The following is a 70,070-nucleotide window of genomic DNA, read 5'->3' as shown; positions in this document are numbered from 1 at the left end:
CTTTTAATAGGAATAATACACAGATGTGAGTTTACACAGGATCAGGGTTTTTTTGTTTTTTGTTTTTTTTTAAATTATTGAAGCTAAATTGGTAGTGATTCAAACTATTCTGTTATAAATTTAAGGTATTAACCATATACTAGAGTAAATATTAAGGAAATAAATAAAGGTGCTGGAAGGATGGCTCAGCAGTTAAGAATACTAGTTGCTCTTGCGAGGACATAGGTTCAATTCCCAGCAACCAATGGCAGCTCACAATTGTCTGTAACTCTAGTTCCAAGGGATTGATGCCCTCTTGTGGCCTCTATGGGCACCAGACACACAAGTGGTGCACAGATACACATGCAGGCAAAATATCTAAATGTAAGTTAAATAATAAAAAAGGAAAATAAAAAGTATGCAGAAAGGCCGGGTGGTGGTGGCGGCGGTGGCGGCGGCCCACGCCTGTTAATCCCAGTACTTGGGAGGCAGAGGCAGGCGGACTCTATGAGTTCGAGGCCAGCCTGGACTACAAAGCGAGTTCCAGGACAGCCTTCAAAGCTACACAGAAACCCTGTCTCAAAACAAAAACAAAAACAAAAACAAAAACAAAAACAAAAACATGCAGAAAAGTGAACCAGTAAGAGGAAAAAACAAAAACAAAACAATAAAGCTAGTAATAAACAAATGACAGATAAACAAAAACATGTAAGATACACAGAACACAAATATCCTTTCTCCATAGTCACTACTTTAAATGTAAGTGGGTTAAACATTAAAAGGTATAGATTAGGTGCTAGAGATGGCTCAGCAGTTTAAGAGCACTGGCTGTTCTTCCAGAGGTCCTGACTTCATTTCCCAGCAACCACATGGTGGCTCACAACCATTTACAATGGGATCTGATTCCTTCTTCTGGTATGTAGGCATATATGCAGATAGAGTATTCAGATACATACATAAATAAATAAATCTTTAAAAGAAAATGGTGGAGATTAAAGAAATATATTTATTTTAAAATTTTTATATTTATTTATTTATTTATTTATTTGTTTGTTTGTTTGTTTGTGTGTGTGTGTTTGAGACAGGGTTTCTCTGTGCAGTTCTGGCACCTGCCCTGGATCTCACTCTGTAGACCAGGCTGGCCTGAAACTCACAGAGATCCACCTGCCTCTGCCTCCCCAGTGCTGGGATTAAAGGTGTGCGCCACCACCACCCGGCTAATTTTTAATTATGTGTACCTCTATGTGTGTGTGTGTCCATGTGTGGACATATGCCTGTAAGTGTAAGTGCTAACAGAAACTAAAGGCCTTGGATTCCTTGAAGCTAGAGTTACAGGAAGTTGTGAGCCACCTGACATGGGTGCTGGAAACCAAACTCAAGTATTCAGTAAGAGCCACATGTGCTCTTAGCCAATGAGCTAGCCCTTGTAATACATTTGTGCGTGTGTGTGTGTGTGTGTGTGTGTGTGTGTGTGTGTGTGTGTGTGTGTGTGTGTGTTTAAGAAAAGGTGTCACAATGAAGTCCCGGTCAAGATCCTCCTGCCTCCTCCTTCTAGCTGTGTACAACTAAAACTAGCAGGCATCCCAATTAATGAATGGGTCAAAGAAGAAATCAGGAGATTAGAAAGTGCTTTGATTGGATGAAAAATAGAGCTGTGGGAAAACACACTCTCTCTCTCTCTCTCTCTCTCTCTCTCTCTCACATACACACACACACACACACACACACACACACACACACACACACACACCAAATAATAACAAAACTCTACAGACTAAAATCTCTCATGAGTATTCATGTAATGTTCTCATAGAAATATTAGCAAATCAAACAGCATCATTTTAAAAGGATTACATACCATTGCTAGGCAAAGGTAGCTGGCTCAGCCCATGAAAATCATTCAGTGTAATATACTACATTCATGAATGAAAGAGGATGAGCAAAAACATCTCTATAATACAAAAGCATCCTTACACTACAAACCATTCAACAAACTATATCTATAGATGTGGATGTTCTCCATTTGATATCCATGGGAATCCATAGGTTGCTAGGCTTCAGTGGCAAGCACTTCACCTTGCTAGCCCAGAACTGGAACTCAAAAAATATTTATTAAGTTTTACATTTTAAACTATGTGTATGTATATAAGTGCAAGTACCTGTGAAGGTCAGAAGACAGCATCAGATACCCTGGAACTAAAGTCATAAGTAGTTGTAAGCTGCCCAATGTGGTGGTTCCTCTGTAAGGGTAGTAGGTGCTATTAACTGCTGAACCACCTCTCCAGCATCATGACCTTGAAGTTTTTTATCCTTCTGACTTAACCCCCTGAGTACTGAGTTATATAGCCAATGGGTTCATGAAAATATGCTTAACACACTGTGTAAATAAAAAAAATACAATGAGATGGGTATCACATGCCTTTAATCCCAGAACTTGGGAGGCAGAGGCAGGAGGATCCCTGTGAGTCTGAGGCTAGCCTGGTCTATGGACTAAGTTCTAAGTTAGCCATGGCTACATGGTAAGACACTGTCTCAAAACAAACACCTCTACTTCCAAACAAAAACAAAAACAAAAACAAAAACGTGAAAACAAATCCATAACAACAAGCTGTAATGAGATGACTCTTCAAAATCAGGAAGATAGCTGTTTTGCAAAATAATGGAAAAAAAGTGTTGGGTAGATGTGGAAAAACTGGTACCCTGGGCACTGCTGTGGCCAAGAAAAACAGTAGAGCTAATTGTGAAAAAGTTTGGCAATGGTGATCCAGGAATTCCACTACTATTATAATCTGTATTTTTAAGGATAAAATACCTTTCAGATAATGAAATCAAAGAATTGAAAACAAGAACTCAAGTATCTGTACACCAGTGTTGTTGGCAGCATTATTTGTAACAGCTAAAAGATGGAAAAACACCAAGAATCCATTAAAAGCCAGATGTTGGCATATACTTATAACCCTAGCGTTTTTTGGGAAATTAAAGCCGATGGATCAGTAGTTCAAGGTCAACTTCATCTACATGGCATGTTTGAGGTAGCCTAGACGATGTAGGACCCTGCCCCCCACCCCTAAAAATGTATTTGAAACTACCTACTAGAAGAGCATGCTTCTGAGAGGATCATCTAAAAATGATCCACATCAAGATGTACTATGAAAAACTACTAAACTTAAGGTCCTCTGCAAGAGCAGTAGGCACTCAACCACGAAGCCATCTCTCCAGCCCCTAAATTACTAACATTCAAAGAAACAGAGAAGGGCAGGAGAGATGGCTCAGAGGTTAAGAGCACTGACAGCTGCTCTTCCAGAGGTTCTGAGTTCAATTCCCAGCAACCATCAGTAATATCTGGTGCCTTCTTCTGGCCTGCAGGCAAACATGCAGGCAGAACACTGTATATGTAACAAATAAATAAATCTTAAAAAAAAAAAAAAAAAGAAAAGAAAAGAAAAGAAACAGAGAAATGTGAACAAAGTATTTTTTCTTTAAAAAAAATCGAGAATTTCATACATTTATACAGTTTATTATATCCATCCTTTATTTCCCCCAACCCCCACATCATGTCCTCATCACAACTCTACGTCCCCTCCTCCTCCATTTTAAAAAAATAACTCAGTAAGTCCAATTAATCCTGCCCATATGTACATGGGTATGGAGCCACTGACTGGAGGAAGTATGGGTAACCTATCAGTGGCCATACACCCTGAAGAGATTTTTATATCTAGTAAAACTGACCTTAAGTGCTGGGGATGTAGCTCAATAGTAGAACCATTGCCTAGCAATTGTAGTCACTAAGTTTGATTACTAGCTTCAGAGGCCTTCAATTTTTTTGTATTTATTTTTTAAAAAGACAGTCTCACTGTGTAGCCCTAGCTAGCCCGGAACTCAGGATGGCCTTGAACTCACAGACATCTACCTTTCTCTGCCTCTCAAGGGCAGGAATTAAAGGCCGTCATCATGCCCATCCAGAACCTTCAAATATTAATAACATAAGAAAGCTTCAATATAGCTCAGTGGTATGCCAATTGCTTTGCATGCACAAGGCCCTAGATTTGATTCTTAGCACACACCACACTTTTTAAATTAGGAGTGTCCAAGAAAACATGCCTCAGAAAAACAAAATGCCTTAAACCCCAATATTCAGACAAACAGTATCGGAAAAAGACTCATTATTCAGCTGAGATAAAGACCATAAGCTCCTATAATGGAGACCTCACATCACTGTAAACACTGTCAGGAGAATGTGGGTTACAAAAATACTCTGACAGTCATGAGTCACCATCGAGTGGTGTTTGTGTATTTAATTCTGAGTGTCATGTATGTACACAGAGAGAGATGAGACAAGAAAGCAATGAGGAGGGGAAGTGGCTAGAGAGGTGATTCAGCAGTTAAGAGCACTTACTCAGGACCCACATCAGGCAGCTCACAACAACCTGTAACTCCACTTTCTGAGTATCCAATGCCCTCTTCTGGCCTCTGCAGGCACCTGCACATTCATGTGCTGTAGATATCGCTCTGTATAAATAAAATGCTGTTTGGCTAGTAGCCAGGCAGGAAGTATAGGTTGGACAAGAGAGAAGAGAATTCTGGGAGGTGGAAGGCTGGGGCAGAGAGACGCTGCCAGCCACTGCCATGAAAAGCAAGATGTAAGGTACTGGTAAGCCATGAGCCACGTGGCAAAGTATAGATTAATAAAAATGGGTTAATTTAAGATAAAAAAGTAGATAACAAGAAGCCTGCCACAGCCATACAGTTTTTAAGTAATATAAGTGTCTGATTATTTTATACATGGGTTGTGGGACCACGGGGGCTTGGTGGTACCTGGAAAGAAGCTCTCCAACTACATTCATGTGCAAATATAGACACAGACACATACACACATATGGAAGTTGTCTCCTGTGCCCTTAAGAACTAGATCCTATGATTGAAAAGAAAACATGTGACCCAGGAGAGACTGGGTCATTAAAGAGGTAGTCATTAAAAATACAGGTGCATGATTTTATATGTACATTATATATGTTATGTTCACATAAATGTACATGTCACCAACATTTTCTATTCCTGCCCCCAGAAAGGACCTCAAAATAATGTCTGGTCAATGATAATCAACAACGTGACACCTGTACTGGGGGTCTTAAACAACCCTTATGTGAAGGGAAAGCAGTGCTACTATATTTGGGCAAGAAGTGATGTGACCCAGACAGTAAGGAGGGAGTCAATGTCAGCTGGCTCAGATCAGGACTGGAAAGCCAAACTGAAGAGACCCCACAGGACAAAATTGGGGCAATTAGAAACTCAATGAGGAGTAGAACTGTAAAGGAGTAAAATCAGGGAGTAGTGGTACATTTTTAATTCCAGCACTTGAGAAGCAGAGGCAGGCATATCTTGGTGAGTTTGAGACCCTGAGTCTACAAAGCTAATTCCAGGAGAGTCAGGGTGTTTCACAGAGAAACCCTGTCTTTGGGGGGGGGGGGCGAGAAATTCATCCAATACATTTAAATCTATGAATTTATAAGGATATTGCTATTTTTTTGAAACAGAGTCTTAACTAGGCAAATTCAGGCTGGCCTTGAATTTGCAGTTTTGTTTTTTTTTTTAACTTTTTTTTTAAGTCTCCTGGGTGCTAGAACTACAGAAATGCACCAATTTTCCTGACAAGATATTATGTTTAAAAATAGCTAGGTAGTGCACAACTTCAATCCCAGCACTCCAGAATCAGAGGCAAGATGATCCCTTGTGAGTTTGAGGCTAGTCATATTGCCTATAGTAAGTTCCCAGACAGCCATGGCTACACATAATAGGGAGACTCTGTCACTAAACAAACAAATTAAATAATTTATTGTCTTGGAAAAGAAGTAAACAAGACAGAAAACATCCAGCATTTACCTTCCTTTTCTTACATGAACTGTAGTACTACTGGGTAACCAAACTGTGGAAAAAAAAAGTGCCCCTTTCATTTGGGCTAACATATGACTCCTCTGTTGCAGGATATTTGATCACGCTGTCAACCCCAAGACTGCGTTGTTTATTGGAGGAACCTGCTTCTGGCTGTGGTGTGGCTCAGCCCTAGTACACACCTTTAATCCAAGAGCTTCCTGCTTATTGTAAATAGAATAGAATAAAAACATTCCATAGGTCAAGAGGTTGAACAAGCAACCAGTTGACTGGAAGTAACTGTAGAGTGAGGGCATGTCGGGAAGTAGGAGAGAGAGATGCACAGGAAGTAGAAGGGAGGAAGATCCAGTTGAAGGAGTTTTGTTTTGTTTTGTTTAGTTTGAGACAAGAGGAGGAAAAGCTCTCTTTCTGGAATGACAGCAGAGGAGGAAGCAGCTGGGTGTGTTCTGTGCCTCTCTGAGCTAGCAGGTTTTCACCCCAGCATCTAACTCCCAAGTCTTTATTGATAAAATAGAATGATAGAGACTTAGTTAAAAAATAAGATTTGGTGGTTGGGATTCAGCTCAGTGGTAGAGCACTTGTCTAACAAGTGCAAGGCCCCAGGTTCGGGCCTCAGCTCCAGAAAAACAAACAAACAAACAAAAAACATTTAATGCTCCAACTTATGGCATAACCACATGGACAGAAATTACGCCAGTGGTGAACAAATTGAGAAGTCATCAGACTTGGTAAGACAACTGGGAAGTCCTTAAGGAGAGAATTAAGTAATATTTAAAGGAAAAATGTTTCCCACGTTAAGGATAGAAAATATCACGATGCAGAGTGTTAGAACCCTGTATAGTGCTACTTTAGATGGCTTGAAAACAGAAGCAGATAAATGACTTAACTGAGGTTTACATAATACCAGTTATAAGTACTATCAGTCTGGTAATTCATATTTTATCCTTAGTAGCCATAGTGGAGGTTTTTTGTGCCACATATGAAAAGTTGATCAATAAGATATAAGCGTTATAAATTTAAAAAAAGGAAAAGTACTCAGACACAGACAGAGGAACTTAGTCAAGAACCTACTATGCCACCACATGATAAAACTGGAGGGGCAGCCCAAAGTTATTAGAAAACCAAGCTTAGTTTATCCAATTTCTATACAAGAACTACCAGGAGATGATAGACACTCCTAAGGTTATCAAGAAGTTAAATGGAATTCTATAGAAATATTAGAGGGTTGGGGATTTAGCTCAGAGGTAGAGTGCTTGCCTAGCAAGCGCAAGGCCCTGGGTTCAGTCCTCAGCTAAAAAAAAAAAAAAAAAGAAAAAGAAAAAGAAATATTAGATTTAGGAGATTTAAGGAAGTGGTCATTTAATATGGTATGTATTCACCCTATGTGAAGCAGTTGTTAAATTCATGGGCAACTCAGAACAGAATTATCCCCCAAGACTGGAAAGATTTGGCAACAGTAATACTGGAAGCTGGTCCTCAGTTACAATGGCAAACAGAGTGGAAACAGAAAGCTAGGACCATAGAAAAATGAAATAGGGCTAGAGGCATTAATATTTCCCAAGATCAGTTGCTAGCTGTAGACCAATACGTTGAAATGGAAAGGTATTTGATGACCATACCTTGGCACTATGTCATTTAGCATCTTTAAATGCTTGGGACAAGGTTGAAGAAGCAGGAAAGAGGTCTGAGTCAGTTACTAAAATTATACAAGGCCCAAAAGAAGCCTTTACTGATTTTTTGCAAAGACTGACTTCAGCTGTAACTAGACTAGTAGCAGATCCAAAAATCAGACAAGTATTAATCCACTCTTTGGCTTTTGAAAATGCTGATTCAGAATGCAAAAAGGTGATTAGGCCACTAAAGGCAAGATCCTCTGCAGAGGCCAAGGAGGCCGAGCTCTGTTACTTCAAAGCCTGGTGGTCAAACCTGCTTATGTCTCAGCATTTCTCCAGGACCAGCCTACCCCAGGATGGCATGGCACACAGCACATTCACCTATGACCAAGCTACCATTCTGGTTCCAAAGCTGCATCTCTCCACTGGACCAACAAGAGGATTATCAGTGTTTTGCTCTTGGGCCTGCTTCCAGCTAGGTACTTGAGTCCCTGCTCTGTGGTGATGGCTGCAGCCCTTACCCTGCAGTCACTGGGGCCTTGGACAAGTGGTAACTGTCTACATTCATGGGGATTCACCAAAGAAGGCTGTCAAGGTAGGCCTCTTGGCAGTCTCAGCTTTGACCTTTGTGGGTCTTTGCTACTTCAACTACCATGATGTAGGCATTGGCAGAGCAGTTGTCATGCTGTGGAAGCTCTGACCTCTTTGGTGCAACACCTTAGATTGTATGCCTTATTGCCTCTGCTCTGTCAATGCCATTTAACTCACAATGAGGAGGGAATGAGGGACAAGTCCATTGGTAGGCAGAATTCCTTCTAATTACATGGTTATTTTTACAATTCATTTGTTGAGGAAAAGGTTTGAGAGGAATTAGGTTCAACCAGTCATGAGTCTGGGTTTCATATTCCACTGAGTTGGTGGTTGCCTGCTCACAAGACTCACAGTATAACTGCACATTTCATGAGCTCATGTTGCCTTTAACTACTGTTTCTTGAGAAGAGTTCAGTTTTTTTTCTGTTGGGATAAGAGGAGACTTCTCTACTTGGACTGGGAGGGGAAGGACTATTCATTCATGACTCATAGATTTTGCATGAAACTGAAAAGTATTCCATTTGGAACCTCCCACTCTGTTCAGTTGACACCAACTGTTGATGGCTCAGAATCTAGGGAACTTCAAATCAGGTTTTGATATCTCAAATTACTATTTCTTTTTAAGTCTTAGGAAGGAAATCAAGGAAAGTTGAATTTAGAGAAGTTCAATTTAGGGAGTTCTCCTTTGTAGGTGGGTAAAAATATGACAGATTCCAAACACACTTACTCTACAGATAAGTGTCACTTGTGCAGAAAGAAACTGTCCACAAATAAAAGATTGAGTAATAAAGTGTTTTCCTACTGTGAAAATTGCTAATGAGAAATTATACTCTGAAAAAAAATTTTTTAAATAAAATATACTTAATGGGAAAAAAGAAATACAGCTGATATTGGATCTCACATTTGTGATGCTACTCTGATAGAATTTCTAAAAGTTTTAAGAAAAATCAAAGCATCAGTTGTTTTAATTGTGATAAGCAAGGCCACTTGAAAAGGGATTGTAGGCAAGATATTCCTAGAAACAATTTTTTTCTAGAAATAATCCAAACAGAAGGCTCCAGTCTTCTTGGAGTATGCAGAAGGTATAGAAAAGGCCAGCATTAGACTAATAAATGCAAATCAACAAGGAACAGGCAAGGTAACCCTTTACCACTGGGAAATGCTCTAAGGGGCCTTCCAAGACCCATCCATACCAAATTCAATTTAATCATTCCCTGTCAACATCAGAGAAACTCATCCACAGAGCAATTAAAAGATTTAATGCCTGTCTATTGTTTAAAAAATAACACTGCTCTGGATGTAATCAAGGATGGAACAGCTTCAGTGGATGAAACAAAAAACTTCAGGAGAGACCAGAAAACAAGTATTTTGCCAAACTGCTATAAATGATCAGAGACCTAAGCTAAAAATAAAAAAAATTAAAAAATGGCATTGCAATTGTTGGTTTACTAGACACAGGGGCAAATGTAACAATAATTTCACCAAAATCTTGGCATCTAGATTTGCCTCTTCAGGAAGAAAATATTCAGCTTCTAGGGATTTGAAAGATAATACTTTTTCTGTTGCCAAAAAACATTGTGCCCTAGCAAAGATATAACCTGCCTGTTGTGGAATAATGTTTTTGTACACTATGAAGATGTGTCACTCTGATTGGTTTAATAAAAAGCTGAGTGACCAATAGCTAGGCAGGATTTTCAGGTACAGAGGACACTGGGAAGAAGGGCTGAAATGCCAGGAGACACACAGGAAGCAACATGGGCAATACATAGTAAAGGTAACCAAGCCACTTAAAAGAATGTAGATTAAAAGGTATGGGTTAATTTAAGTTATAAGAGCTAGTTAGAAACAAGCCTAAGCTATCTGCTGAACTTTCATAATTATAAGTCTTTCTGTGTTTTTTTCTGAGCTGGTGGCCTAAAGAAAAGCCCGACTACATATAACATCCACCATGGGGGCTTGAATCCAAACATAGGGCCTGAGAAGGTTCTAGACAAGGAGCTGGATATAGTTTTCTAGTCTTGCAGTCTCTCAGGTGGGCTGGTGCTCAGCATTTACTGGCCACTGCCTACAGGATGGAGCCAGCCACCAGCTCCATGCACTAAGCTGAGCTGTGTGGTGGCTGACATAGCAGTTTAAGAAATATCTCATGCTAGGTGGTGGTGGCACAGCACTTGGGAGGCAGAGGCAAGTGGACCTCTTCCATTCTGGTCTACAAAGCAAGTTCCAGGACAGGCTCCAAAGCTACAGAGAAATCCTGTCTCAAAAAACAAAACAAAACAAAAAAAGCAACCAAACAAAAAAGATTGTCTCATGCAGTTAGAAAACACAGCACAGCCTTAGTAAAGCCAGGTCCAGACAGAGAAACCCTCTAAACAGGTTACATTGTGTTTAAAAAATGTGTGTGGGCTTAAAAAAAAAAAAAAGAAGATAAAGTCTTTAAAAAGAGAATAATATATAAAAAGGATAAACTATGTAAAGATAGAAAATATATAAAGTTTGGATCCTTGTTGACTTTAAATGTTTTGATTGCTGATGAGTGAACAATAGCTGTTGAGACACATTGGATTATGGCAACCGCTAAATTAAACCAACCTATACATTTAAAAAATGTCTTAACTTCAAAATGGAAGTCAAAATGTATGTTGCATTGGGGAAGAGATTATGCTTTTGTTTCCACAGAAAACAAGAGGCTATGGATTCATTCAAGGTTGATAGAGAATAAATTTGGTCAGAGGAAACCCCCCTGAAAATCCTGGCTACAGACATAAAGAAATAAACCTAGAAAACCTACAAGACAGGTGATGTATAGTTTACCCGCTCAAACACAGAATAAAAAAATCTTCACTCGGGAGGCAGAGCCAGGTGGATCTCTGTGAGTTCGAGGCCAGCCTGGTCTCCAAAGCGAGTTCCAGGAAAGGCACAAAGCCCAGGAAAGGCACAAAGCTACACAGAGAAACCCTGTCTTGAAAAACAAAACAAACAAAAATCTTTAATTGACTTGTGCACACTGCAAACTCCATACTTGTGTTAATGAAGATATGTATGCTACTTTTGAAAGTTTATGTGTTTTCAGAGTAAGAGAACCAGACACCAATGAAAACGAGTGGCTCAGGTGATCCAGATTCTCAGAATGCCTCTGTTGCAGTATCCTCAGAATTCTGCATCCAGAACGTCTTCAAGGCTCCTGGCTGAGATGTTCCAGCCTCACAGACTATTCCAGCCAGGGCTGGAGATAAGTCTTGTGCTTCCCCATTGCACAGAGACTGGACAACAAATGTTACAGCCAGCTCTCCCAGGACTTGACCAGTATCCCAATTTTCCCAGGGTCCCCTAATAATGCCAGCACACCCAGACAACAAGGAGCAGTCTAGAGAGTACAACACCCACATTCCCAAGAGGTGGGGTGGGTGGTTTTGGGTTGTTTGGTGGATTATGGATGTTTGTCATCACTTAGGGGGGTTGGTTACAAATTGTTACTGGTCATGGTCAGGGAGAAAGCTAAACAAAGGAGATTAGATTCAGGGATCTCTTTCTGAAGGGAAAAAGGAGGATATAGTATAGAAATGATGGGTGAAAAGGGTGGATTGTTGATTCTACTTTTAAACAACCACTAGTCTCAAATATTTTACATTGGTATAGATTTTTATATATTGATACAAATTTAAAGTTATTTTTGTTATCACTGTATATGTTTCTACTCTTATTTAAGGTATTGTACCCATGCAGTTCATTTTCAAAGGTTATATAAAATTTTCGACTTTGAAAGCTATTTAGGATATTAAAGAAACACAGGTTAGTAGTTAGTCATCTATAACAATCAGACTTACAGTCATGTTAGGTATGTTTTCAAGGTCAAACAGATATATTTTGAATAGATAGGTGGTCTTCAAACACTTCAAAGACCTACAGAATATAGCATTAAAACTGTTTTAATATCATAAGACTTTCATGACAGTGAGACATGTCTGCTCCTGGCAGCACCAATTAACTTCAAAAAAGGATGATGGGCACCAAGAAACTGCCCTTGCCTTGACTGCTGACAGTGTAACGTCTAAACTGGATAACCAAGACACAATGGAAAGTCTGCTGAACTTTGCCAAGACAATGTAGGACAATCCTTCAAAATTCCTGCTTCACAGAAAAGTGTATCAGATATTCTAGGCCTGTAGGTTGAAGACAGATGCACCAATGTTACAGAGGAACCTTGGGTGATTGTCCAGGTAGCCAGCTGTTTCTGTCATTTCTATATTTTTAGAAGTTGGTTGCTCTGTACTTTCTGTTTACTTGAGTAATATATCATTCTTGGGTCTCTGATGGAGTTGAAAATTAGATATTTATAGTCACAGTTTTCTTTGTTACCAAATTCAGAAAAGAAACTCACAAAAGAGGTATAAAATGTATGGGTATGAGAGACATAAAAGCTTAAATTGTTTGTCTAGGAGAATGTTTTGAGGTCTAAAAAGATAGTTTTGAGATTGTAATACAAATTATGGTAGAAAATGATTTAGGTATAAAAATTTGGACTAAGACAGAATAGATAATACAATACTTCCTCTAAATTTTCCAGATACAAATAGACTGGACATTCAAAATGTGATTCTTACCTGCTAATTGTTTTAATTGTATATAGTTTTACCGTGTTAGAGTTAAAACTTTTTGTTTTCATTTAGACAAAAAGGGATAACCTTTTTGTACACTGCGAAGATGTGTCACTCTGACTGGGTTAATAAAAAAAACTGATTAGCCAATAGCTAAGCAAGATTTTCAGGCACAGAAGATAAAGAAGGGCAGAGACACCAGATGCAGAGGAAGCAGCATGGGCAATACAGAGTAAAGGTAACTGAGCCACGTAAAAGAATGTAGAATTAAAAGATACAGGTTAATTTAAGTTGTAAGAGCTAATTATAAACAAACCTAAGCTATCAGCCAAGCTTTCATAATTAATAATTAATAATAAATCTCTGTTGCTGTGGCTAAACAGATAAGAATTATGGGTTAATTTAAGTGTAAGTAATAAGCCTGAGCTAGTGGCTGAGCAATTATAAATACTATAAGCTTCTGTGTAGTAATTTGGGAAGTGGCTGCTGGGTATTTGGGAGTTGTTGGTGGAACAGAAACTTCCACTTACACTCTGTGTCATTATTGGAGAACCAACAGTCCAGACAAAAAAGTCCGACTACACCTGCCAAGAAAGGATTCCCCCCAAAGTTAGGGTTGGGGCAGGGTTTTGCTTTCATCTTTTCAGGAGAATAAAATCATCCAGCTAAGGAATCCAGAGACCACTGGACAAGTGAGACATCTGCAGAAGAATGGATCATCGAGAGAAAACTGTCCCAAGGAAAAGAGTAAATTGAGTTGTTGGGAATGGACAAAAAGCACCTTGTGTTAAGTACTGCCATTTTTATTTCAGAGTCCATTTTACCTGTAGGGTGAAAAAATTTCAGGGGCATAAGCCCTAGAGGAGCTGGGAACTTTCCAATAGCTGACCTGCCATATCCTTAAACCACAGAAATAGTTGTTATGTGTTTTAATTCTCTAAAAACATGGCTGTTTCCAACAACAGAAAGAATAAGTGAATCTGATTGATTGGACTGAAAGATTTGCACTGTATATCAGTTGACAATGATGGACACTCAAGGAAGTCCCTAATTTTGATTGGTGAAAAACTGTAACTGTAACTTGGCAACAATGTTTATGTGTGTGTGGTTTTTTTTTGTTTGTTTGTTTTTTGTTTTTTGAGACAGGGTTTCTCTGTGTAGCTTTGCACCTTTCCTGGAACTCGCTTTGTAGACCAGGCTGGCCTCAAACTCACAGAGATCCGCCTGCCTCTGCCTCCTGAGTGCTGGGATTAAAGGTGTGCGCCACCAACGCCCGGCTGTTTATGATTTTTAAGCTCACTTCATTCAACTGGCATTCGGCGTCACTGTTCAGCTCCCAAGTCTGTTCTATGGCCCTGATCAATCAGCCCCCTGCCTTTCCCTTCCTTCTTTTGTGCTGCCCTGCATTAAATCTTACCTTGCAGTAACCTCTTATTGTCTACTTGGTTTGATTTGGAGCCTTGGACCACAACAGGCTAATATCAGCTACCTCCAGCCCTTCTGCTACCAGATTCTGCACAATGACACCTTTGAGGTCTCCAAGAAGATAATGGGACCCTGCAACAATGAATCTACTTGGATTGTAGTAACACCACTAAACTGACAAACACCATATAAAGATTAATTCAGACTACAAATTGCTCAGGAAATTCAAATTGCTGAGTTCATATGAGACTGATATGAACATTTTATAGAACTTGAACTAAAAAATACTTAATTCTAAAATTGCCAAATACAACCAACTTGGACATCGTAGAAAGCTTGACAGAAATAGCTTCATTATTGTAAATAGTTTTACTGTGTTAAAGCTAAAACCTTTCCTTTTTAGACAAAAAGGGAAAAATATGGGATATCTGATCACAATATGAACCCCAAGATTGCGTTGTTTATTGGAGGAACCTGCTTCTAGCTGTGGTATGGCTCAGCCCTAGTACACACCTTTAATCCAAGAGCTTTCTGCTTACTGTAAATAGAACAGAATAAAAACATTCCATAGGTCAAAAGGTTGAACAAGCAACCGGTTTACTGGAAGTAACTATAGAGTGAGGGTATGTTGGGAGGTAGGAGAGATGCACAGGAAGTAGAAGGGAGGAAGACCCAGTTGGAAGAGCTTTTTTGTTTGAGACAGAGGAGGAAAAGCTCTCTTTCTGGAATGACAGCAGAGGAGGAAGCAGATGGGTATGTTCTGTGCCTCTCTGAGCTAGCAGGTTTTCACCCCAGCATCTAACTCCCAAGTCTTTATTGATAAAATAGAATAAGATTTGGTTAAAAACAACATGCCTCGGGGTTGGGGATTTAGCTCAGTGGTAGAGCGCTTGCCTAGCAAGCACAAGGCCCTGGGTTCGGTCCTCAGCTCCAGCAAAACAAAAAAACCAAACAACAACAACAAAAAAAATGCCTCCTGACAAATGAAATGCTCCTAGTCTTACTGGAGTGATGTGGTCTGGTTGTTAATTCCCTGGAACCACACCAACAAATGCAGCCCTTTAGCATATATGTTGAGTGATGAGTCAAGGGGGCTGATTCTTCAATAAGGAACTTGGGCAGGAAAGGCCTGGAGAAGTGTGTAAATGGCTAGATTCAGCTTCAATCAGGTTTAGAAAATGGACAGTATTGAACTATGATGTCACAGTCACATCACAGTGACACTCAAGATATAAGCTACAGAAACACAAGCACTTATTATAAAAGTTTTGAATCCTAACAGCTAGGAGGCAGAGACAGGTGTATCTTTGAGTTCTAGGCCAGCCTGGTCCATAGAGTAAGTTCCAGGACAGCTAGGGCTACACAGAGAAATTGAGACTCAACACCTCCCTTGTAAAAAAAAAAACAAACACCAACAACCCCCACCAACCCCACAAAAAGTTGGTTTGTCTGTTGGAGGGAGCTTGTTTTGGGCTAAGGTACAAGGCAAAAAAGTCCACCTGACTTGCTTCTTGTTAGGGAATCTGGGGTGGATGGCAAATGGCAGTTGTAATCTGGGTTTGACAGCCAGAGTTCAGTTTACAACAGTTTCCCTATACTCTGGTTCCTGTATCTGAATTTATTTTATAACACAAAGTAAATAAGTTCACCTGTGCCGCTTCAGGGCAGCTCCAAGGTCTGCATTCTATTCCCACTTGCTAGGGACACTTCTCACTTGTTTTGTAGAGGAGCAGAGGAAGATGAAGATTAGTTATAACAAATATGTGAAAATGATCAACTAACTATTGAGATGCCATTGCCCAAATACATGTGTTTACAGAGAAAACTATGCACTGGAAAGTTATACACCAAACTTATAATAATACAGGTGGAGTTAGGGGTAGAAAGATACTTAAACATTTTTCTCAATTTATTTTTAAGAATCTAAAGCAAATCCAAGAAAAGAACTTATTAGTCTTGGATGGTGGTAAAGATGGTGTTAGATGTTTTACAGCCTTTAGTTCTGCCCTAAAATTGACACTGAAAGCAGCTCCAGATGAAGTGGTCTCAGGGCCAGCAACATTGGACCAATCACTTACTGCCTTGGTGTCTGTCTCTCCATCTATAAAATGGGGTGGGGGGTGACAAAATGGTTCAACAAATAAAGGTGCTTTCTGCCAAGCTTGGTGACCTGAATTCAATTCCCAGAACCCACATGGTAGAAGAGAGCCTACACTCAACAGCTATCTCTTGACCTATACATAAGCACCATGGCATATGCATGTGCACACACAAAATAAAACAAAAATTATATAAAATGGTGTGAGTGCAGGTCCTACCTATAGGGTTGTTGCACAGAGAAGTGAACATAGGTCAATTAGAGAAAGCACTCAGATGTATTAAATCTCTCATCACAAGGCTTTCCACAAAAAACTATGGCAGGAAGATAAAGTGGCCACTGGTCACAGGAACATATGTCTTCTTGGAGAAAACCCATTGAGCACACTGATTATTTATTCACCTATCATATTGGTATGAGAAGGAAGGAGAGAGAGCAAGGGATATGTTAAGTCTACTATGAACTAAAAAAGATGTGCAGAGACAAGCTAGGTAGCACATGCTTATAATCATGGCCCTTAGGAGGTATAAGCAGGAGTTGAAGGTAAGAAGATAAAGAGTTCAAAGTCATCCTTGGCTATATATGGAGTTCAAGGCCAGTCTGAACTGCATGAGATCTTATCTTAAACAAACAAACAAAAAAAGAAATAAAATGTGCAGAGTATAAATGTAACCATGGAGATAAGAGCTTAAAGTGATATGAGAAAGCCACAAACAAAGGAATACAGATGGTCTCTGGAGGTTGGAGAGATGTGTATGTAATGTTTTTGAGGAAGACCCAAGTTGTTTACTGTCAGTCACTCCTGCTACAAGAGATCCAACACCTTCTTTTAGCCTCCTCAGGCACCTTACACAAGTACACATGCCTATTCATAAACACATACACATATAAACAATTAAAAAGAAAAATAAATATATAGAATTATATGGCTTGGTGGTTGAGAGCATACTGCTCACTAAAGAGGTATAAGTGTATAAATTTGAAAGACATTATAAGACAGTCTGTTAGTAATATAAGTAGGATAGAAAGTGAATCAGGTACATTTTGGACTCACCAAAATAGGATATATAATGAAATTATTTTCTCTGAATTTGTCAAATGCAAATGGACTAGACATTGTTTAGGTATTTATTGCCTGTATATAGTTATTGTACTTTTGTATATAGTTTTTCTTATATTAGTTATAACTTTTTTCCTTTCTTTCTTTTTATTAAAATAGAAATGGGGAAATATGGTGATATTTTATTTGTACTGAAATGTGATTTTTATTTGTATGTTAATAAACTTGCCTTGGGGTCAGAGCAAGCCATAGCAGAAGCTGGGTGGTGGTGGTACACACTTTTAATCCCAGCACTTGGGAGGCAGGATCTCTGTGTGTTCAAGGACACAGCCAGCATGGCAACACACGCCTTTAATCTCAATACCAACCATAGAAGACCTGGAGTTCTGTACAGAAAGGCAGTGACAACCAATGAGAAGGCAGAACAGAAAGTCTATAAAAAGGAAAAACACACAGAAAGTAGGCCTCTTGCAGAGAGGAAAGACAGAGCAGCAGTGAAGGGTAAGGTTTTCAGCTCTTAGCTATTGCTCTGACCTTTTGGTTATTAACTCTGTATTGGCTCTGTGTTTCTTATTTAACAAGACGGTTACATCTACATTTGGTGCCCAATGTGGGTTATAGAACAGAAATGGGTTAATTTAAGATAAAAGAACTAGATAACAAGAAGCCTGCCACGGCCATACAGTTTGTAAGCAATATAAGTCTCTGTGTGTTTACTTGGTTGGGTCTGAGTGGCTGTGGGACAGGCAGGTAAGAGAGATTTGTCCTGACTGTAGGCCAGGCAGGAAAACTCTAACTACAAAGAAAAAACTCTAGCTACAGAGAACCTGAGTTTGTTTCCCAGAATCCATGTTGGGCAGCTCACAACCACCTGTAACTCCAGCTCTAGAACATCCAATACCTTCTTCTGGCACCTGTACTCATGAGCACATACCCACACAAAAACACATAATTAAAAATAAATCTTAGCCAAAAGGCATGGTGGTGCATGCCTTTAATCCCAAGCACTTGGGAGGCAGAGGCAGAGGCAGTGGATCTCTGTGAGTTCCAGGCCAGCCTGGTCTACATAGTGAGTTCCAGGCCAGCCTGGTCTACATAGAGAGTTCCAGGACAGTCTGGTCTACATAGTGAGTTCCAGGACAGCCAGGACTACTAGAGAAACTGTCTCAAAAAGCCAAAGATAGTTAGGCCATGGTGCAAACCTTTAATCCCTGCATTTGGGAGCAAGAGGTGGGAGGACAGCCTGGTCTTCATAGCCAGTTCGAGGACAGCCAGGTCTACATATTGAGCCCTGCACCAAACCCTCTTTCCAAAATCAAAACAAAACAAAGGAACCTATGGATCCTTGGAGAAAAGTATCCAAAAAAGTGAAAAATAAATAAAATAATGATGTAATAACAATCTTTTTTTTTTTAAAGGACAAGGAAATAGATCCTGGATTCTGCCCTCAGACTTCCAAAAGTATCTAGCCCTACTTAAAATCCTTAAGAAGTTTTAGTAATTATTATTACTAAAGATTACAGCTACATTCTGAAATACTTAAGGGTGAAAAAAAACAGATTTAACTTGTGAAACTTGTGCTTTCAAGTAGTTCAGGAGGGGAAAGTAGGGTAAATAATTAGCAAGAGATTAAGTGTTTGAAAACTTCCATAATTAAACTATGGGAGTAGTTAGTAAAGTAAGTAAACTATGGACGCTGTGGATGGGATTAAGGTATAGAGTAGTATGTTGCCTGGTTCCATCCTCAGCACAGCCATAAAATTAGAGTTAAAAGAGGATTCAGAGCTGTGGATGTAGCCCAGTAGAAGTGGTGGCCTTCACCTGTAATCCCAACACTTGGAAGATGAAGGCTGGAGGATCAGGAATTCAAGGCCAGCCTGGGCTACATTGCTTTCTCAAAGAAAAAAAACCTGGAGAAGAATATTGATGGGTTGCCTCATCTTTCCAACATAAGCCCTTTCAAACTTGTTGATTAATGCAAGAAAACCTAAGCTGGACAGTGGGGGCACATGCCTTTAATCACAGCACTAGGGAGGCAGAGGCAGGCAGATCTCTGGGTTCGAGGCCAGTCTGGTCTTAGAGAGTGAGCTCCAGGGCAGCCAGGGCTACACAGTGAACCCTATATTAAAAAAAAAAAAAAAAAAAGAAAGAAAGAAAAGAAAAGAAAAAAAAGAATGAAAGAAAATCTAAGTAAACACACGGAGAACACTTCTGTAAAAGCCTGTCAGACACCTGAAGCTCGCCCTTCTCTTTTATCAATTCTGCGGGGTGGAGAACAAGATGTGAAGGAGGCAGGCCACAGCGGTGGTCCTGCTTGAGTGCCCCTCATTACTAGTAGCAGATGGTTTTACCTGCAGTTCTCCTTGAAACGGCATTTTCCCTCCAGGAAGAAAGGGCAGGGCTTCAGGGACTTGTGGGTAGGGTACAGGTAGAGTACGCGAACGCATGCGGAACCATCCTCGGCCTCTTCAGTGCCTACAACCATTGCGTTGTGATACTCTAGCGTGCCCCAAGCGCTGTGGTAAGGAGCATTCACTTTGGCACCACTCAGCTCCTCCTCCTGATCTGGATCCTCCTCGTCTTCCTCCTGTGCATGGGAGGTGGGTCCCGGCCCCACCTCGCTCCCAGCGACTGAGTCATCCCCGGGGGCGACGGGCACCTCCACTTCCTCTGCCATAGCCTTCTGGAAAGACAAGTACTCAACATCCTCCTGTGCTGGGTGCTCCTGGTCCACTGTAGCCAGCAGCTTGCTCTTCCTGACCGACAACAGGCTGGCCTCGGTGAGCTCAATCAACTCCTTCAGATCACCCTGCAGCTGGCGCAGGTCCGCCAGCTCGGAAGCGTCTAGGCCAGCACCAAGAGCCAGCTCTACTTGCCGAAGCTGGGCCCGGTAGGTCTGCAGGGCAGTCTCCAGGTTGTCCTCGTCCATCCCTACACGCGCACGATAGTTATGGAACTGCTAAGGCAGACAAGACCTGAGGGAAGAACAGTCAGCAGAGTTCAGGACAACGCCTCCCCACAACCTCCCGAGAGCCTGAGGAGGACCTCGGCTCTGCCAAGAGGGAACTGCAAGTATCCCGCCGTGTCCTCTGCGGTCCACAGCCCCGCCTCCCGCCGGTGCTCGCAGACTACAGAGCTTCCGGCCTCACCAGCAAAGCCTTCGCGCTAGCCTTCCTCCCTCCACCCGCACTTCCGCCGAGAGCTGATGCTGCCGGAAGTGCCTGCGCTCCGGAGAGGCCAGGATGGGGCGCGCGGGGGCCGCCGGGATGCGGCTCCGCCCGTACTCGGGCTGCCGGTCGGTGTCCCGTCAGGCACCGCGCGAGGTCAACCCGAGGTCGGTGGGGTTTGCAACGCGTCTTCGGCGGCTTAGTCTCCGAGGTCTAAGCGGGTGCAGGTGGGTCTCAACTAGGCTGAGGGGCCGGGTTCCAGAATCCTGGAGTAGGGGGACGGAAGCGGCTTCGGCAGCTGGTTCCTAGTCTCCGTGGGCCCGGCAGCGGCGGGGATCCGAAGCGCTACCTCTCTGGTAGCTCCCTAGACGGTCGCTGACCTAGAACCTGTGCTGAGTTGAGGGTACAGAAAGAGAAGCCTTAGGAAGGAAGACCAGGGTAGGCCGCCACGGGTTTTTCAGGACTGATGATGTATTCAGACAGCGGTGGAGGCAGAGTCAGGAATCTTACAGAAGAGGGGGGCAAGGAGTCACTAGCCACGAGGCTCCACATGTTAAAACTAGCAGGATAGACGGACCACTGATGAAGTGGGCAGGAGGCCGATGCCCCTGGTACACACCTTGACATTTCTCAGGGTTCCAGGACAGGATGTACACGCTGCTTTCGGGGCTGTACAAGTACATGTTCCAGAAGGATGAATACTGCATCCTGATCCTGGGCCTGGACAATGCTGGGAAGACAGTAGGTGCCTGTTCTCTCACCAATTCCCATTTCCTGCCTTATGTTTTCTTATTTGGAAATCTAATCCCCACCCAAGTCTACAGGTTAGTTGCCACCAGCCTGCGAAGAGCATTCTACAGGCAGAGGTTTGTGTGCATATGTATATGGGTGTGAAGGCCCAATGTTGCCCAAAGCGTGTGGGTGTGGATACCTGAATTTGCCCAAAGCATATGGGGGTGAAGGGGTATTTAGGAAAGACTTAAGAAAACTGCTTTAGCTGCTGCTACTAACCACCTCTCTTTCTTTTCTCAGACCTTCTTGGAACAATCAAAAACACGGTTTAACAAGAACTACAAGGGGATGAGTCTATCCAAAATCACTACTACCGTGGGTCTAAACAGTAAGGAGGCACCTTAGGGATCCTTTAGGCAGCTTGGGGTCCCTTAGAGATGGGTGCTGCAAGCGCCACAGCCCAATTGACCAGTGGCCAGATCCCTATCTCTCCATTCTCTGTTCAAGCCTGCTGGGATTGGTACCAGAATGGTTTGCCTCGCCCCAGAAAGAGCTGGGACTGTGTGTAAAGAGTAAGCTCAGGAGCTAGCTCATTCTGTCCTCTCCCCAGTTGGCACTGTGGACGTGGGGAAGGCTCGTCTCATGTTCTGGGACTTAGGTGGGCAAGAAGAGCTACAGTCTTTGTGGGACAAGGTAAGACACACTATCTGCTCCATGCTGTATTTTTCTAGATGGCTCCTCTTAACCTCTTCCATGAGAGTTTCTGTTGTCCACATTTACCCTGGAGATTCTGTATTTATTGGGGGGGGGGGGATCACAACGTGTGTGGAGGTCAGAGGACAACTATTCAGAGTCTATTTTCTCAACCTTTACATGGGTTCCAGACATGAAATTCAGATTCTCAGGCAAGCATCTTTACCTGCTGAACCATCTCATTGGCCCTGTCTAAAGGTTTTCTCTTCAGTCCTATCCCAGGTTCCCAGGTTGCTTTCTGTCTCACTGTGGGAAAACCCAGGCCTAGAATCACCACAAAAGTGGCACCAGAGAAATTCCCACAGGGAGTACCCAACATTTTCCTGATGAGGCCAGTTTCATTCCCAAAGAAAGAAGCATTGTTCACCAGGGTAGTAGCCAGAGCACTGACTGGGGAACTCAAAGAGGACTGTAACCTACCCTCTTACAGGCAGACAGAAATGGCAGAGGTCATATATAGGGAGCACACAAAGTCTTTGTTTCCTGGTAAGTCTATCTACCTCATTCTAGCTTGTTGTGGTTCTTCCAGATGGCCTCTTCCCCATCTGAGAAGGATGTTCTCAGATATAGATAGCACCTGCTTCTTTGGTTTTAGACATTTCTGAGACTGAGACTTTTCTCTATATACATTCCTACACTGGAGTCTCCTCCACCCAGCCTGTGTCAGGTATTAGGTCCAGCACTGAGCAGAACAAGCAAGCCCAACTTTTCTTGAGCAGTCTCCTGCTCTGTGGGTTGGTCATTTGGTGCAGCCCAGTGCTGTGGTACAGGTGCTTTAGCTACTGTGACACCTCCCAGCAGCCAGGTATTACAACTGAGGGCCAACTTTGTTCCCATTTCTCTTTCCTGGGCTTCCCTAAGATGTTTCTTCCTGCTATAAATTACACAAGAGGGTGGCATCTCTCCTACATCCAGAAGGTCTCTGATGGCCACCAGGTTGGACAGAGGACAGACCTAGTCATGGGGCACTGGTGTACATTGACATCCCCAAGCGTGCCATTTTCTGAGTCACCAGTCACAATGCTCTTTGGGATGGACAACCAGAGTGAATATATGTGCACTGCTTGGATATGTACTCTACATTGGGGAGTAGCCTCCTAGTCATCTTGGCAATGATGTGACTTCCTGGTGGTTGACTAAGTCATCCTGTCTCCTGCCAATCAGGGACAGTTATCTTTGAGCAAAAGGAGCCCAATGTGTCCACTAGGTAGCCATGTTTGGTGACTCAGTGCTTCTGCTGAGTTTGTTGCTTTGGTGGGCAGGACCCATTCTCCCTTACTCCCCAACCCATATAGTACTCAGAGTTGTGAAGATGTATAGCAGAATTGCTTCTAGATTACTAGGAGGGTCAGGAAGAGGGGCTCTCTTGTCCTGCCTTGGTTCCTGGATACTGTGTTCTGTCCCAAACCTAGCACCTCAGAAATGTCTCTTATTGTGAGAGTTAGTATTGGGACCTGGTATCCTACTATAATGCTACCACTATGGCCCACTGCTGTCCTGTTATGGCCACAGTCCATTTGTTGTGACTTGAATCTCCCTTGCTGACATCGCTTGACATAAGACTGTGGTCTGGTGTCTTGTGCCCATGTAGTCTGTGTTATTGCTAATGAGACATGCTTGTATTCAAGTTCCCTCTCATTTCCTTAAGAGATGATACCTCATAGGGCTTAGCCATGCTGCCCTATCAAGTGACATGCCGAGTAGGGGCTCCATTGGCCTTGGTGAATGGAACCTATACTGATATGTTTGTGGTCTGCCATTCTGGCCACTGCTCTTCTCAGTCTAGCACAGTACCACTGATGGGCAAGTTGCTCTGGACAATGGGTACTCTAGTGAACCTTGAGATAGATAGAAACCAAGTTGCGATGTCTGCTGCTTACATCTGCCTTAAGCTTGGTACGTTCTCTGCTCAAGCAGTGTGCTGTTGTCTCCAGATCTGTGCACATGCCAGGCTTAGATCACAACTTCTTATACAAGCAGGACCAGGTGGGCTGCTTGTGGCTTGTCTCAACATGTCCAGCTGAGAGTGTTTCCTTATGCTGGTTATGCAGGTCTCTTTGCACCTGCCTGCAACACACACTCATAGCCACATGTGTGACTTCTCTATTAAGGTTTAGTATGCCTCTCCCATCTCTCTGGCAGCTGTTGGACCTTATGCCTGGTGAATGTGATGAGTGCTTCTAGCTATCTGATTCCTAAGTCTTGTGCCTAATCACATAAGATGTTTTTAGCAACCTTTGGAGCTGCTAGTGCTGCCTGCTGACTCGCTCGGCTTGCTGCAAACCTTATATCATCCACTGTTACCATCAATGCCTTTATAGTAGGACCTGCCAGCTCTCAGGCCTCTAGCAATTGGCCAACCCATTGCCTTGCCCCCAGAGCTGGCAACTTCTGTGCCAGGCCTATTGTAAGGCTGGAGCTGTTTTGGATGAGTCTGGCTGCAAAGCCTGCAGAATGGACCTAGCCTCTAGTACTCTGTGGGAAGTGCAGGTGGGGAGGGAGTTTTACTGACTAGAGTGAAGTGTTCCTTTCTTACTTGTCACACAACCTCAGTGGTATACATCCTACCCTGTCTGCAGCACATTATTTTACTAGTTAGTGTGGACTTCTCACTGAGACAGGAGAGCCAGCAGTCCTGATGTGAAGTGGCAAGTGTATGCTATGTGCCCCATATTGACAGGCATTATTTTTCTGACTGGGAGAGGAGCTCATACAACATCTCTATTACTGTGTGGGTCTTCATTTCCTATGCTTACCTTGCCCTATCTGTTTTGCCTCAGCAGTGTGTCCATTCCTCACACTTGCTGTTGAAAGCAGGATTGGCTACTCCAGCCTGCAGGAGCCTAGTTCAGTACTATCATTTTTGTTCAGGCAGGGTAGCTTCATAGGCATCGCTGACCTCAGCCATGAGCCTCTTTTGGTTTCTCAACCTCTAGCCCTGTTTCCACCCTTCTCTTAACACCGTATAGCCAGTGCACCAGGTGAGTTCTCAGGATAGGCCCTGAGGAGGAAGAGGAGGTTGATCACCCTGCCAAAGTCAGCAAGCCTTCCTCAAAGTGCTATGGTATCTTTATCACTAAATCAGTCTCAGAAAGCTTCTTAGCAAGTCTTCCCACTGGGTTGTACCCATTTCTTCATTTTTGCCCTGGGGTAGCAAAGTTCCCACCACTCACTGCCTGTCTTTTCCTCTTGTGGGTCTCTTCTCGTAGTTGTGACACAGGGTCTTGCTATCTAGCTGGCCCAACTATGAATACCTCTAGCCCCTAGCTTCCTCCTTTTCCTTCTAGTACTATGCAGAGTGCCATGGCGTCATCTATATCATTGACTCCACTGATGAGGAGAGACTGTCAGAATCCAAAGAGGCATTTGGTGAGTGTTACGTGGCCACTCTAGGAAGGAGAGAAGATGGGAAGACCTACATCTAGGGAATTGTGTGGGGAGGGGAGTATCAGGGGGTGGTATACCAGCCTAATCTGGATCCTCCTACATGTCTGGAACTTGCCTTGAGAGAGGCTGGGCTTACACCTGGATACCAGGGCTAAGAAAGCCTCATTCATGTTGCTTGGGCTGTCTAATATGTGAGGGAAAGGGTGGAAGGGAGCTGCCTATATATACCTTTGGGCCTGGGCAGAGTCTGCAGTCACGAACAGGACACAGGGTGCAAGGCACCACCTTTCCTGCTTTCCTCAGAGAAGGTGGTTTCGAGTGAAGCACTGGACGGTGTCCCCATCCTGGTGTTGGCCAACAAGCAGGATGTGGAGGTGAGCCCCACAAAGCTGCTGTAGGACCTCTATTGCCGTTGCAAAGAAAGTGACTTGTAGGCCTCCAGATTCCAGAACCTGGTGTCTGTACCGTTCATCCCAACCTCCTCTGCCCTTCTTGGGATCCCTACCTTGCCAACTTCAGTTGCTCTCTGGGTGTCACCTGGAGCTGCCACCATTAGAAGAGGCATGTTCTTACTAGAGGTTTTTATACTTAGAGTGCAGGTGCCATCTTCTTTCCCAAAGGAGGACCAGAGGCTCGTGTCTCTGGATACTCCCAGGGGTTCTGGGAGTATGGAGCTTAGAGCAAGACCCAGGTGAAAGCTCTGGGCTCAAAGAAGTGGATATGGGGAGCCTCAGAGGTGGCTCAGTGATTAAGAGCATGTACTGCCCTTCCAGAAGACTCAAGTTTGACTCCCACTACCCATGTCAGGTGGCTCACAGCCATCTGGGACTGCAATGCCAGGGGACTCTGATACCCCTAGCTTTAGTAGATACCTGTATTCATGTGTACATACCCCTGCCCCGACATGTACATATGTATAATAAAAACAAATCTTTAGTTTTTAAAGTGGGGATTGAAGGGGTAATACACAATGGGCATCCTCTGATATGAGGTGCTACTTCTCTTTGGACTTCTGTCCACATAAAGTCCTTACCATCTTACAAAAAGGGCTCTGTACAGAAACAGCTATCGAGGACATGGTAGCAACTAGTATCTGGAGGGCCAAGGAAGTTTTACTTTTCTGAGGTCCTGTGTATCTACGTAATTACATCTAACATGACCTGTTCTCGACTCATTTTCCTGAGGACTCCCCCCACTATTCCATCTGTGTCCCAAAACTACTAATGGAGGTCTCTGGTACTAAGGAACTCAGATGAAAAGGGGAACGGATAAGCCACTGAATAGTACCAAAGCTTCTCAACCCAGGGCTACGGGCCCTTCCTCACTTGGCTTAGTTCAGTGTTCTGCTGGTCGATGCTCTGAGGGTTGTTCTTGGGTAGTGGGGAATATTCTCTTGAGAGCTGTGTAGATTTCCAAAAGCCCTGGGTAAAGCCATCAGCAGGAGACTCTGACCAGGTGCAGTAGCCTTACCACTGGTTTTGTAAGGACACTGGCATTCTAGGCAGGCTCACCCCTAACTGGTCTTTTGGGGGTGAGGGACTATATGGTCTTCCTGAAAGCCTAAGGGAAGAAAAAGGCTAGATGGAGCTAGGTAGTGGGAGTGTGCCTCAGATTCTCACCTCCCCTGTCAGACCTGCCTCTCCATTCCTGACATCAAGACTGCATTCAGTGACTGTACCTGCAAGATTGGCCGGCGAGACTGTCTGACCCAGGCCTGCTCTGCTCTCACAGGGTGAGTTGAGGCCTCAATCTACAGAGTTCTTAGGGCCAAGTCTAGCCCTGCCTCACACATACTGTCTCCACAGAAAAGGAGTTCGAGAGGGCATCGAATGGATGGTGAAGTGTGTCGTTCGGAATGTTCACCGGCCACCACGGCAGAGGGACATTACATAAGCACTGCCAACTTCAAAGTCTCGGGACTGTCACCCCAGTGGTGGAAGAGTGCTCCCTGCTGGCTCTGTGCCACTGATGCTGGGGTTGAGCTGGCTTTGTTTGTTCATTCTTTTATTTGCTTTGTGTTTTCTCTAAGACAAACTTTTCTGTGTCTGGAGAAGTGTAGGTATCCAGAGACAAGTGTGGGGCATGCAGGCCATCCAGCTCTATATGTCCTACCCCTCATTCCACCCTGTCCCAGATCTGGAACCTTCTTAAACTAGTGAGGAGGGGGAGGGGTAAGACCATCCCTAGGCTTGCCTGTTAGCCCATTCCAAAGTGGATCTCAAGGGCATCCTACTTGTAATGGGGGTCTAGCTGTGGCAGCTGCTTGTCCAGCTTGCCAATGAAGGTGGGAATGGTCAGGGCTAATCTCACTTGGAGAAAGACGTAGCCCACATCCCAGAGGCCAGCATGGCCCCTAGTTGTTTTGAGTTGGGTGTGTGTAAGACGGGATTTCTCTCTAACCCATGTTAACTTTCGCCTCCTTCCCTGTACCTGTGGGATTTATAGGTGCGGGGCATTACACTCAGCTTTCCACTAGATTTTGATCTAATCTCAGGACAGGGTTCAGTAGACCTGCCTGGGAAGTCTGACTTCTCTTACTAACCTATTCTCATTCTGCTTTTATCTCCAAAGGAGAAAGCTGATATAGAAATGCTTGGCGGTCAAATCTTGCTGAATGTACATTTCAGTACACCCACACTCAGGTTATGAGGTCACAGCTTTCACCAGGTTATTAGGTGTTGCTGTAGCTACTGCAGATGGGCTGGGTCCCTACAGGGTCCAGGTCAGTGAAATTCTGGGTTTGTGTCTCTAGATGGGTATGAGGTGCGGGTTCCTAGAGGCCATGCCCACTAGGGCCACTGGGTTAAATTCTTTCTCATGTGGCCAGGATAAGGTTGTAAAATAAAGACAGCCTAAGTGATTCCTGATCAACTATCCCTTCAAGCAGTCTGGTTCCAGCTGGTGCAGTGATTACAGCCAGAAGCTGCTATCCTGGAGTGCCTGCTAAGCAGGAGCTCCCAGGGAAGTTTGGAGCTATGGCAAAGCCACAGGTTCAAGACCTAGCAGCTCCTTGTCCAAGATCAGGTCATATCTCTCAATGGGGCCTGGGAAGGGTGACTGCGAAGTTATGAATCAGGAGGAGGGTTGTGGGTGCTCTGATTTAGAGGTCCCAACCCATACGTGTCCTATGAGCTGGGCTGAGTCCTTCCTAGAGGATCCTCCTAGGAATTAAAGAACAGGTTGCTCCTAAGATGGGCAAACCAAGGGGAAGTCTAGCATGGTGCGCCAGATATCTCAGGTGTCTTTCTGGCCACCTTCGCTCAATTCTGTCAACACTGAGCAAGACTAGGGGCTTCATGGTGTGACCTTTGGGATACCTTGGAGCAGATGGGCCTTCCTATGGATGGTGGTCATCCTGGAGCTTTGCTAGATTGTGTTCAGAGCCACAACTTGAGAACAATTGTTTTTCTGAAATGAATAGCTTTATAAAAAGTGAACCTAGGAAATGTTAAGGCTGGGGTGATATTGGTTGGGAGTGTAAAGTTCTGTGTACAGTGAAGAGTTAGCCAGCCACAAGAAAAATGGTGTACCAGCACCTCTCCATATAGAGCAGCCTAGCCTTATAAGACATCTAAAGCAGTTGTGGCAACAGTGCTTGATCCTGAACCTCACTCAAGTTGAAGAGCTGCAGAAGCTGCAGCTGTAAGGCCATAAGGGCCTTCTGCTGTGGCAGTGGTGAGCTCTTTTTCTGGGTTTTACCAGGGCCTGCTGCAGCTACCACAGCCCTTTAAAGGAAATGCCATAGAAAATCAAGAAGTCCCTACAAAAAAGTCAAGGTAGGCACATGGTCACTAAATTCAGAGAGCTAAAGAGAAATCCTAAGCATTAAACAAGGAGTGAAAGTAGATAATAGGAAAAGTAGGAACAGAATGCCCATGGGAACAAGGGACAGGGCAGCTAATCAGAGAGGAGCTTCGGGCTAGACAGCCTAATGAAAATCCCGAGCCAGCAGTGGTGACACATGCCTTTAATCCCAGCACTTGGGAGGCAGAGGCAGGCGCATCTTTGTAGTTCAAGGCCAGCCTGGGCTACAAAGTGAGTTCCAGGACAGGCACCAAAGCTACACAGAGAGACCCGGTCTTGAAAAACAAACAAAAGAATCCCGAGCCTTGTTGGAAAAGGTAAGGAGGGCCAATATAGGCGGGACTGAGACCTGACATTACCTGCAAGGAGCCTCTCAAAAACTTAAGTCTGGGTAACCTGTTTTTCATTATCAAATGCAGCATCACCTTGGGCTAACATAAATACAGGAGTTCCCTTTCCAGGGCTCTGACCCTGTCCACAAACTTCCTAGCTTAAGTGGCCTGAAAATTCTGGCTTACCAGGTCCTGGTTCTAAGAGGAGGAAATGGGCAAAGTTGAAAGCCAAATCTAGGCCAGGGCAGAGCAGTTATGGTGAGAGTGACACTGCTCTGAACTTGAGTAGCTAGCTGAGGTGCCTGTAGGGCACAGGCTCCACTGAGTATTCCTGCTTTTAGGTGCCTAATGAAGTGGCTGGAAGAGGACAGGGACTACCTAGAATCTACCTTCCTCCAGCATCTTAAGTCCTAAGCTTCTATAATCTCACTTGATGCCAGGCATCCACCAGGAGCAATCATACTAGTGCCAGATGGAGCTGAAAGGCTAAGAACTCCCATGCTCAAGCTCAGGGGAAGTGTGCGCATACACACACTAGCTTCCAATGTGGCTAGGCTGGAAAATTTCATACAGATGAGACCTGGAACCACCCAGAAGGGCTTTGGGGCATGGGTGGTGGAAGAAGAAATCTATGAGAAAGATGAAGGAATGGGTCCCTATTGGTTTGGAAGCTAGCTGAACATGGAGAACACAGCAGGTCTGTAAGAAGGGCTCTTCCCAGACCTTTGTCCTTCTATGTATATATTTTTGAGTGTTTCTCTGTGTAGCCCTGAACAAGGCTGGCCTCAAACTCTAAGACAGCTTCCTAAGTGCTAGGATTAAAGGTGTGTACCAGCAATATTTTGTTTGTTTTTGAGGCAGAATCTCTAGCTTTGGCTGTCCTGAAACTAGGAGAAATTTATCTGCTTCTATAGGGATTAAAGGTTTGTACCAGCCGGTGGTGGTGGTGGTGGTGGTGGTGGTGGTGGTGGTGGTGGTGGTGGTGCAGCACACCTTTAATCCCAGCACTTGGGAGGCAGAGCCAGGCGGGTCTCTGTGATTTCGAGGCTAGCCTGGTCTACCAAGTGAGCTCCAGGAAAGGCGTGAAGCTACACAGAGAAACCCTGTCTCAAAAAATTTAAAAAAAAAAAAAAAAGGTTTGTACCAGTATACCTAGCACCTCATGACACTCAAATTGTCCAAGCCCAGGACATAGACACCATCTTGACAATTGTTGGTTTTATTGAAAAGCCCATCCCTTTAGTAATACAGGCACAATGCCAATATGGGCACCCCCCCAAAGAAACAAAACAAAAAAACCTCTGGCAAGGAGGCATCTAGCAGACCCACTCCATGCCCTGAAGTTTCAGGGTTTCTCACAGGTAGGTTCAGATCCCACTAGATGGCCAAGATGAGACTTATAGTGGGTCAGCCAATGTCTGGCCACATCAGGGCTCCCAAGTCTCCATTTGTGTTTACTGGGGCTTCGGCCAGAAGACCTGTGTAAGGCTTTGCTTCCTATTAACAGCACCACAATCTGGACACATTCTAGAGACCTGTGGAAATACCTGCCTGCTAGGCACTGCAGCCTGGCTAAGTGCGCACCCTATGCCCCTCAGCCCACCACCTGGGGAGATGCCTGATGGGCTAGAGAAGGTCAGGCTCCAACCTTGAGTTGCAGTTGCCAACAAGCCCGACAACGGTAGAAATCACAGGAGGGGCACTGGAAAAGCACAGTGTCTTCAGCTGCACAGGCCGGGCACACAAATGCTGCTGTAGGAGGTCTAAGTGAGCACAGAGTTCCGGTGGCCTGCCATAACCAACAGTCCCTGTAGCCCCTATTGCTTACTCCACTCAGGCTTCACATGCTTCATGGGCTCTGGGGTACAATTATCAGACCTTACACTCTGGTCTGGCCTCTGTCTGAGGAAGGATGAGATCTTACTCTGGGTCTTCTCAGGTTTCTTGGGCACTGAGGGACCTACAGACAGCAATGAGTATAAGAAGCTTATGTGTTTCCCTCCTGTTAACTCCTAGGTGCCGTGAGAGGCTCAGGGTGACAGGGCGGGGGTCGAGGGAGTCCTAAGGTGGGCCCTCACCTGGTTTTGTGTCCTCATGGGCAAGTTCAGAAGGCACAGTGATGCTCTCATCCTTGGGACCTGGCAGTTCCAAGCCCTTGCTTGTGGTAGGAAGGCCTGTCAGATCTGCACAGGTCTGTAGGAAGTGAGGCTTGTGGTGGGGACGCACAAACATGCCAAACCCTGTAGGGAACTTTTGCTGAGGCTCTGCACTTCTCATATATAGCCCCCACACCACCTTTTCCCCAGAACCTATGCTCTACAGCCAAGGACTACCTACTCTGCATCAGGGACAAGTGTTCAGGTTTTGCAGTGGTCAGTGCTGCTACCACAGCCAGCACCTTGCCCAGGTCGTCATCCTGTTTATATGCCCTCAGAGCTGCCATAAGCTGGCTGCAGCCTGTAGATCCCAGAGCTTTGCGGACGTCAGACAGGTAGGTACTCACGGCAGGCTGGCCGGGTCTCTCTACTGTACATCCCACTTTTGGACAATTGCTGGGGTCTCCTTATGAGAGAGAGATTACTGGGGGGGGGGGTGTCTTATGGCTTGGGAGTCCCTCCCTACTCCACTTCCTTCCAGAAGAGTCTGTTAGATGCTCAGGACAAATGTGTTTAAGAATCAAGCAAGTCCAACACGACTCTTCAAGGATTTTTAAGTCCCACCTGTGGTTGTTAGGAGCCAAGTACCTTTAGGGAGCAGATGGGCAGACAGGTGAGGTCTCCCCTGGTTCAGGTGCTCTCCAGGGTCCAGCTGTCTACCTACACCTTCAAACAAGGTCAATTTAGGCTCTGACTCTCTCCTTCCCAGAAAAACATGCTCCTGAGACTAGACCTCATAATTCTAAGATAGGAAGGGGACCATGACATCAGGCACACATCAGAGACCCACCGAACTGGCTTGGAGGGCCCAGACAATGGGTCCAGCTCAGGAGCATAAGTACAGACACTAGGAACCTTAATGAATACCAAGCCCAAAAGATGAATTCTCCCAATTGAATTAAAGTCCCTCTGCCACACCTGCCCTGCATCAAGCAGTGGAACAGGTACTGACTCTGTGGAGGGGCCAGCTCAGCTACTCAGAAGTAGGACAAGTGCCCAGCTGCCAAGACTCTAGCATGAATTCTCCAGGGGCAGGTCTCTTGGATGCCTAGGCTAGGAAACAGAGTTCACCCAACAAATAGTGCTACCCTTGGGCAACAGAATCAGGGAGAATCATGCTTGGCTAATCTAAGTAGCCAAGCAAAAGCCTAGGGATGCCTACTATGCCCATCTCAGGTGTAAACTGCCCTTCATATCTGAGGTTGAGGGTCTAGCAAGGGCCCTTGCTCACTGGTGGAGTCCGCAGCTGACTGTGCTTGTTCTCTGAAGGGAAGGTCGTGCCCTGGCTGGTAGCCACAGACTTGGCCTGTTAGCTGGAAGCAGATGTCTTCAAACTGCTGCTTGTGATGGGGTCGTACAAACTGGTAGAAGTCTGTGGGAAGTAGATGTCTGAGTCTATATAGGCTTTATACACTGTGATTTATGGCTAGGGGCTCTGTGGACCATGGCCTACCCACCAGGCCCTTTCTCTAGGAAACAGAGACACCCTGGGCCCTAGTAGCCCCCCTAACCAGTCCCACCCCACCACTAGCAGAAATCCCAATAGCAGAAATTTGAAGGTACCTTTAAATAGGATGTGCTTCTTGGGGTCTTCAGCAAAGAGGCAGGTGAGAGAAGCTACTAGGGCCTCAAAGTCATCAGAACCCTTATAGTGCTGCAGAGCCCGGGCAAAGGTGTCGAAGCTGGCTTGACTCAATGCTTGCTTCACCGCTACCATGAACAGCTTGGCTCTGTCCTGTGTGCCTGTCATCGGTTCCGTCTGCAAGACATATAATCAAAAGCCCTATGAGAGTCAGCCCTTCCCTTCTGCCTTGAAGGCAGTACAGAGTCTAGGGTCAGGGGACAATGACTTGCCATTCAAGCTACTGCCTATGAACCATCTACTGGGACAAAAAGCGGAGAGGGCTGCTGGAGAAGGAAGGTCCAGTTCTGGTGTGTGGTGAAGCTTAGGCCTGTCTGAAACCACACCAAAGGCAGTCAGAAACCTATAGGGAACCTATGTGGCTTACTGCCCCACAGCAGATGTAGCTGTGGAGAACACTTCAACAGATTCAACCCTAGTTCTATACATCTCAGACCTATATAGAACTATGTAAACCAAGGCAGCTCCCACTCCTATCATTTCCACTCATCGTTAGGCTCAGGCCCCCCACAGCTAGTCTACTTCCTGTTGCATCAGCCCTCCTGGGCACTGTCTGATTCTTCTCACTAGCAGGTTAAGGACAAAAGTCACCACTTGAGGCTTTCCAGCAGGCAAGGGGTTAATGGCTCAGGCTGTAACTCAAGTTTTCATCTGAGACTAAGAACACACTGCATCTCCTCATACAGATAATTCAGTGTCCACACTCAGAAAAAGCTAGTACCAAGCCATTCTGCTCATTATGGTGGAGGAAACCACAACCAGTTATAAACCCCAAATCAAATGGGCCTAAGAGGCCAGATTCCAGCAGAAAAAGAAAGATCTCTTAAGCAGGGCTGGAAAAGAAGAGTCTCTTAGCAGGGTGAGCATGGTGGCACATGCCTATAATCCCAGCACTTAGGAGGTAGAGGCAGGAGGAACAGGAGTTAAAAGTCATTCTTGGTTACATAGTGAGTTCAAGGCCAGCCTTTTTGTGACCCTATCTCAAAACTAAAAAACACTGGGGGGGGGGGGGGTATCCTCTTAGAGAAAGAATGGCAAATTAGAGCCCCTAGATTATCAATATTATAGCTATTCAAGTCTAACCACACCCCTGCTTGGTTAGGGACAATGGGCACCAGAGGCAAGATTGCCACATTTGCCCACAGGCAGCTAGCTTGGCTGCAGGGCTGGCTGACATACCGGATGGCTGACCAGCCTGACTTTCCTCTTTCCTCCTCTCTGCTCAACACACATCCTCTTCTCACACTGTAGAGACAGGGTGGAGGAGCCAAGTGCCTGAGGGAAATACAGCTGTGGTCCTAACCCAAACCCAGAGTTCCCAAAGCACCTGTGATATTCTTTTGGGTCCAGTGGTCCTAAATAGAGGGCTGAAGGGGGAGGGTATCATGCCCCAATCCTGGTGGCAATGCTGAGATTCTGTCCCTTTTATATCATGCCATTTGCCCTTGTTTGCAGGTAGCAGTGAGAGAGCCACAGGAAGGACAGGTTGTGGTTAACTGATTGTCAGAGCAGGAATGGAAGGAAGGAGCTCCAAGTCAAACCTAGGAACTTACAGGGTTTGAGGCAAAGTTGAGGAAAAGGAACTTGAGATTCTATTCACACCACACAGGCTGGAAAAAAGGACAGCTTTGGGCATAGCTGGGGGCAAGATGTGCTAAATTTTGAGTAGACTGTGCCAGACTGACCCACCAAAGACCTGGTGGTCATGGGAACCAGGCTCTGGGGATGAGGCATAGTACAGTGGAGGTGCTGAGATCTCTCACCTGCCCACCTGTGTGCTGGAAAGGGTCCATGTTCAGGCCAGACACCCTCGCCCTGCCTCATACCTGCTCTTTCTCAGATGCCCCACCCTTCTGCTCGTTGTACTCTAAAGCGGCTAGCAGCCCCACGGGCCTCTGCTGGGCAGAAAGTGGCTGCTGCTCATACTCGACACACAGGCTGCTCTCAGAGTCTCCAGAAGTTGATAATCCTAAAGAAATGTGTTGACAGGAAAGCTTACCAGGAAGCAAGGATACTGTCTCTGTCATGTGTAGTTTGTACCCAGCCCCACACACCTATGGGCTTCTGCCTCAGGCTCGGCACATGTACATCCAAGCTCATGGCTTTCCGGGTGGAGAGAAGAGGGCTGGACAATGTAGCCTCCTTGACAGAAACTTCTCTCTCACTTACACTTGAGGTCACAGCTTGGGGAACTGGCAAAGGCATCTGTAGAATTATAAGGTAAGGAGAAGGTTTGTATCCACTGCTCCTCAGAGAAGGGACTCCAGCCTTTCTATGTGACACAGGCAAGTCAACTGGACATTTGGAGCTCACGGTTTTCTGAGCAATACGGAAGAACTGGGCTACATCTCGGATGACATGGCCAAAGTTGTCATACACCTTCAGGTAGGGGCGCACCCAGGAGGGCAGCTGGGCTCTGGCATCAGCATAAGCGAACCTGGAGGGTGAATGTGTGGCTATCAGCTCAAGGGCCATCCCTGCCCTGAAGCCTCAAAGTGAAGGCTACAGTATCTATTGACAGAGCAAGAAAGGCTGCTCCAGGCTTCATACAGGGGAGAAAAGGGCCCAGGGCCTAGAAAGTGGAAAGAAATGCACATCACCACAGAGCCCTCCTGTACCTGTGGTCACATAGGAAGATGGCTCCATAGTCATGGCGGTGTCGGATAACCCTCCCAATAGCCTGGTTCACAGCCCTGGATGCCTGTTGCTGGTACCACTCCTGCCCAGAGAGGCACTAAAGAGGAAATAATTTTGGCTATTATGGTCCTTGGTCCCTAAAGTTTCCTGCTAACCCAGCCCTGTGGTACCTCACCTGACCTCCAGCCCTACTCTGGCTTCTCAACTCATCCAAGAACTGCATCTTGAGGACAACACGGGGATCCATTCGTGGAGGATATGGGAGGCCCGTGACAATCACACCACGACCGTTCATGTCTGAGAAGTCCAGCCCTTCGCTGGCCTAGAACACAGAAAACAGGCACTCCTCTGCCATGTTGGTCTCTACCCTGGCTTGGGGTCTGCCCATGCCCTAACCCTTCCAGCCATCTATTCCAGATATTGCAGGGACAAGAGAAAGGTCCATCCTCAGATAAGGTCCACAGCTGGGCCCATTTTAATTCTGCCACACTCAGAACCAACCTCCTGCCTAACTTTGGCCTTGGCTACTAGTGCCCAGTAGGGCCCCTAGTATGGCTCCTTACTAATTTGCTTGTTAGATGTAGGATCCAAGGCAGGAGCCTTGTTTCAGCCTATGCAAGGAAAACAGGTAAGAATAAAGAGAATGACCTGCAGAGACCTCACCTTTCCCCGGCACACTGCTAAGAAGGTGGCCCCACTAGACCCAGGGGAAGCAACTCGCTGGTAGTAGGCATCAATGACCTAGATGAAAAGGATGGTCAGCCAGGTTTAGCTTCCTGTCCCTCTCAAGTGACACCCAAATCTTATTTTCTAAGATAAAGGATGGTCTCAGCTGGGTGGGACATGAGGGTTCAGAGAGCATTTTCACGATCCCATTACCAGCAGAGGTACACCCAACACCCAGAGCCTGCCCAGTGTTTCCAGAAAACACAGGGAACCCCACAGCCAGGGTAGCTGCTGGGTTCCAAGGACTCAGGCAGGAGGATGAGGGGCCATTATCTACATGCCAGACCATGTCAGAGGCCTTCTAAAAGGTGACACACTTGGAAGTAAGCACACAGCCCAGAACAGGCCGCCTGGAGCTAGCCAGGGTCCCTGGTCAGAGACAGTGGTCAGCCGGAGGCTCTGAGGGGTGGTAGAAACAAGCACCACCTGACTCCTAGTTTGTCACAGACCTCTGAGAAACTGCCTTTGTTCCTGGGTTCCACAAATAGAGGCTTCAGTACCTCCACCTTCTTGATCAAGTCTTGGGCCTATGGGAGAAAGACAGGATGTGAATGGATAGGTAAGGGCTGTAGCTATAGCCCCGTTTCATGGCTCTTTCCAACTACCTTGCCCAGATTTTCAGTCATATTGGGAGTTCCATCTCTCAGGTGGATATGTAGGAGAACGCACCCGCCAGAACTCCAGGCTTTTCTCCATGACAGGGTAGGAAGGGAAGAACACCAGAAGCCCCTGGGGCACCACACGAGCGATGTTGCCTGGAAATGTCATAGCTGTGGTCCAGGCAAGGCTTAGAAGACTGCTGAGGGCCCTGTTGGTTCTCAGGAATGGAAATGGGGAAGTACCAAGTCCCTAACCCCCATGGGATGGAACAGGATAGAGGGTCTAGAACCAGACCATTTATGAATAAGGGTCTCCTAAGGAAGGAAGGAATTGTGTGGAGTAGTACTTACCCAGAGCCTTCCCCAAGGAAGATAAGCACTCCTTAGAAAACCTGTACAATTAGAGGCTGCTGCCATGAGAGAGGCCTAGATCTCAGCAATCCATAACATTGCAGAAAAGCCCAAAACTAGGACCCTTACCTTTTGTCATAGGCAGAGCTCAGCTGGACACCATCAGGGCCTCTGGGGACAACCCCCACCCAGAGCTGATTCCTGCCAATGATGTGTGGGTTCTCCAGACAGACTGGAAATGGGCTGGGAATGGCCAGAGGAAATAGATAACAAATAGACCTGAGGTCTGAGACCCTTCTGGACCCTGGCCCACAGGAAGCCCTGGAGTCCAGGCCAGCATCCCCACCCCCCCCCCCCATCCACCATGTTCCTAGTTTTTTGACTTCCAGCCAGAGGTGTCTCATACATCTGCATCTCCAGAGCAAAGGAGGACAGCGGAGCCAGTGTGCCACTGGTGAGGATGAGGGTTCGGACTCCTTGGAAGAGCAGGTCACGCATGCTGTGGCTGGGACTGAAGCACCAGTAGCTCAGCACCTTCCCTGGAGGAGAAGTGGGATGAGGACAGGACCAGGGTCCACCATCTTAACCTACTGTGTGGAGATAGCAAACCATCTGCAGTCACATAGGCCCAGATACATATACCCGGACAAAAGGCAAGGTCTGAGCTGGGAATAAGCCCAGCCTATAACCTAGCCCCCCTCAGGGGTCCAGAGAGCAAGAAAGAGGTTGACTCAGGATACTAGCAGATACAAAGACATCTGGCCCCAACCTTTAACTTATGTAGAAACCATGACATGTGGCACTGGACTTGGAGTTACTCTGCCAAAGGCACACAGGAAAGAAAAAGCATCCAAACTCCTGACATTTAAAGTATAACTGCTAAAAAGGGTATCAAAGTCCCAGACTCTGGTCACATCAGCAGCAAGCAAGGTCACTGATTCAGAAGAGTTCCAAGCAATGCCTTACTGACTAGAACCACACACTGCTCATGCCCAGTGATCTCTGGAAGCTCCAAAAATTAAAACACCACAACTTAAAAGTCACTGAAGGCAAAGTCTGATGCCATCAGAGACGATTTCCATCCTAGGTTAGAACCTGCCCTGCTTGAGCTTGAAGCTGTCAACAACCTCAATAAACTCATTTCATATAAATACCCTCTAGGGAAGACTACTTTTGAGAACTCTTCAGTACCAAAGCACCCACCAACCTCACAAGGCATCATTATCATGAAGGACACTTTTTGCTTGGAAGAGGGTATTTTGTACAGTAGGGAGGCCCCTAGGGGGCAGAACCACACCACAGCTCCTGCTGAACACGTCATTCCTCTAACCCTTTCCTCCCTCTAGGCCAGAATGACTTAAATGATAGCATCCATACAAGCTCCATTGGACTGCTTTTGCTAAGGCTGCAACCTGTAAGTTACAAAGCAGACTCAGGATGTAGTAGCATGCACTTGGGAGGCAGAGGCTGGCAGATCACTGTGAGTTCAAGGCTAGCCTGGTCCACACAGTGAGTTCCAAGACAGCTAAAGCTACATAGTGAGACCCTATCTTGGGGAAAAAAACTAAGCAAAACAAGGCAGCCCCCCCCCCCAAAAAAAAAGTGGTCTACAAAAATGGAAAGATAGGAACAGAAGCTCACAGGCAAGGCATTGCTGGACAATGTGAGAGATGTGGGAGCTGGTGCTGTAGCCTTGCTAAGGAGCAAACTTGACATGTAGGCTGAGTGTCATCTGAGTCAGTGGTTGCCACAAGGCACATCTGTGAAGCCAGACTCATTGCCAGTTGCCAGGGCTAACTATCATGTAAGGTAGGTGGGGCAGACTGCAGACAAGATCCCAGTGCTAAGACAAGGCAGTGCATACCTTTAATCCCAGCACTCGAAAAGCAGAGTTCAAGGCCAGCCAGGGGTATACAGAGAAAGAGACTCTGTCTCAAAAATCCAAATAAATAGATAGATAGATAGACAGACAGACAGACAGACAGATAGATAAAATTCAAAGAAGTATACCCTAAGTGAGGGAGGGGAGACCTTGCAGGGCCTTGGTTCTGCCACTGCCCTACTAGGTGACTCTGGGTATATAACAGTGCTTCCAGCTTCCTCCAAGGTCTCTGGCTTTTAGTGGGCATAAGTGTGCATGACTCCACATGTGATAGTACTACTGTGCAAAAGATGGACAGAGTAGAAAATTTCCTGCAGTACAGGTTTGTACCTTGTTTCCTAGTTGTAGTGGTGCTCCAGGCATCTGAATGCTGAGCTGCCTTCCAGTGGCTGGTTTCAGGGTGGATGTGTACCTGGAAGGACAAACATACATACACGCCTGCCCAAGTCCTACAGCAACTCTCCCACAGGTCTACGAGACCTCTCTACTAGCCCACATCCTGGAAGTTGCTCTTACCTTATAGGAATGTGAGATACCCAGCCCTACCAGGGAACCAGAGCTGCCTTCAGGAGGGTCCACACTGAACACAATCTGAAAGGCAAGACAGCACAGCAAAAGGATTGGGAACCTGAGTTAAGAACACAAATACCTTCATGCTGAGATGGAAACTAAGGCCTCTTAGCCCAGCAAATAAGAGCCCGAAGCTACTTCATCTTTCTCTACACTCATGTTCAGGGGCCTCATCTGCCCAACCATGAAGCTAGAGAGCATTCCCTGGCTTAGGGGAAGTAGTTTATCTGGGATGTCCCCTACTCCAAATGGCTCCAGAGCTCTCTTGAGCTTTTCCTACTGAGAACCACCTGCACATGTTAGGAATGCAGCAGTCTAGACATCCCTTACTTGACTAAATTTACTCTTCCTTCAGTACCTCTTGGTATTCCAGATTAATCCAGAAATTCAACATTCAAGTTAAGATTATGGCAGGGTTCCTAAAGTCCAGGAATAGGTTGACCTCCCCAAATTCATCTAACAGGAAATGCTAAGACAATTTATGAAAACAAAAGTGAATTTATTCTAGCCAGTATCGAACTTATTAAAACCACAGCAAGTAAGAATTAAACAGTAAAGCAATATGACAACAGCAGCAAGAGACCAAAAGCGGAAGAGCTGGATAAAAGCAGACACCTGCCACTCACACCCTTTATGAGGAGTGGTAGATAGATGCTCAATCCCTATACAAACCCGCACAATTCTACAGAAGTTTCAAAAACCAAAGAGAACTAGGAATGGGTGAGGCAGCATGAGCCAGAGCAACAAAGCCTCCAGCAACAAGGAAACCTTTCCATCAAGCCTACCAAAAGACAGAAAAGGCAAGTAGAAGATATAAGATATGCCCATCATCTAAGGTGAACACACAGGATTTACAAAGCCTTCAAATCAGTGAGAAACACAGCCATACAAAAGAAGCACCACCCACTGTGAGAAACCACATCCATAGGGCAACAGAAGTAAATGATAGTCACTGAGGAACAGGTGCAAGTATTACACATGGCTCTGACTCCCCTCAAGAGGACCTGTCTTTGCACAGACCGCCTACCTTGCAAAGGCAGCTTGTCACTGCTTCTGGCCTTCCTTAACAGGCAGACCCTCCTTCACTGTGCTTCCCTGTTCACCTCCAGCTAAACTGACAACCCCAAACTCTCATAACAGGGGTCTGCTCTGAGTAGAAGTCCTGCACAGCCTGGGTGAGAACCCCCAGGCACTGTGTTCCACCCAATGTCCACTGGACTGTTTGTTGTTGGCTGTGCAGGAAACCACTGTGCCAATCTCTGCACCCCTAGTAGCACCAGGGAGGACCAGCTTCCCACTTGGGCTGAGTAAATAGGGCACCATGTTCTCTCAGGACCTATCTGTATCAGCCTAGATTTCTGGCCTTCAGGGTATCATCAGTTGGTACTCTGAACCTCCTGAACTGCCTTATCATTCTTATCTCCATCTGGCACAAACTGTGAGAGGGAATAAAGTGATCTAATCCATCCTTCCCTGGACTTTGCATGCTGTGTTTAGAAACACTCTCACACACAACAACTTAAACTGGCCATATGAGGGAAGAGCAGGGCTCCCTGACCCCATGGGACTCATTTATTTCTCTAAGAATCCACAAAAATTTAAACTTAAAGAACAAGAGACATCTTAGACTGACAGATCACCTGGTCCTGAAACACCAGACAGGTTTGTGGGAGATAGAAAACAAATCAACAAGAATCCCAGGTGACTAAAAGCCTGGTTCTCCAACCTAAGCAAGATGGGGTGAGATAAGGGGAAAACTTAACTCCATAGTATGAGCACACATATTCACTCACATGTGAATGTTCATAAATATGAATGCCCACTACATGTCTGGCCCAGGTGAGCAAGAGGGAGGAAAAAGAAAGTATTCTAGTCTAGAAGCCACAAGCCTACCTCTGGCTGACCCTTCTCTTGCCTGACAAAATCTGACTGGCACCCCAACTCTGAGGCTAGTTGCATTTCTGTGCACATTTCCACGTCCTGACAAGAATTCTTGGAACCAACAGTTATACTAGAAGCAGCTGAGAGATGATCAACTCACCAGTCACCTGTTCTACTGCTGAGGAACATGCTAGCAAGGATCTAGTTAGTACAGTACCAGGATGGGGCAGGGAAGGTACCAGGGGCCTTTGTAGCAGCTGCCAAAGAAATTCCAAATCATTGGCTAAGCAGGTCTATGTTCCACAAAGCATGGATAAGGGAGCTCTCTCTTTCATAAACAAATTGTGGAGAACAGTGTTCTGGGGAATACAGAGGTTGTACTGTTCACATGAGCCCTTTAGGTCTGCAAATAGCAGGGCTCCATGGATACCAGGCACACATAATGCATACAGGCAAAAATACCCATTAACATACAAAAATTAAGAAGAAAGGAAGGAAGGAAGGAAGGAAGGAAGGAAGGAAGGAAGGAAGGAAGGAGAGAGAGAAAGAAAGAAAAAAAGAAAGGAAGGAGGGAGGGAGGGAGGGAGGGAGGAGGAAGGAAGGAAGGAAGGAAGGAAGGAAGGAGGAAGGAAGGAAGAAAGGAAGGAAGGAAGGAAGGAAGGAAGGAGGAGGAAGGAAGGAAGGAGGAAGGAAGGAAGAAGGGAGGAAGGAAGGGAGGAAAGAAGGAAGGGAGGAAGGAAGGAAGGGAAGGAAGGAGGAAGGAAGGGAGGGAGGAAGGAAGGAAGGAAGGAAGGGAAGGAGGAAGGAAGGAAGGGAGAAAGGAAGGAAGGAAGGAAGGAAGGAAGGGAAGGAGGAAGGAAGGAAGGGAGGAAGGGAGGGAGGGAGGAAGGAAGGAAGGAAGGGAAGGAAGGAGGAAGGAAGGGAGGGAGGAAGGAAGGAAGGAAGGAAGGAAGGAGGAAGGAAGGAGGAAGGAAGGAAGAAGGAAGGAAGGAAGGGAGGAAGGAAGGAAGGAAGGAAGGAAGGAAGGAAGGAAAAAGAAAAAAAAAGTGCTGGTGCACTGTGCCCGAGGACAACTGCATGTCACACAGACAAGGAGAAGAAAAGCACCAAAACAGCACAGTGACAAGCAGGAGGAGACCTGATGAGGTGGTAAGAGTCTACATGCTTCTCTGTCAGGGCTCTACAGTTCCACCTTTGTCTTTGACAGTGGCTCCATAGTCATCCCTCCCTCTGCTGGGGACACACAGATCATGGCACTTATAGGCCCATTTGTCTTTTCCCTGAGAAGCCACTCAGATCATTTGTTTCTGGATTTCTCCCAGTCTGAATCTATCTGGAGCTGCTATGAACAAGGAGGTCCTGCCCGGCCCCAAAGGGCATTAGTGGACTCTAAATAGCTCCTGACCTCACTCTTCATAGGACCTTGGTCCTAAAGTCCTAACACTACTCTAGATGTATCTGGTCACTGAAGAGTCAAAAATGTCCAGATCTGTCCTCTGTTACCACCCACTGAGGCCTACATTGCATTCAGGTGAAAGTAAGATGCTAAAGGGTTTGTTAACCATAGACATGTGATATGAGGACCTTTGTTGTAGTAGGTAGCCATCCCAGCCTTGGCCTGGAAGTTCCAACCCCCACTGAGGCTTCTGTAATGGTCACACCCACAAGGCGGGGCTGAGGGAGGAAGCTGAAGACCCAGGCTTCTCTTGGTTGCGTGACCCTGGACACTGGAGGTAGACCGAGCAGAGTTCTCCAGAGAACACTGCCGGACTGCGCTATACCTTTCCCAGACCCTGGAACCTATCCCTTCATTTGTAAGTTATCCCACAAAATAAACCTCCCTTTTAACTACGTGGAGTGGCCTTAATAATTTCACCAATACTTTGTCCATTCCCTGAAGCCCTTGCTGCTACTTCCAAAAACAGATACCCCAATAATTAAAAGCAGTCTCCTACCTGGATAATGTCCATGAGCTTCTGCAACCCAACCGTGTTGGTGAATACACCAGTACCTGTGGAGCATCGGGGAGCTGACATCCACACAATCAGAAGAGACACCGAATCCCACATTACAAGGAGCCAGCACAGATTCACTTTCAAGCTCTATCTCAGGTCTGCTGGAAGCAACCAGACTCCCCATAACCAATATCAGGAATGGGATGTGCTAAGGAAGGGCAGATGACCTGTTCTGCCTGGTGTTAAGGAGTAGTCAGATGGGGAATCTCCCCAAAGGAGTTCAGGCTTCCAAAATAACTCAGTGGTCAAAGGTGGAGGGTGGCTGCTATCCCCCAGTGCATAGCAGATATTGCTGCATATGGCACTGGAGACCTCACCCCACTCAGCAGAACAGCCCACAAGAACACTGCCCTTTGGAAACTGATCTTCCAAACTAAGCAGAAAGCAGGCCTGTTTACAAGGGGAGAAGCCAAAGAGACTCACATCTCACTAAATCCACTAAGGTCTCTGATGTTCCTCCATAAAAGGGGAATAATGAGGACATACTATAGTAAGAAACCACACACAGGGGGCTGGAGAGCTGGCTCAGAGGTTAAGACTGGCTGCTCTTCCAGAGGTCCTGAGTTCAATTCCCAGCAACCACATGGTGGCTCACAACCATCTGTAATGAGATTTGGTGCCCTCTTCTAACAGGCAGGCAGAACACTGTATACACAACAAACAAACGAATGAATGAATGAATGAATGAATGAATGAATGAATGAATCTTTAGAAAAAAGAGAAACCACAAAAAAGAAAGCTTCAAAAGAGAATAACGGTTGGCCAAATGTCACTACTGCCTCCATGTTGCAATGAGAAAGAGGAAGCTAGCTGGACCCTGTAATCTTAGCACTCTAGAGATAAAGGCAAGAGCCAGTCTAAGTCTGAGATATATAGCATCCCAGAAAAAGAGGGCTAGGGATGGGGCCCAATAGTAGAGCACTTGTGTCTACCATGAATGAGATCCTGGGTTCAATCTCCAGTACTACCCAAAAATAAATAAACAAGCACAAAAGGTGGGTGAGTTGAGGAGCTTCGTTGACTAGATTCTTGTTCATGAGAAAGGCATGATAGCAGCCTGCTGGCACTGGTGGTCAAGTACTACTCTACAACTTGTACTGACTGCTGGACATGGAATAATAACTCCCACCCCATTCATCTACATCAAAATCACTAGGCGGGCATGCTCCATAAGGGTAACCCAAGACTCACGTCCTGCCAGGTGCTGGATTATCTGGTCCAGTGATTCCAAAATGCAGCCTTTGGTTTGAAATGTTATTTGGGCTTCTGCAAATAGCTCAAAGATGTAGCTGCCAAAGAGGAGAATAGAGGCTTAAAATTGAGGAGACAAGGCTATGGTTTCTTGGAACCTACAAGGTATAGATAAACTTGAAATTTCTGGTACTCAGAAATAACTGCTGAGTACTTCAATGAGGCCAACACTGGAGATAAGAGGCTTCTCCCTTCAGTGGTCTCCTGGTAGGCAGAGTACAGTGGATTACTATCATGAGAATCACTACCTACCAAGGAAAAGACCAGGTATTTGGGCATGAGACCACCATCAGAGATGGCCTGAGTGCAGGTCTTTGCAGGTAAACCCTGGGTTGTAACTCTTAAGAGCCTTGGAAAGAGATGGGAAGGGGGCAACAGAAGCCACAGAAACAGGGAGGCTGTGGCAGGGTCTTCAGGTGCAGGTAGAGAAGGCCAAGAAAGCACACTAGAACCCAGGTTAGGCTGGTATATCAGGCTTATCTGGAAGTAACTGGGAGTACCTACAAAGGGGAACAAAATGAATCAAGGAGAAAGTAGGAAGCCCAAGACCCCAGAAAATACTTTACCCTCCACAAGCCCAGACCAGGTCCTAGCACAGCTACTGGCTATATGCTATAAGAGCAACCCCTCAGTCCCAGCTACAGTCCCTCGTAAGCCTTCAAACTAGGCTACCTACAGTTGTTCAGAAAAAAACAGATTATGGAACAATCTAAGAGCCCTAAACAGGCCTCAGTGATAGCACTGATGGTCCCAAAGAGAAAGTCTAGTTCCAACTGGCATTTAATATATCAACAAGAGGCCAGAGAGAGTTGGAGGGAAAAGCTGGAGGAGACACTGTGTAGTAGTGTGTATTGTTATTCCCAATGTTTTCAATGACTACATAAAAAGCTGGCAACTGACTTAGAGAGATGTCCTAGTAGTTCAGTGTGCTTGCTCCTTTTCCAGAAGACCTGTGTTTGGTTTCCAGAGCCCATATAGAGTAGCTCACAACTGTCTGTAACTCTAGATCCAAGATATCCAACACCCCTTTCTAAACTCCACAGGCACCAGCACACATTTACACAAATACACACACACACACACACACACACACACACACACACACACACACACACATATAGAAAGAAAAAAATAAATCCTTTTTTAAAACCTGGTAACTCTTTTTAAGCCTTGAAAAATTGAAGGCAGACCCCACTGCTGGGTGAGTACTCAGACAGAACCTCATGAGGAATTGGGGTAATGAGGTCAGCAGCTATCCCTCACCTTCCAGGTTTGGTGACTCCTCTGTCATCCCCAGGCAGCTGGACAGCATCAATAGCCCCCTCCAGGCGAAGTAGAATCACTGTGAATCAAGGGCATGTTAGGGGCATGCCTTCCACCCAGGCCAAGGGGAAGGAAGGGAAACACTTACTCTTCAGCTTTGCGATGTCTTCTAGCTCCATGTTGAGCCCTGGGTGAGAAAGTATGTACACAATTCCATACCTTTCTAACACTGTCTGTAGCCTCAAAAACTAGGGTTCCCAGTGTGGTAGAAAGGGTAGGTGGGTAGGAGGTGAGGTGGGACCCACATTTGAATTGGATACAACAGTACAAGACCATGTTCACCTTTAGAAATACACATAAACACATCCTTGCACACACAGGTTCTTTATACTCTGCTCTCAAAGACCTCAAAATAATTAATGGCCAATGACAATTAACATGTGCCCACATACGCTCAGACAAAAATGAGGACATATGAGAACAGAGGACAGAGAGTAAACACATCTGAAGGGAACCAGGGCATGCTGGAGGCTGGCTGGTGTCAGGTCTAGGCAGGAAGTAGTAAAGTTTCACAAGCACAGTGGCAAAGAAGTTGTCCATGATGGCTAGCCCAGGTTAGCAGGGCACAGAAATTACCTTCAAGAGTATTTCAGTGGGATATTGAGCCTCAGCAGTAAGACTGATGATGTGTTGTATCAACCACAGACAGTTAAACACATCAGTAATGATTAATATTGGTTAATATTGTCAACCTGATAATCTCAAGAATAAGCAGGGGCTGGAGAGATGGCTCAGTGGTTAAGAGCACCGACTGCACTTCCAGAGGTCTTGAGTTCAATTCCCAGCAACCACATGGTGGCTCACAATCATCTGTAATGAGATCTGGCACCCTCTTCTGTGTACACAATAAATAAATAAATCATAAAAAAATTATTTTAAAAAAAAGGGGGGGTTGGAGATTTAGCTCAGTGGTAGAGTGCTTGCCTAGCACGCACAAGGCCCTGGGTTCGATCCTCAACTCCACAAAAAAAAAAAAAAAAAAAAAAAAAAGGATAAGCAAGGACAGAAATCTCTGGTCATGTCTGCTCTTGAAAGAGTTTCTAGGCTGAGTTAATTGAAATGGTAAGACCCATCCTAAATATGAGCAGGGCCATTCCATCAGCTACAGTTCTGAATTGAGTAAAAAGTTAAAGGTGCTGGGTGGCAATGGTGCATGCCTTTAATCCCAGCACTCGGGAAGCAGAGCCAGGCAGATCTCTGTGAGTTCAAAACCAGCCTGGTCTATAGAGTGAGATCCAGGACAGGCACCAAAAATACACAGAGAAACCTTGTCTCAAAAAAAACCCCAAAAGTTAAAGGTGACCTAAATAAATCAATAAACAAACAAACAGAGTTCCAGGCCAAGCTGGTCTATATAGAGATCTAGTATACCCAGGATTACATAGAGAGACCCTATCACAAAAAAAGGGGGGAGGGAGGCTCAGCAGCATCTCACTCTCTTCCCTCACCTTTTTCTCTCTTTCTTGCCCCTCATTTTTGTTTCCTGACTACAGACACACGAGCTGCTCAAGCCCTTGCCACCACGAAGTCCCAGTTATGATGGCTGTACTCTGATAATGTGAGCCAAGATAATCCTTCCTTCCTTAAATTGCTTTGGTTAGGTATTTTGTTATGAGGAGAAAAAAAAAATAACTAACTAACCAACACTCAGACATGCTATGTAAACACTGTTCCCCTCTGAAGATAACACTCAATCACTAATTGAGAATCAACTCAAACTTTCAGATTTGAAATGGGTGGTGTGTGTTAAGCATGATCCTGCTTTTCACCACAGAGCTGAAGAATCTTTACATTATTTCTGCTACAAAATTAAAGGGATGAGTGAGACAGCACCACCTTGAAATCACTCATCAAATAGCCACAACATTACCACAGAAAAAGAAGGAGGAGGTAACCAGCAGTCATCAAGAGATGAATTAGAAGTTAGGTAAAAGATCACCTAGAGAAGCAGAGCTATGGCTATGATGGCAAACCCCCTCTTGACTGGTGGCAATTCTCTGGGTGTTTAGTTCACCATGTATCTCATAAGAAAATCTATTTTCGCCAGGCAGTGGTGGCACATGCCTGTAATCCCAGCACTTGGGAGGCAGAACCAGGTGGATCTCTGTGAGCTCGAGGCCAGACTGTTCTCCAAAGCAAGTTCCAGGAAAGACACAAAACTACACAGAGAAACCCTGTCTCGAAAAGAAAAAGAAAATTGATTTTCTTTTGTGTGTTATGTGCTGTATGCATACATGCCTCTGTGTATGTCCATGTATATCAGGTTGTGCACACAGAGGCCAAATGAGGGTATCAGTTGTCTTCCTCCACTGCCCATTAGCTTAATTCCTTTAAAACAAGGTCTCTCACTGAACCTGAAATGCAATGTTTTGGATAGGCTGGCAGGAAAGCTCCCAGGATCCACTTGTCTCTCTATCTGTAACACTGTGGTTATAAGCAGAGGCAGACATAGCTGACTTTTTTGTGGAGATTTCCTGTACCTGTGCTTTGCTTTAAAATTAAAAGCAGGGCCGGGTATGGTGGTACATGTCTTTAATCCCACCACTCAGGAGGCAGGGGCAGGCAGATCTCTGAGGCAAGCCTGGTCTACATAGAAAGTTCCAGCCAAGACTGCACTGAGAGACCCTGTCCCAACTCCCACCCCACCCCCAAAAAAAGCTAGGAAAAGATGTAAAGTGTGGTGATATTGTGTTCCCCAAAATAAACTTATCTGGGGTCAGAGAACAGGACGGCCACAATATTAAATACATGAGCATAGGCAGTGGTAGCACACGCCTTTAATTCTAGCATTTCAGAGACAGAAATACCTCTGGATCTCTGAATTCAAGGCCACATTAGAAACAGCCAGGCATGGTGACACAAGCCTTTAATCCCAGAAATCCAGCCTTTAATCCCAGGGAGCGATGGTAGAAAGTAGAAAGATTATATATAAGGCATGAAGACCAGAAACTAGCAGCATTTGGCTAGTTAAGCATTTGGCTGGTTAAGCATTCAGGCTTTCAAGCAGCAGTTCAGCTGAGAGCCACTGGGATGAGAAGACAAGCTTGCAGTCTGGGAAACAAGACCAGCTGAGGAACTGGCGAGGTGAAGAAACTGTGGCTTGTTCTGTCTCTCTGATCTTCCAGCATTCACCCCAATAACTGGCCTCAGGTTTGTTTTTATTAATAAGACCTTCTAAGATTCCTACTATAGTAAAGACTTTAGAAGACACTGGGAAAACTAGGGTTAAGGATATAGCTCAGTTGGTAGAACACTTACTTAGTATGCACAGAGTGCTGGGTTTGATTCCAGCATCAAATAAACCAGGAATGGTGGCCTAAGTTTAAAATCTCAGCACCTGGGAGGTAAAGGCAAGGGACCTGAAGCTAAAGTTCTCCCTCTCTTTCTGACATAAGTTGGGGCCAGCCTGAGCTACATGAAACTCATCTCAAAAAAAAAAAAAAAAAAAAAAAAAAAGCACTCAAAGTATCCAATGAACCAGTCCTCCCTGGTCTACAAAGATGTTAAATTGCATTTTGCTACAACTAAAACACTCCGCCCAAGAGGGAAGAGGGAAGTCCATAAGACTCAATGTACAAGAGTCACAAGCTCCCTCCCTAAGGTTATACAGGCAGCAACAGTTGCTAGGGGGAAGAGGCTTTGCCCCTTGAGTACCTTTCACTCATGTGGCCTGCTATCATTCTTTTGTTTGCTTGTTTTTTGAAACAGGGTCTCTCTATGTAGTCCTGACTGTCCTGGAACTCACTAAACTAGATTGGGTAGAAGTATTTCTTTGGTCTGTTATTGGTGCCCTATCTGGGATGAACAGACAGGAAATCACACAACAGGAACCTTGAACCAAGTGTCTCAGCAAACTCCTATCTTAGAGTGCTATCTAGATAAAAGGTACCAGAAAGATCAGACACTGCTCTAATGCAGAATATACTTCTAAGATGCCTCTAATAGGCCCAGACTTACTTTTCAGTTTTTGGTCATAAACTTACCTGTGCCGGGGGTATCTGCACTGAACTCTACTTGGAGTTCACCCTGCTGAGCCACCCGGGCTTGCTCCTCTAAAACCTGGTTAATAGCCTCCAGTCCTGAAGCCACATCACGGGGCGTCAAGTCAAAAGAGGCTGACTCCTCACATATCTTCTCCTGAGGGACAAAATAAATCCATGTTACAGCAGAGTAGAGCAGAATGGGGACTCTAGGAAGCAGAAGTGAAGACACAAGAGGGACAGAAGACAACAGCCAACTCCCCAGAACTCTAGCTCCTGATCTCTAAAGTCAAAGCTAGTCCAAAGATAACTCACTGACCACACCAACATTTTAAAACATTATTTCACTTGAGTTGCCAAGATTTTGCTATAGGAATATTTATCAACAAAAGCAGTATTTTTGGCTTCAAAAGTCAGAAGATACCACATATCAGTTCAATAATTCCTATAGCAACAGTTGCCTGGAGCCAAGTAGGAAGCAAGGTCCTGCTTGGGGTGGGGTGGACCTTGCTCTCTATCAGTCTCATCTCAGGCTCCACAGCAGCTAAGGGTGAGGCTATTCATTCTAGACAACCCCAAGCAAACAGTGACAGCAGAGACAGGGGTGGTGGAGTCACTGTGATAACATGTGGGTAAAAAGGGAGAAAGGGACCCAGGAGGGTCCAACCACTCTTGTTGCTATTGCCACCAAAGATGAGCAGCTGTCTCCGCAGCAGTTTCCTAAGGGTCAAGCCAAGTAGCCTAAAGAGCAGAGACATGTAAGAAAGACAACAGATGTGGTACAAGAGACAGCAGAGTCAGGATATCCCTACCAACTGGCTAGAAGGGCAGAAGCCCAATGGCAACTGATAGGCCATCAGGGGAGCAGTTAGCATCTGGGTCGGCTTGGTGCTGAGAACTAGGCTTCTGGGTCCAAGGCAGAGCTTCTCCAGAAAATATCTAACAAGCTGGGAGAGATAGGAAACACAGCATAGAAGCTAAGGAGACTCACCACATTGTGGGCTTCATCAAAGATCACGACTGTCCCCTTCAGGTCAATGTTGTGTGCCTTACGACTCTACAAAGAAGGGAAGTTACCATGGGCTGGAGCTGAGTCAAGCAAGGCCAACTTAGAGTGCAGGCCTGCATATACAGGAAAAGAGGGAACCTGAGGCATATGGTAGGCACTAAACATCATAAACAGGTCACACACACATTATGGGAGAAAGAACAAAGGTTCTCATACTCCACTGTAAGGACTGGCACTTGCTCCAAGCTGACTTAAAGCAGATTTACAGTACCTGTTGTAAAATATTTGTATACTGTGTGAAGATGTGGTGCTATGATTGGTATAATAAAAAGCTGAATGGGCCGGGTGGTGGTGGCACACGCCTATAATTCCAGCACTTGGGAGGCAGAGGCAGGTGGATCTCTGTGAGTTCGAGGCCGGCCTGGTCTACAAAGCGAGTTCCAGGACAGGCTCCAAAGCTACAGAGAAACCCTGTCTCGAAAAACCAAAAAAAAAAAAAAAAAAAAAAAAAAAAGCTAAATGGCCAATAGCTAGGCAGGAGAGGCTAGGCGGGACTTTGAGACAAAGAGAGCTGATGTCAGAGGGATGAATCTTGGATGCATGGGAAATGCCAACGGGACATACATGACAGAGGAAAGGTAACTTAGCCACATGATAGAACACAGATTAAGATAAACAAGTTAATTAAATTATAAGAGCTAGTTAGAAAGATGCCTAAGCTAAGGCCAAATTTTCATAATTAATAGTCAGTCTCCGAGTTATTGCTTGTGGGCTGGTGGCCCCAACGAGAAAGTACTACTGCAAGTACCTATCCAAGCCTGACCAAAGTTGGATGCTTATGGCCATCTGTATCAGGGAATTGCTCACACAGCAGAAAGGAGTAGATGCTACAGTCAAGAAGACAGCCAAGGAGCTGGAGAGATGGCTCAGAGGTTAAGAGCACTGACTGCTCTTCCAGAGGTCCTGAGTTCAATTCCCAACAACCACATTGGTGGCTCACAACCATCTGTAATGAGATCTGGTACCCTCTTCTGGCCTGCAGTCATACATGCTATGTACATATTAAATAAATAAATAAATATTTTTTTTAAAAAAGAGGACAGCCAAGTCATCCAATAAGATGGGATTGCCTCTAAGCCTGACAACCTGATTTTGATCCCGGAAACCTACAAGGTGGAGAGGAAGAGAACTGAACCTACAAGTTAAATGTACAGTTATATTTTGTTTTGTTCTGCAACATTAGGCACCAAACCAGGCTCAAGAGCTCTATCACTAAGCTTGGGCTGGCCTCGCTCTCATGATCTTTCTGCCTCAGTCTCCGGAGTGCTGAGATTACAGGAGTACATTACTATGCTCAGCACCACAGCTGAGTTGTTTTTTTGTTTTTTTTTTTTAAAGATTTATTTTTATTAGCCGGGCAGTGGTGGTGCACACCTTTAATCCCAGCACTTGGGAGGCAGAAGCAGGTGGATCACTGTTCCAAAAAAAATTTTTTTTTTTGAGCTGAGGATCGAACTTAGGGCCTTGCGCTTGCCAAGCGCTCTACCACTGAGGTAAATCCCCAACCCCCCCAAATTTTTTTTAAAATTACCAAAACTAACCATGGGGCGATGGCGCACGCCTGTAATCCCAGGGCTCAGGAGGCAGAGGCAGGTGGATCTCTGTGAGTTTGAGGCCAGCCTGGTCTACAAAGCTAGTCCAGGACAGGCTCCAAAGCTACAGAGAAACCCTATCTCAAAAAAACAAAAAACAAAAAACAAAAAAATTTACCAAAACCAAATAAATAAATAAAATCTCAACTTACTCTGAAGCTGCATAGACCTTCCCTATTCCTTCAAGAACTTTCAGTTTCAGCCTTTGCACTTAGACATGCATAGTGAGGACTAAGACTCATTTTTTCCAAAAGAATATCCACCTATTTCAGGACCATGTTTTGAAGATAATAAAAACCACAAATTTCCATTCCCCATCGAATTCCTTTGGTGTGCATGTCAAAACCCTATGCTGCAGTACTGAGCTCACTAACCACTACTCCACTGAGCTATAAGCACAAATTTGCCATTCTGGATTTTCCAATGATTTTTAACCTAGTTCTTTAAAACTGTCATGCTGAGGCCAGCAAGATAGCTCAGCAGATGCCATCCACTGGAGCCTTCTGTCTGTCTACTCCAGTTATCACCAATCTCCATGTGTCCTTCAATAGTATCTTCTGCTATCTACTCCCCCACTCCAGACACAAAAACCCAAGCTGTATAAGAGATACAGGGGAATCCCAAAGAGTACCACCATGATGCCCGGTGCACGAATTATTTTTGAATTCCTGGTATCCAGAGAAGTGCTTAGCAACAAAGCTCAAAAGAAGCTGTTGGGCAAATTAATAAAGCCAAAAAACAATGTGGAAAACACACACACACACACACACACACACACACACACACACACACACAAAGAGATGCCTAGGCTAGTACCCAGCACTGTAAATTCTTGATGAATACTTACCATAAGGATTAGAAGCAAGATGCCCATCAAGTTATTTCTGACACTACAAGTTACTGAACACATGGAGTATATCCTATGGGAGCCAAGAATGTTAACAGAGTGCTTGCCTAACATGCATGAAGTTTTATACCCAATATTACATAAAACAGACCTAGTGGTACATGCCTACAGTGGTAGCCCTCAGGAGGGTAGAGGTAGGAGAATAAGAAGTTCCTCAGCTATATAGCAGGCTAGAAGTCAACCTGAGATACATTTGACCCCATGTTAAAAAAAAAACAAACACACACACACAAAAAAAAACCAACAACTAACTTTAGGACCAATAAGAAGGTTCAGTGGGTAGAGGCACTTGCTGTCAAGTATGACAATCTCAGTTCAATTTCTGGGACTCTGATGGGTGGTGGTGGCGCAAACCTTTAGTCCCAGCACTTGGGAGACAGAGGCAGGTGGATCTCTATGAGTTCGAGGACAGCCTGGTCTACAGAGCAAGATCCAGAAAAGGCACAAAGCCACACAGAGAAACCCTGTCTCGAAAAACAAAACAAAACAAAAAACAAAACAAAATTTCTGGGACTCATATGGTAGAAGGGAGAAGTTCTGATTTCTACATACACAACACACATGTATTTGTGCACACACATACACTAAATAAATAAATATTATATATAAATAAATAATATAAAACAAAAATATATAAGAAAATTTAAATTTTCTTTTTTTTCTTTTTCTTTTTTTTTCAAGACTGTATAACAGCTTTGGCTGTCCTGGAACACTCTTTGTAGACCAGGCCGGCCTTGAACTCATGAGATCCACTTGCCTCTACCTCCTGAGTGCAAGGATTAAAGGTGTGTGCCACCATTGCTCGGCCATAATTTAAAACTCTTTGGTTTTTTTTTGTTTTTTGTTTTTCGAGACAGGGTTTCTCTGTGAGGCTTTGGAGCCTGTCCTAGATCTCACTCTGTAGACCAGGCTGGCTTCGGACTCACAAAGATCCGCCTGCCTCTGCCTCCCGAGTGCTGGGATTAAAGGCGTGCGCCACCACCGCCCGGCTTTAAAACTTTTAAGAAAGAGAAAAAAATTCTAGCTATGTTAAATGAAACAAGTAGTACACAAAAAGACGGCCAGACAAACATACAAAACATCAGGGAGGACAAAAATGCTCAAGTTTCCTGAGTCATCTGCACTTCCTGTGATCTGATCAGTGACTGAGCTGAACTATCAGGATCAAGTGTAAGTGTGGTGGTATTGTGTTCCCCAAAATATTGTACACACTAATAAATTTATCTGGGGTCAGAGAACAGAACAGCCATTAGATACAGAGGCTAGAAAATGGTGGCACTCACACTTTTAATCCTAGCATTCCAAAGGCAGAAATCCCGTCCGGATCTCTATGAGTTCAAGGCCACATTAGAAACAGCCAGGCACGGTAACACACACCTTTAATCCCAGAAATCCAGCCTTTAATCCCAGGGAGTGATAGCAGAAAGAGAAAGGTATATAAGTTGTGAAGACCAGAAACTAGAAGCATTTGGCTGGTTAAGCATTCAGGCTTCTGAGCAACAGTTCAGCTGAGATCCATTTGGATGAGGACTCAGAGGTTTCCAGTCTGAGAAAACAGGATCAGCTGAGGAATTGGCAAGGTGAGGAAGCTGTGGCTTGTTCCGCTTCTCTGATCTTCCAGCATTCACCTCAATAACTGGCCTCAGGTTTGATTTTATTAATAAGGCCTGTTAAGATTCCTGCTACAGGTAAGCAAACACTGACTCAAAGGTAACAACCTGGGCTCTTCTCACTCTAGTCAGCCTGCCTATGCCCAGGTAGCTCAGAATGATGAACCTATTTCTCTAGGTTGTTCATAGCTGCATCTGTACAGGTCTTCCGCCCAATCAGTGATGGAAAAGAGGCCTCCTCCGCACATTTGCTCTCTGAAGACCTAACAAACAAAAGCTCAGCCACTCCAAAAGCCCAGGGACAACCCTGGACATAAGTAATCACCAACTCCTCACCTTAGCATCCAACAAGTAATTGTATGGCATAAAGATGATGTCCGCTTGCTGCTTCATGTTCCGAGAAAGGTAGTATGGGCACACTCTGGATGAAAAAGGAGACAGAAGACCCCGTAAGTCCCTTCACAGGGGATATGCAAAAGGTGCAACCATTACATGAACCATTGTGCCCTCTGATAAAGGAGGAACCTTTCTTTCTGTACACAAAGCCTCGAAGAAATTGGTACCTGGGGAAAAAAAGGGCAGCCCATGTTGAGTTTTTCACTATGTGAAAGTATCATCTGTCTTAAAATTTGATGGTGTTGGGCTTGGTGGTGCACATCTTTATTCCTACCACTAAGAGGCAGAAGTAAAATCTCTGATCAGGCCAGACTGATCTTAAAAATGAGTTCTGGATCACACAGTTCTGGGCCACACAGTGAGACTGTTTCAAAAAACAAATAAGCAAACAACTCCAAAACTTGATGGGATCAGGGAAATGTCTCAGCAAGTAAATCACTTGCCATACAAACCTGGTAACCTCAGTTCGATTCTTAGAATCCACATAAAGTTCAAAAAACAGAACCAATTCCACAAAACTGTCCTCTGATACCCACACCAACCATGCATACATACACACACAAATAATAATGGGCTGAGAAAGTAACTGAGTTAGTAGAATGTTTGTCTGATGTGTACAGCCCTGGGTTCAATCCCCAGTACTATATAAGGCTGACCTAGTGGTGCATGCACCACCTCAACACTCAAAACTTGAAAGCAAAAAGATCAGCTCAAGGTCATCAGGCTAGGGATATGGCTCAGTGAGTAAAGTACTTGCCATAAAAGCATGAAGAACATAGTCCAGATCCCCAAAATCCATATAAAACCAGAAATTATAATCTCAGAGAGAGAGGAGGCAGACAGGACAGTTCTTGTCAGCCTGGCATACTCAATGATAACAAGAGATTCTATTGTAAGGTAGAAAGTAAGAACCAACACCCAAGAGTGTACACCTACACATACCATACACACATACAAAAATTTAAAAATGGGGGGGTCATCTTGGTCACACAGTGAGCTCAAAGCCAGCCTTTTATTTATCTGCCTAAATAAAAAAATAAGAACAAAACCAGAAGTCTCCAAAAAATCAAAATCTAGCCCCATTCCTGGGCACAGGTCACCAGAAACAGAAATATAAGAAATACAAGAAAGAAAAGAAGAGAAAGAGAGAGAGAGAGAGAGAGAGAGAGAGAGAGAGAGAGAGAGAGAGAGAGGATGTAAGTTAGTTTGGTTTCTCCTTGGTATAACAAAGTCTCAAGTCTCAATCTTTCTTTTTTGCAGTAATAGGAAGGGAACCCCAGGGCCTTGTAGAAATCAGGCAAGAACTACATACAGCCTTGGCTGTTAAAGTTTTTCTTATCAACACTTCAATCCAACAAAGCTACAAAAGTCATAGATGTATAAGCAGGCTTGGCAGTGCACACTTATGATCCCAACACATTAGAGGTAGAGGCAAGAGGACCAGTTCAGGGTCATTCTCAGTTATGTAGCAAATCACAATGGTCATCCTGGAGTGGGCTAAGAGACAGGGAACAGGAACTGATTTCATATTTTTCACTTTATATTCCTCAGATCTGCTTAAATTCTTTTTACATTATTAGTTTCATAAAAAGAAAAGCAAACGTATTGTGCTTCCCATATGAGAGCCTATCAAGGAAGGATAAACAGCCATGGCCTCATGGGGAGAGGTCTCACTTGTGTTTGCTTCCATTCTTGACAAGGTCTTCAATGTCCAGGATGGGGGTAGCCAACTCCTGCTCCAGGCTTTTCTCTGCAGGTAAGATATAGAGTAAACACACATGCTCAAAGACCCTGAGAGACACCCTAGAAAAAGAGCTCCTATGAAGCAGGTAACACAGCACTCTACTACCTTTGGACTTTCCAGAAAGAATCCTTACCAAGTAGACCAAGTCCCCACCAGGAGAGACCACAACCTGAAGTGATCTCAAGAGAACCCTATTCTGTACTTGGGAGTCAGGTACCAGTCTAAGATACCAATATCTCCCAGGTTCCAAGCAGCCTGTCTACCCCTGGATATCTCAAAACAGGACAGGAAGGGCTTTATAAGGCCTCCTGAGGTAGAGTGGGGCGGAGAGCCCAGACTCACAGCTTTTCATCATCGTTCACAGAGCATACAAAATAAACTGGACACGGTGGCGCGGGCGCCTTTAATCCCAGCACTTAGGCAGAGATAGCAGATCTCTGTGAGTTCAAGGCCAGCCTGGTCTACAGAGTGACCTCCAAGACAGTTAGGGCTGTTACACAAAGAAACCTTGTCTCAAAAAACCAATAATAATAATAATAGTGCCACTCGCTCTAGCTTTCTACCAATCAGTGGACCCACACTGGCACCAAAAGGAAAGCTGGCACCTCAAATGCATAGCAAGGCATGCAGGCAGAGCCTACCCAGTTCAACTTGTAGTCATTCCATTACTTTTACAAGAAGAGCAGCTCAGGAATAGGCACCATCTGTGCTGGCTACAAGGCACAAGGCAGAAAGGCCCTTAAGGACTACACTGTCATAACACAATCCCCCAACCAGAAACTACTGGCCTTAGGAAGTAACTACCAACTATGGAGCAGCCATATATGGAACCCCACAGCTCCCAGCTCTACTTTCTACTGTGTCCATTTCATGCCCAAACCAGGTATCAGGCTCCCTCTCTGAAGGAAGAACTAAGGCCCATCTCTCAGCTGCTGAGGCTAAAACACAGACACACACACAACCACAATCAGTGGTGACCTCTCAAAAAAATGCCCCCAGGAATAGCAGGACTAGTAAGAAAAGAAGATTATATCCCTCAGCAGTACCATATAACAGATCAGCCATTCAGCTCACACTGTAGCAGAGACCAGTTTGCGGAGATGAGGAAGGGACACCTGTAAAGGGATAGCAAAGAGAAGTAGGGCAAGAAGACACAGGTGAAGATGACAAGAGCTGTTCCAGAACTGTTTCTGAATAACTCTAGGTGGAGATGGTTTGCCATCTTCCTCCAAGGTCCTTCTACTATGCTAAGCAGGTAGCACTCCAGCTCTTTACCACCTTCTTCCTTTCTCACCAACAACACAAGCCTTTTTTGCTGCTTAGTTTTATGTCAACTTGATACAAGTTAGTGTCATTTGGAAGACAGAACCTCAATTGAGAAAACACTCCACCAGATTGGCCTAAGGACAAAGATGGATGTGGAGGAGAGCCCGACTTACTGTGGGTGGTGTCTCCCCTAGGCTGGTGTTCCTGGTTATTACAAGAAAACAAGACAAGCAAGCCACAGGAAGCAAGCCAGTGAGCAGCACCCCTCCACAGCCTCTGCTTCAGTTCCAGCCTCCAGGGCCTTGCCTTGAGTTTCCTACCCTGCTTCCCTGGATGAAGTACTATAAACTGCAAGATAAAATAAACCCTAAGATACCTTCCTCTTGAACCCCCATGAAGTTGCATCCTATTCCAAAGACAGGCAACACTGGCCAGTTAGAACAGACAAGCAGGTTTGCAGATAAGCAATCACCCAAAAGGCCAAGCAGTGAAACAACCAAAGCTAAGTGTAGAAGGAGCTGGTTTGTAGCTCATAAAACTAAGCCCAGAAGCCTAAGATGACAAAGAGATGTCAGAGCTGTTAAGCCAAGTAGAATGGTTCCTTCCTATCATAAGGAACACAGATCCCTGAGGAAGGAGTTGACAGCACAGGGCCATTGCTGTGGTCAAAACTCCCTTGTCCCTCAGGGCCTGTGAAGGGGAAGGACAATGTAGATAAGGGCTAGGAAAATGAAGCTTAGAGGATCAAAATCTGACCTGCACAGTGTGGAAAACTGGCTAGGGCTGTTCCCATAGAACTATACCAGAACCCTCTGGCATAATGCAAAGGAACACTTACATCTACCTCCTTTGCCAGGAGTATGAATGAAGGTAGCCAGGATGAAGCAGAGAGAACGAGTGAATAAAGTAAACTCAAGCCGTGGAATAGGTAAGGGCAGAACCAGATGGGAGGGCTGTAAGCAGAGAGATGGACAAGGTGAGAAGACAGAACACCTTCTAGGGCTAGAGATATGGTTCAGCTGGTAGAACTCTTCTTTAATATACAAAAAACTGTGGATTAATCCCCAGCATTACATAAGCCAGCAATGCTGGCACATGCCTATAATCCCAGTACTTGGAAGGTAGAAACAGGAAGACCAGAAGTTCAAGTTCATCCTTGGCTATAAAGCAAGTTCAAAGCCAGCCTTAGCTATTTGAGATGCTGTCAAAATAGAAAAAGAGAGAAACTATTAAGATGATTTGAAGGTTAAGAGTATTGCTGCTACTGTAAGAACCAGTTTGGATCCCAGTACCCACTGAGATCAATCAGTTCACAACCACCTCTAACTCCAGCTCCAGAGGATGCAATGCCCATATCTGGCTAGGTACCCACACTCATGTGTGCATATGTACACCAACCAACACACACATACTCTTTAAAAAAAAGGGGGGGGGGCATGCTGGATAGATGGCTCAGCAGTTAAGAGAGCTGGCTGCTATCCAGAGGTTCCAGGTTTGATTTCCAGTACCTATGTGGTAGCTCACAACTGTCAGTAACTCCAATTCAGGGGATTCAATGCCCTCTTCATACCTTTGGAGACACCAGGCACTCAAGTGATACACAGACACACATGAAAGCAAAACATTATACATTAAAAAAAAGAAGGAGGAGGAGGAGGAGGAGGAGAAGAAAGAAAGAAAGAAAGAAAGAAAGAAAGAAAGAAAGAAAGAAAGAAAGAAAGGAGGAAGGGAGGGAGGGAGGGAGGGAGGGAGAAAGAGCACCTCCCAGGAAACCCGACACCCATGGAAGAACTTACTTAGGGTAGTCAGTAGTCTCCCACCAGGAGACAGGAGCAGTGGCCAGAGACTATCCATAACCAGGCCATTACAGAAATGCTTGGTGTTATCTGTATATATCTTCCTGTTTCCCACAGACCCCTGATATACAGGCTTGAGGACTTCCAGGAGGTCCTCCCTCTAAGAAGCTAACAAGGACAGGTAATGACAACTCTGATCATGGAGACTTTCCAAAATGGTCACCAGGCCCAGACTCACAGTATCGAGATCAGAAATCTGAGGGCTGGCATAGATACACATCCATATCTCAGGCCTGGACAATCACACATTGAGATGACTAAGAGTCTTCAGTAACATCAAACCAAAAAACAAAGCAAGCAAGAAGGACCAAAGCTGAGTTGCTCACCACAGAGCCATGTTATATCTTCTCTCTCCAAGAGGCTCAAAACAAAGATACTGAGTGATGGGAGACCCTCTCCCCTGAGCTCAGGCTTCTGGCTAGACCAGCAACAGATGCAAAGGCCTCAATTTTAGTGCCCTGGGCACTCAATAAGCATCAAAGAAGATAGTAACCCTCAGATCATCAAAGCCTTAAAATTAAAAGTGCTCCAGAGCCACATCATCTGAGTCCTCCTACTTAATGTGGGAATCTCAGCCCCAACACTTTGTCAAGAAATAAAAGCAACTCTAATCCTATAGAGGCTGAAGCCCTCAGCCATGCAGTCAGTTATGCAGATGTATGACCGTCAGGTTACAGAAAACATCCTAAGAAGCTTGTCTTGTCACAAGCCAGAAAACGAAAGAGAGGCAAGGGGCAAACTCAGGGGAAGAAAGGTAAGTTCAACTCTCATATTGTCAACTGAACAACTTATAGAAGACTCAGTATCCTAGTTCTTTGGGAGACTGGTCAAAGGCCACCTCTGTCAGGCAAAGACTAGGCTCCCAGAGGGAAAGCAGGTACTCAATATCAATCTTGTTTGAACAGGTCACCTGATAAGAGCCATTCCTGAGTGAGACTACATGAGCTCTTCTCTATATAATACCAATGCAGGCAACCCCTCACGTCCAAAAGATAGTACCCAGGTACATAGCCATACTCTGTCCCACAGGGTAAACTAGATAGGTTGTGGTGCTACTAAACTCTAGAAGGCTGCACAAGCCTCACCCAAACTCTGACAACAGGCAGCAGGAACAGCTTTAAGGAGTTGGTCTTACCTTCTACATTGTTGTAGAAATGGCAGGAGCGACTTGCTACCTTCTTGCGGCATAAATGGATCTGTAAGAGGAAAGATAGAGTGCTCACCTGGAATGGCTAAGAAATGGTCCACGAGTGGCCCTCAGCCCTCACCAGCAATTTCCCTATATCTATCTTCCCTGTGTTCTCTAAGCCCTGAACCAGCCCAGCAGGGAGCACAGTGGTCAGGATTATCTGTTGGAGCACAATTCTGTATTCTAAGATCCAGGCACCACCCAACCAGTAGAATCATGGAGACTGAGTGCCCTAAAGCCCACCTGCATGTGGTGACTCTCCTGCTTCTTCACTTCAGGGTGAATACACAGCTGCTCCCGGGAGCCCAGCACACACACCTTGGGCCTGACAAATGAAAGAATGGAAGAGTCAAGAAGGAGCTACCTCAGAACATGCAGATTACAATGTGGTCCAGCAGCATGAGCTGTCCGGAGACACATGGACGCACACAGACAACTTAGGGAACAAAGGAAACAAAAAGGTTAGAATATGTGACTGGTGCCAACTCCACGCTAGGCCCAGCTCTGGGGAAAGAAAAAAAAAACAACGGTTAGAATGTGGTAGGTACAGCAAGAAAAACTGGACAGAGCAAACTATTGTACAAATTCTTTCACATGGGAGCCATAGCAAGATATCAAGACTCAGATAGATTTTGTCAAAAGGCAGATTCTTCTTCCATCATGAACAAAGCTTCCTTGAGGAGCCAAAGCTGACCCTAACCACAGGCAACATGACAGCCCTGCAAGAAGCCTAGAGTTCAAGAACAAGGTCAGCCATAAGTTCAACATTCAAAGACGCTTTCTCACAAGTAATGTATGTCAAAACCCAGCCAGTCTTCATCTCCAATATACACACATACACTCAGTTGGCTACAGAAACAGCTCCAAACCAAGATCATTATGCAGATCATCTCTGGAGGTGTGAATATGCTGACATACCGGTAGGAAGTATTCCGAAGCTCACTGATGACCTGAGTTAGTTGTGAGTGCGTTCTAGAAGCATAGATGATCTTTGGGATGTCTGTGTAGCAAGCTGCACGAACATAACGAAAAGGGGTAGCTGTGAGGCAATATCTGCATGTGTGTTTATATATGCAGCACTGAGTTAACTCAGCCCTGCAGGCATCCACAAATCTGACAGTAGACATTGTGGGTTGCTGTGGTATCCTAATTCCAGGAAAAAAGCTCTGACCCCAGGTATATACCCAGAATGGTGAGTAAAGATGATACAAAATTTTCCTTTCTTAAATCTGTTTCAGAAACAGTGGAAGCCTAAGTGAACTGGCCCTGTCCCAGGCTCTATCCCTTCCCTATCATCCACACAAGAAGCCAGGAGAGATGAGGGATAAGAGTCACCTATCAGAGCCGGCAGTGGTGGCACATGCCTTTAATCCCAGCACTCAGGAGGCAGAGCCAGGCGGATCCCTGTGAGTTCGAGGCCAGCCTGGGCTACAGAGTGAGTTCAGGAAAGGCGCAAAGCTACAGAGAGAAACCCTGTCTCAAACAAACAAAAAGAAAAAGTCACCTATTGGGTCTCCACTGGTAGCAGCAGCATTCCAGGATGACAAAGACCGACTGGCAAAGAGTTCACCTTGAACTCTCTCAGCAATCTTTAGGGAAGAAACAGCATCACGGAGATGTTCCCGCCAGGCCAATGTAGTGCAGAGGAGGCAGAGTGTCTTCCCAGTGCCTGTGGGGCTCTCTAGGATGCCATTCACTCCCTAAATGGAGTCGGCAACAAGGAGAGGAAAAGTAGGGTATGTAAAGAAACGGGGAAAAGTGAGATGACTCTTAGGCGCCCAGCCCACACCCAAAGGACATAAATTAGTTTGTGACATTTTCTACTTTTGCCCTAAAAGTCATAGGTTAAGCCTGCCCTCATTAGCCAGGTATGGTAGTACACACCTTTAATTCCTTGCCTCTGCCTTCCAGGCAGAGGGGAGGCAGAGGCAAGTGGATCTCTGTAAGTTTCAGACCAGGCTGGTCTACATAGTAAGCTGTAGAACAGCCAGGGCTATGTAAAGAGACCCTGTCTCAGAAAACAAACAAGCATACAAAAAAAGACTGCCCTCATTAGCAAAATAATCTCAGAGTATTACCCAAAATCTGACAGCATATTTCAGCCTAATATAAATAGTTAGATGACTAATTAGGTGTCAAGTCTCAAAATAGGAAGCTGTTCTGCAATTCTGGGTCTAGGCATTCACCCTACTTAAACAGAATTTGATGCTCTATATTCCAGATATCAGATGTGAACCTGAGCAAGACACCTGAGGAAAAGGTGATTAGAATACAAGAGGGCACCTCAAGAAACTCAGTGAAAGTTATCTTCCCCACACACCCTAATAGCGAAAGTTTTTTTTATGTCTCAAACAAAATAAATCAACCATAGTGATACATGCCTTTAATCCCAGCACTTCAAAGGCAGAGACAGACAGATCTCTGTGAATTAGAGGCTAGCCTGGCTTATCCAGGACAGTTAGACCCTGCCTCAAAAAAAAAGGAAAAAACTTTTTTTTCACAGTGAGAGCTGGGTTTTCCCACCCTCTGGTAACACTCCTCCAGACCCTAAATGACAGTCACTCCTATCCACTGGACTCAGCACAAACACCATCTACTTGGAAAGGGCACCAAAACATTCTCAAAGCTATCATTACCTGGAATTATCTCTTTTGTTTACTTGTTATAGTCTCCCTTAACATAACCAGAAGCTCTAGTGACCAAAAAATGCAGACAGAGCCTTTCTGGAATGGATGAGGGTAGAGGTATAATAGGGGTCTGCTCAAGGTACACCCTCATTGTCCCCTCCCTACAAGCAATGATTTGGGCTCTGCAGCTTTACCTTCTGGAGACACTCTAGCACCTTGGTCATGTACTCCTGTTGACATTGGTAGGGCTGGAAAGGGAAATCCACTGTCACACCGTCCAGGACTACTCTGGGCATATCAGCCTATATTCAAGAGGACAAAGTGTTGGGCCAAGATGCAGGCTGTTTGGGTCTGTCAGACAAATCCCTCTGAACATCTCAGGGTTTAGCCACTCCAGGTAAGTGCTGGCAACATGTGGCACCAGTTTTCTCTCTGCAGGAATTCCCTAAAACACAGACAAGGAAAAGACAAGCCTTTGTAGCCACAGGCTACACCAATCATTTTAGGAAGTTATTCCTGTGAGGTCAGAAAGCTTGTTATTTCTTATCAAAAGGAGCTTAGAACAGGTCATGGTGGCACACGCCTTTAATCCCAGCACTTGGAAGGCAGAGGCAGGAGAATCTGTGAGTTCCAAGCCAGCCTGGTCTACACAGTGAGTTCCAGGAAAACCAGGGCTATGCAGAGACCCTGTATATTAAAAAAAAAAAAAAAAAAAAAAAAAAAAAAAAGGCGTGCTTGGAGAGGTAAAGGTAACAGCTGGATGATCTCCTAACTCACACAATTCAAATCTACTCTGAAAAAAAAATCTGTTTATCAAAACAACAGGCACATGAATAAGAACAAACACAGTCTACATGCTCTACCCGAAACTCTTCACAAGAAGTCTGGACTAAGATTCTGGCAGCATCCCTCGTGGCCTGCGCCAGCACACTGAAGCACGGAATTCCTCCTGTCTCTGAAGCTCTTAAGATTGGGCTCGCTCGCCATTCAGTCCAGATGGACACCCAAGTGCAGATGAAGCAGCGAGCCAGGCCAGGTGTGGTGACACATGCCTTTGAGGGTTCCAGCCTGGTCTACATAGAATTCCAGGATAGCCAGGACTATGTAGATACCCTGTCTCAAGGCCGGGGATGGGGGGGGGGGGGGGAGTGTAGCAAAACAGATTCATGGTATGTAAAGCCATGCAGCCCTTGGCAAGTCATTCATTTTCTCCAGACCGCCGGGTGCACTCTAAGATGGGACTGACAGGCGAGTGTATCATTCCCCCCAACCCCCGACCCAGAATGCACCGTGGCCCCGACCCAGAATGCACCGTGGCCGCTCTAGAACCGGCGCAAGCGTGGTCTATGACCTCCTACAAGGACTGCTCAGATAAAACTGCCAGTGGCAGGACCTGAGTGACTCCCAGCTCACTTGTCTCGGTGGGGGTGCCTTTCAGAATCCGGGTCTCGAGGGATCAAACAACCGTGAGGACGCCTAACCAGTGTCATCCGCAGTCGGCTGATTAGAACTTCCCGGGCTGATTCGAGGATGGCCGCTAATCGCTGCACTTCCGCCTCCTCCCTTCCGGTCCGGTGCTTTGCTATCCGGGCGGAAACTGTTCCCCAACCTCTAGGCCCGCAGCTTCTCCCTCCTCTACACGCCCCGCGGTAGACCTGGCCCCATCTCTGTATTCTAGCCGGAGCACTTGCAGTTTTCTAGAATCTCGTTCTTCTCCCACTTCTGCATCGTGAGCTCGATCTTCTGTCGTCTACTTGCTCACTTGGCCAGGCCACCACCATTGTCCACACAACTACACAGATCCTAGCTTTCTCATGGTTACTGACCTCGCCTCACAATACAAGTCTATCGTTTTTTATATAAAATCCATAAATGGCTGTATCTTGCGAGTCCTCACTACTTTCTGTCTCACTTACACTGGGTCCAGTTTATTTTCCAATCATCCTCCACCCCGCTCCCAACAGCCAGGGTAAGTACTCTAAATCTCCAGCACCTAGCACTAGTTGACAGTCAACCAGGAGCTCCAGGGAAGAGAGAGCAGCATGTCCTTGAGGGCAGTCCTGACATCAGAGATGTTTGTTTGTTTCTGGCAACCCCAATATGTGCCAAAAGGCACCAGAAAAAAAAATTGATGTTTCAAAGGTTGTCCACTGCCAGTAGACACTTGTTTTAGGACTTTTCTTTGGCTCTCTTTAATACCCAGGTAGTTTCCCACAGATATGCCCATACTCATGCATGTGAGAACATACTTACAGAACACCATGACACATCTGTACACTGCCAGCAGACACTTGTTTTAGGACTTTTCTTTGGCTCTCTTTAATACTCAGGTAGTTTCCCACAGATATGCCCATACTCATGCATGTGAGAACATACTTACAGAACACCATGACACATCTGTACACTGCCAGAAGACACTTGTTTTAGGACTTTTCTTTGGCTCTCTTTAATACTCAGGTAGTTTCCCACAGATATGCCCATACTCATGCATGTGAGAACATACTTACAGAACACCATGACACATCTGTACACTACCAGCAGACACTTGTTTCAGTCCTTTAGACCCTCAGCTGTCACTGGGAAATTGTCAATTAGGGAGGCCATACACAGTGGGATGGGCACCAAGCACAGACAAAACTTCCTGGGATACTTGTGGAACTGAGGCCTGAACTGATTCATGTGCTGCCTGGGTTCATAGCAAGGCAAGTCTAGCTCCACAGCATATAGATAGTTGCTTTGAGGCAGCATGAACAGCTTCCAATGAAACCATTCTGGCAGCAATGAATATATTCTAAAGAGATCCTTCTGATATTCCCTTTGACTATCAGATTATTTAAACAATGGACCACCAAGAAATTGGAATTTCCCAGGAAAGGAATGAAAAGAATGAATTGGTACCAGCTGAAGAAGGGACTTGTCTTAGGGAAAGAGATTTTACACAGTTATGCCAACTTGTCAGACCACTCTGCCAGAGAGACTGAAGCCAGTGACAATGATGGCTGCTTAGTAATCATACCTCTTGTCCTCTAAATAAACCTAAACCTCATGTCAGAACCCTGAAGATCACCTGAGATATCTTCATTGTTCCTCTGCTTAATGTTGCCTCATTGAAGAAATCTTTTTTCTGCTTTTACTATTGCATTGTCTACTTAATTGATGTATTTAGAATCAGTTGTTAAGTACATATTGTTAGGGCTGCCAGAGCCCATGCTCTGATTCTAACAACGCTAGTAACAAATCATGTGAAAGCTATTCTCCTGAATCTAACCTAAGAGATGAGGGGTAAACTGAAGCAGGATATAGCAAGTCTCACACAGGATGCTAAGGAATCTCAACCAAGTCAATAAACTTGGATTTAGTGTCTGCCTTGGCAGACTCCAAGGGATACTCTGTGGACAAAATACTCTCAATCACAGGGTAGATGTAAATCAACCACATATAAGATTGTGATAAGTATAAAGAAAGGAAATAATAGTGAGAGACCTCCCTTGGCTAGAGGCCAAAAAAGGCTTTCACAAAGACTGTTCTGGGGATAGCATGAAAAAGGCCATGTTGCTGGCTCTGGGACTCTGAAAGGTGATGGGACATAACAAACCTTCCAGAGAGTAATAAAAAGCTCAAAGAGACTCATAAGAACAGAGTAAAGAGAAGTTAATCTAAACACTCACTCTGTTCAGGAATATACTGATGCCTGCCTTGAGGTCTAGAAGATTGGAAATAACTGTAATTGAGTGGATCCACCTGCATCTGTCTCCAGGAGCCTCCTCATTGCCAGCAGCTGTCAAGTACCAGGTGTTTTAAACACATAACAGATGTTTTAAAGGTGTTGTTGAATGACTGAATATCCTCTGAGATGCAGAACTCCTCCTAGAGATCCACAGTTACTCAGATCAGTAAAGAGTTCTGATCTGTAAACTTAGTCCATGAGTAACATGCCCAAAGCAGCAGCTCATGAACTTTCTTCAGTTGACCTTGGTGAGAGCTCAAGGTCTACTCCCAAACATGGCACCATACTGAGGCAAACATTTAATATGCTGACTGTGCATAGTATTTTCCTTACTATGTGCCTGACATTGTGCCAGGAACAAACAACACAACTGGTCTGTGGGGTTCAGATAAAGATAGAAGTTCATGAGAAAGCATGCCCAAGGTGAGATTGTGGCAATACAGTCCTGTGAACCTGCCTTGGTGTGTGCTCTTCCATCTGCAAGAGAAGACTGGGAGGTTGAGAGGGTTACTTCTCTTCATCGTTTCAGCCTCTGGATCTGAGTCCATATAAAGGATATTACAATACCCAAGTGCAGGCGCACTAACTAATCTAGAAGACATGGTTGGTAGTTTCCATTAGAATCAAGGCCACTGTTGGGAATAAATTTGTAAGTTTCTCCCTTCTTCCAAGTCCCTTCCAAAGCAGAATTCCAATGATAGTGTACACACAGAAGAATTGTGCTTTCTGTGTGTGAGTGAGCTTGGTATTTCTTTTTTCTTTTCTTTTCTTTTTTTTTTTAAATTATTTATTTATTATGTATACAGCATGTATGACCAGAAGAGGGCACCAGATCTCAATACAGATGGTTGTGAGCCACCATGTGGTTGCTGGGAATTGAACTCAGGACCTCTGGAAGAGCAGTCAATGCTCTTAACCTCCGAGCCATCTCTCCAGCCCAAGTTTGGTATTTCTTTTCTTTTCCTTTCTTTTCTTTTTTCAAGACAGGGTTTCTCTGTGTAACAGTCCTAGTTGTCCTGAAACTTGCTTTGTAGACCAGGCTGGCCTTGAACTCACAGAGATTCCAAGTACTGGGATTAAAGGCGTTCACCACCAATTCCTGGTGAGCTTGGTATTTCTACATAACGAAGTAACACAAGGAAACAGCTCAAGATAATCTCTAGTACACTCTCCTCCGTCTTTTGGGGTCTGGCATAATAGCTTCATCTTATATGAAGATGTAGAAGCTCAGAGAGGTCAGAAACTCTCCCTCCAGTAGAGAATGTTAAACAGAGAATGCCAGAGCTGGTGCTGAGACCTGACTCTAACTCATACCAAAGCCCTGTTCTAGGTCTCATGTATTAAGCCTGGACTTCCATCTGGAGAGTCTGAAGGCAAACCTATATCCAGGTTATTCATGTTGGCTGCATTTGCTTCTGGTGACATTGGTTCTAAGGTCTTGCTGACTACAAGATGGAAACAGTTTTCATATCTTTGCTACTTGACTCCGTAATGAGAACTGTCTTCCCTGATTTGAAAGTGTTCCTGTTAAGGTTGGAGAGGTGGCTCAGTGGTTAAGAGCACTTGTTGCTCTTAAAGAAGACCAGAGTGGACAGATCACAACTTCAGATGATTTGATGCTTTCTCTGGCCTCCATGGGTACCTGT

The 70,070-nt window shown here is 45.0% G+C and overlaps 3 protein-coding genes and 1 pseudogene across 22 annotated transcripts in view; 2 read left to right on the top strand and 2 right to left on the bottom strand.

The window, feature by feature from the left end:
- Zgpat (zinc finger CCCH-type and G-patch domain containing) overlaps window positions 1-20,530 on the bottom strand; it is a 28,365-nt gene extending 7,835 nt beyond the window's left edge. The window contains exons 1-2 of one of the 2 annotated variants that reach the window (XM_036183053.1): window positions 20,403-20,530; window positions 19,605-20,228 (exon numbers count right to left, since the gene is read on the bottom strand). In XM_036183053.1, the coding sequence (XP_036038946.1) occupies window positions 19,605-20,182 (578 nt within the window). In that variant the 5' untranslated portion in view covers window positions 20,183-20,228; window positions 20,403-20,530. Of the gene's footprint in view, window positions 1-19,604 lie in introns of both variants that reach the window. The other variant, XM_036183052.1, reaches the window with a different exon arrangement.
- On the top strand, window positions 6,546-8,181 carry LOC118581265 (annotated as a pseudogene).
- Arfrp1 (ADP ribosylation factor related protein 1) lies at window positions 20,501-28,164 on the top strand. 5 transcript variants are annotated; one of them, XM_036183058.1, is made up of 8 exons: window positions 20,502-20,647; window positions 21,063-21,161; window positions 21,453-21,540; window positions 21,763-21,845; window positions 25,193-25,274; window positions 25,596-25,666; window positions 26,924-27,024; window positions 27,098-28,164. In XM_036183058.1, exons 2-8 carry the CDS (start codon window positions 21,069-21,071, stop codon window positions 27,183-27,185), a joined length of 606 nt encoding a protein of 201 aa, XP_036038951.1. In that variant the 5' UTR covers window positions 20,502-20,647; window positions 21,063-21,068; the 3' UTR covers window positions 27,186-28,164. The 5 variants fall into 5 exon arrangements, with proteins under 5 accessions (XP_036038954.1, XP_036038951.1, XP_036038950.1 ...); XM_036183057.1 differs by having other exon boundaries at window positions 21,055-21,161; XM_036183059.1 differs by lacking the exon at window positions 20,502-20,647 and having other exon boundaries at window positions 21,099-21,165.
- Window positions 28,165-30,631: 2,467 nt separating this feature from the next.
- On the bottom strand, window positions 30,632-66,251 carry Rtel1 (regulator of telomere elongation helicase 1). Of its 15 annotated transcripts, none has more exons than XM_036183721.1 (37): window positions 66,111-66,251; window positions 64,892-65,142; window positions 63,575-63,770; window positions 62,989-63,082; window positions 62,314-62,395; window positions 62,017-62,077; window positions 57,690-57,765; window positions 55,956-56,040; window positions 55,387-55,407; window positions 51,433-51,498; window positions 50,445-50,598; window positions 46,550-46,588; window positions 46,402-46,480; window positions 45,079-45,176; window positions 43,828-43,883; window positions 39,938-40,012; window positions 39,752-39,833; window positions 37,946-38,078; window positions 37,669-37,782; window positions 37,540-37,580; window positions 37,259-37,344; window positions 37,039-37,116; window positions 36,527-36,604; window positions 36,039-36,185; window positions 35,845-35,960; window positions 35,540-35,663; window positions 35,281-35,431; window positions 35,053-35,195; window positions 34,406-34,501; window positions 33,148-33,343; window positions 32,816-32,956; window positions 32,173-32,250; window positions 31,766-31,990; window positions 31,507-31,668; window positions 31,307-31,388; window positions 31,077-31,217; window positions 30,632-30,963 (listed from the first exon to the last, which is right to left on the bottom strand). In XM_036183721.1, exons 2-37 carry the CDS (start codon window positions 64,991-64,993, stop codon window positions 30,774-30,776), a joined length of 3,888 nt encoding a protein of 1,295 aa, XP_036039614.1. In that variant the 5' UTR covers window positions 64,994-65,142; window positions 66,111-66,251; the 3' UTR covers window positions 30,632-30,773. The 15 variants fall into 15 exon arrangements, with proteins under 15 accessions (XP_036039614.1, XP_036039617.1, XP_036039619.1 ...); XM_036183724.1 differs by having other exon boundaries at window positions 31,766-31,987; XM_036183726.1 differs by having other exon boundaries at window positions 34,406-34,471.
- Window positions 66,252-70,070: the final 3,819 nt, after the last annotated feature.

This window comes from Onychomys torridus, chromosome 4 (assembly GCF_903995425.1).
Source record: "Onychomys torridus chromosome 4, mOncTor1.1, whole genome shotgun sequence".
Classification (NCBI taxonomy): domain Eukaryota; kingdom Metazoa; phylum Chordata; class Mammalia; order Rodentia; family Cricetidae; genus Onychomys; species Onychomys torridus.
The sequence above is the reverse complement of the archived record's forward strand: the minus strand, read 5'-3'. Positions and strand labels throughout refer to the sequence as shown.

What these genes read in the sequence shown, in the direction of transcription:
- Arfrp1 (XM_036183058.1), top strand. Translation starts at nt 21,069, where the DNA reads ATGTACACGCTGCTTTCGGGGCTGTACAAGTACATGTTCCAGAAGGAT. An exon ending in TGGACAATGCTGGGAAGACA is followed by an intron (nt 21,162 to 21,452) that starts GTAGGTGCCTGT and finishes TTCTTTTCTCAG; the next exon opens with ACCTTCTTGGAACAATCAAA. An exon ending in TACTACCGTGGGTCTAAACA is followed by an intron (nt 21,541 to 21,762) that starts GTAAGGAGGCAC and finishes TCCTCTCCCCAG; the next exon opens with TTGGCACTGTGGACGTGGGG.
- Rtel1 (XM_036183721.1), bottom strand. Translation starts at nt 64,993, where the DNA reads ATGCCCAGAGTAGTCCTGGACGGTGTGACAGTGGATTTCCCTTTCCAG. An exon ending in TCCGTATTGCTCAGAAAACC is followed by an intron (nt 35,432 to 35,539) that starts GTGAGCTCCAAA and finishes ATAATTCTACAG; the next exon opens with ATGCCTTTGCCAGTTCCCCA. An exon ending in TCAGGCTGGTCAGCCATCCG is followed by an intron (nt 33,344 to 34,405) that starts GTATGTCAGCCA and finishes TATGTCTTGCAG; the next exon opens with ACGGAACCGATGACAGGCAC.